Here is a 72,089-nt window from a genome sequence, read left to right on the forward strand (position 1 = left end):
TTTTTTAGTAACCAAGCATGGCAACCGTACATGAGAAACTGCTTAGCTCCACTGCTTCTGTTAAGACCGCTCCTCCAAGAAACAAGATAACAGTCGTAGGTGTCGGGCAAGTTGGCATGGCATGTGCCATCAGCATCCTACAGAAGGTATGTGCCAAATATAACTAGTCACAAAGCGTGTGACCGCGACCTTCAGCAAGCTTTTGTCTCGGAAGCACAGAGGGAACATTGCACTTTCTACATGACTAGAAGACCAATGCCTTCAGAAGGGGCCAAATCCTCAAGCCCAAAAAATGTAGAAGGCTTTCTAGTGCATACCGAAATCTGTATCTTCCTTGGGAAGACTAAAGACTTACTGGGGGGCTAAAAGGAGTTATCCAGTACCACTCAATTCTGGTGAATAGTAGTACTACATCCGCCATACACCTGATGACGCGTGCATAATTCGCAAACATTCTGGTCTACTACTGATCATATTGTACTGTCTAGCCTCCATTCGAAAGGAGATTGGCGCAAATAAGACCCAGTAGTATGAACTGGACCCAAACGCAACAGCATCATATATGCCCGTGAGACTGTTGGGTCAGAAGACAAACAGCTAGTCCATCTATCATAGTCTGTCCTTGGACCCTCCTGTGAAACTCACCTTCTAAGAAAATCAACTAATGACAATTGTCTGTCCTTAAATGAAGGTGGCCATTGTTGGGGTTAACCCTAAAGATTTAGGATCCCATACCTTTATCTCAACAGACATATATAATATTGGTGTGATTGACAGATTATTTCTTCAACAGGATCTTGCTGATGAACTGGCATTGGTTGATATCTTGGAAGACAAATTGAGGGGTGAGATGTTGGACCTGCAACATGGAAGCCTGTTCCTTAAGACTCCAACCATTGTTGCTGACAAAGGTGACTAGTGATCTAACATTACTCAAACTACCATGGCACCTGCAACCAGGGGGTAAGAGGAGGTTGTGTAGTAAGTCAGACTGTGCATAAGTGAGAACATCTGAAATGGGAAGATGTTTGTCACAAGAATCGACGACTTACTAAGGGTTATTACCATTGTCAGATGAATTTCATGCACTAGCTGACATTCAAGGGCTTCTCCAATTTACTTTGCCAATCTCAGATGACTTCTGTTGGGTGAGAAGCTTCATGACTCTGTATCTTATATCTTCCCACTCTGTAGACTACTCCGTAACTGCAAATTCTAGGATTGTGGTGGTCACTGGTGGCGTCCGACAGCAGGAGGGAGAGAGCCGTCTCAACTTGGTACAAAGAAACGTCAATGTCTTCAAGTTCATCATTCCGCAGGTTGTGAAATACAGTCCTGATGCCACAATCATTGTAGTCTCCAATCCAGGTACCTCTCGGATACTGTTCCTCTAGGTTCTTGGGCTGCTGTAGACCCTTACATTGAACTTCTGATAAACTCTTATTTTGTTTTGCAGTTGACATCATGACCTACGTCACATGGAAGCTGAGCGGTCTGCCCCAGAATCGTGTCATAGGAAGTGGAACCAATCTAGACTCGGCAAGATTCCGGTATCTGATTTCTCAGAAGCTCGGTGTCCATGCTAGCAGCTGCCATGGGTATGTCCTGGGAGAGCACGGAGACTCTAGTGGTGAGTGGCTATGCTTTTTTTTTTTTTTTTAAGGAAGGATACTTGTTAAGAGGGTTGGGATGGTGACACAACTCTCCCCTCCCCCTTTTTTTTTTTTTTTTTTTGCAGTTCCTGTCTGGAGTGGTGTCAATGTGGCCGGTGTTGCCCTACAGTCTCTGAACCCTGACATTGGAACTAGCAAGGACCCTGAGAACTGGAAAGATGTCCACAAGCAGGTGGTTGACAGGTAATGCTGGCAAGATACATTGCATTTGCTGAATGGTGGTGGAGGAGGAAGCCACCGGCTGCTTTCTCCATCTGCCTCTAGATGATTCAGATGGTGGTGGGGACAATGGGCAAAGGCATGATGCAGCCTTGTGGGCTAATACTTCAGCTATCTTAGTCCTTGAGCTGTAGTTTGCCCAGGTCTAGTCTACTGCCAGTCCAAAAAACGGTAACATAACCCCCCCCCACCACCACCACCGCTAGAAAGACTAGTGTAGGATAGGGGGACACCAGTTTTGCTATGTTCTTAATGAATAAAAGTATATTAGACAAATGAAACATGTAATCCAAAGCCAAACCTGCATTTTAAACAGTTTTGGCTGCCAAAATCCTGAAACTCTACGTGTGAACATGGCCTACGTATAGTCACCGGACAATAGGCTGATTCATTAGTCATGAATACTTATGCGAGCTTGATCATGGCACAGTCCTGCTTTCAGAGCTGACATCTGCTATGTACAGAACTAAAAAAACAAACAAACAAAAATTCTGACCCATTGACTCAAACTGTACAAGTGGTGGTAAATGTCCAACACTGTGTCATTGTAGTGCCTACGAGGTGATCAAGCTGAAGGGATACACCAACTGGGCCATCGGCATGAGCGTGGCTGACCTGTCAGAATCCATAACCAAGAACCTGTCTCGGGTACATCCGGTCTCCACAATGGTGAAGGTAAGAGCTAGTGGCTTGTAGGCCATGTACACCTTGGTACAAACGCATCTATTTTACTCACTGGCTTCCTAAATGCAATGTCGAAGGTATATTCAGAGCCCTGGTTCTCAGGATTGGGAAGAGCACCATGTGAAAGGAGTGGCAGCCTAGCTATTAAAGGGAACCTTGTCAGCAGGCTCTGCTGTGTAATCCGAGGGCAGCATGATGTGGGGGTTGAGACACTGATTCCAACGATGTGTCACAACACAATCTGGAAAAGACACTCACTACCGGACTAGCTGCACACGTGCCTCCTGGTCCAACCATGCATCAAGCACTGATTAGCAGCTAGTGTACACGGAAAGTTTGTGGGTTTTTTTTTTTTTTTTTTACCTATTGGTTCTGATGGCTCTCGACTTCCTTCTTAGAGGGTGGTTAAACACAGATCTAAGAAATGGAGAGTGTAAAGTGTATATGCAGCCTCAAGGAACAAACATGTGCAAAGGAAGATGTGCAGGATGAAGGCTGTCTTGATGAGCTAGACAAAAGCACCTTGAATCCAGCCTGTATTACTGGGAGGGACACTCTCACAAGAGACATATGAAATTTTGGAAAAAGCTGCAAACTTCCTATTGGGATGGGAGGGCTGAAATTTTTTTTAATTAAAAATACCTAATCTTCCATATCGGGTGAACAGTGCTGGTTACATACTTGGACTAGGACCAGTGCATGACTCTTGCCATGGTGGCTCCAATGTTGGCGGTGGTCTCTTTACTTAATAGAAAAATCTTAGGATCTGTAGTGTTCACAGGAAAGGAAAAATTGCTGGAAATTGAAATAATAAATCCAAGTCAACACAAGTGGGTTTGGTGTGTATAAAATATAATTATTTTTTTTTATTTTGTCTACCAGGTTAAAAAAAACAAAAATATGGTCTTATGTTGGTGGTGGTGGCTGACCAATGGGTTTCCTGTCTGGACCAACAGTTTATCAAGTCAACTAACTTCAGAACTTTGTTTTTTCTCACCAGAACTTCTACGGCATTAATGATGAAGTCTTCCTCAGTCTCCCCTGTGTCCTGAACGGTCAGGGACTGGTGGAGGTGGTGAATCAGAAGCTACGAGACGATGAGGTTGCTCAGCTGAAGAAGAGTGCGGACACCCTGTGGAGCATCCAGAAAGACCTGAAGGACCTCTGAAGACCGCGTCTCTCCTCTAATCCTGCACACTTACACCTCCATCGCTAATATTGTATACCAGTTTGTAGAGTAATAATAGTTGTCAGAATAAAATCTGCTACTGAACAAATGGATGTGATCGCTGCACGTCTGTCTAGGGCTTGTACTATAACTCCATAAGGGATGATCCAGAATATGCCACCAGCACTGGTACAACACTACGTTCTGAAGGAGATCCTTAGAGGGAATCTGTCTGAGCAGCATAATGTGGAAGAGAAGCTGATTCCAGGGTTGTCACTTATTAGGCTATGTGCTGTAGTTTCAATACATGAAGTGTTTAATCAGCAGGAGATTATCACTGTATGACTAGGTCTCAGGTGCAGACCAGTTTGGCAGGGGTGGAGTTACACAGAATATCCTATCAGGGATAAGGGCAGAGTTGAACACAGGTCAGCATTACCACTGCACCAAGCAGCACAGTAAGTGACAAATCACAGTAATCAGTGTTTCTGCCCCTACATAATGCTGCTGTCATATTACACAAACAAAACATGTGGACAAATCCCCCTTTAATTATCTCATGGAAACATTTTATGTCCCAGTGGGAAAAAAAACACGAGTGGCACTGCTTGGACAGGATCCGGAAATATCCTACACCTAAAAGGGTGGGGGGGTCATTTTAGCCACAGCAAAAAAACTGTCCCAGCTTAGTGGTGGCATATGACTAAAGGTCTTCAACTAGAAATTCCAAAATCATAATGTAGGGGGCTGCAATGCTGTGTCCCCCATAAAGTTCTCTTGTGCTGCAGCAGTTTGCTAGGAAAGACTCAAGATGATGCAGAACTGTTGGCCACTTATTGCCAGGGATCAGTGAGGGTCCACATGATTGGTGCCATCTCGTGCATGGCTGCCATTGGATCCCTACTAATCTGTGGTCAGACTTTAGTGGCGACTTTAACAATGTTTCTGGCAACTCGTCTTCCTGAAGTTTGAAGTCCAAGATGGCTGGAGGCCCTAACCAAGCAGCTGCTCTAAGACATTATAAATCTCAGTGGTGGAGCTAATCAGAAGAACTATACTACATTTCTAATTAGAGGTATCTGCTAACATTACAACTACATATTGGAATGGGATCTTGGAGATGGGAATGCCCCTTTATTAATACAGCAATGTACATGTCTCCCAGTTTTCTGACACCCACATACATAATGTACACTGAAATCTTAAGGAACGTCTGTCCAAACTTAACTTAAAGGGGTTGTCCAGAACTAAATTTCGGCTGTTAAAAAAAAAAATAAAATAAACAGGTAGTTGCTGACTCCTCCTGTCAACAATTTCTGTTGCTCCACATCAGCGTAGCTGCTCTGCTGACAAAATCCTGATCGACCGTTGGCTTCCCACAGTTATGCAGCGGGGAGCTAGCTGTCAATCGGTTTCATCAGCAGAGAAGCTTTTGCTCTGTCTACGTGATGTCAGCAGGAGCCACCTAAAGTCCTGAATTACTCATATCTTCAGCTTCTTTGCTGCCAAGAGAGCAGGTTTTGCTGCTGAAATTAACCGCCTAGTGTGAACATGCCCTGACGTGTGCCGAGACCCTGCATAAACTGCCATAACACCAATGCATATCTTAAAACTCCCCCCCCAGAATTCACATGGACTGAACTAACAGTCATAGAACTCTATGGCGATGAAGGTCAGTTCACTTCACTCACAGGGGTGGTGATGGTAGGGAGCTCCAAGTCTTGTGATTGTAATATTGGCTCTGAAACTAGGCCCCCATATTTTAGTCAACAGCACGTGCTTGTAGTGGAAATTTTTTTTAAACACATCCTTATTTACATGCTAAACATTGACACCAATATTCCTGTCAGAAAATGCCGCCATAGTACCCTTACTCTCTTCTAGAGCCAGGCAAGGGGCGTGTCTCTTGGAAAAAAAATGTTCCTCATTGGCTAAAAGCATTGGCGACTACTGTAGTGCGCGGTTTCCCACACTAAAAATGGCGTCTATTATTTCCTCACGCGTACAAATGATGTCAAACACGTCATGTGACCGGATACTTTCCCACACTAAAGATGGAGCAGGTATCACGTGACAGGAAGTAGTCACGCAAGAACCCACGTGTGCCGAAAGGAGGCAGCCATTGACCGGAAGTGGGTCGGATTCGTGTTGTTGTTCTCGCTCCCGTGCGCGCTATGAGTTGTCAGATCACCTGCGTGGCGTGGGTCCAGCGAGGGATCGCTAAAGAGGTCCCTGACAAGGTGAGGAAGAGGAGGACGAGGCTGAGTCTGCGCCGTTGCTGAATATGGTCACGTGACGTTACATTGCAGCTGTAGATTTCAGACCTCTGGTCGCTTTTTACCCCTTTAGGTTCAGCTGAGCCAGGAAGAGTTAAACAAGCTGATAACCGAAGCGAAGGAGCAGCTGCAGTAAGTAGCACGGTCCAGGAGTGAGGAGGCGCCGCATATGTCAGTAAATATGTGCCCTTTAACCCCTTCCTGTGATCCCTAAAGGGGGTGTCCACTACTAACATTATCCTTAGGATAGATCATCAATATCTGATCGGTGGGGGTCCGACATCCATAACCCCCGCCAATGAGCTGTTCTCGGTGTCGGCAGCGACCAGAACTGCTCCGTTACGGACAGGATAGTGCCACCAGCAGAACAGTGGCTGCGCCCGGTACTGCACATCCGCCCCCTATTGATTTGAGTACAGTTGACGGAGGTGTGCAGTTCCAGACGCTGACACTGGGGACAGCTGATCAGGGATGGGGGGCGCCGTGTGTCGGACCCCCACTGATCAGACTATCAATGTTACAGTAGTGGACGACCTCTTTATCTGTTGCTTTATTTCTCACTTTTTTTTTACATTTCCTGAGTATTTTCTTGACTCCGCAGGGAAGAACTTGATGAAGCTGCGGCGGATGGAGACGACGGGATGGAGAAAGAGGAGGAAGACGCCGCTCCGTCCACTGAGGGTCGGGAGGAAAACATTGCGAAGCTGAACGACGACGAACTTGCAGAATACGACTTGGATAATTATGACGAAGAAGGAAAAACTGGTATGGGGTCTCACCATCCTCAAGTTTTGTTTTTTTTCCGGCTTGTGAACCTGTCGCTGTGCCGCTCAGGTGGGGGCAAATATGGCTGTCGACACTCATGGGACATAGTTGATTTTTCTGGGGGAAGCCTTGTATGGCCGGATATGTCCCCCTCTAGTTACGGGGCAGCCATTCTGATGGTTTAGGTATATACTTCCTAAATGCTAAATTAAAGGGGTTGGCTGCTACCTAGACAATCCCTTTTAAATTAAGTAGTCTCCCTTGTAAAAAAAAATAATAAATAAATAATAAAAAAAAATAACATAGGGGGTACCTCTTATTACACGCTAGGAGCAGCCAATAGCGGCCTCTGATCACCATGGTATGTGGCGCCCGTGTTGAGTATCTGTTATTTTTATTTTACAAGGGGGACTACGCCATTTAAAAAGGGGTTGGCCAATCTCGTTCACTGAATTTTTATTATTTTTTTTTAACTTAAAGGGGTGTCCGGCCGTAGGTTACAAGTCTGCTGTCACTATATGTGACTGCAGACTTGTGAATCATAGCACGCAGTGCGTGTGATGTGAACCGGAACTCGTGGTCGTGTGCCTATAAGTATGCGGGTTTTAATGTTTCCAGCCACATTCCAACTAGACATGTCCGGACTTGAGTGAGACCACGCACATCCAGTCGGTATGTGAGCGCATGTATGCAATTCACAAGCCGTCGCCGGCACTCCAGAATGTTCACCGTGCGAGATGTGAGAATTCTCAAGTTTGCAGTCACCGAGTATAGCCTGCGGCCGGACAACCCCTTTAAGTTGAGTACCTCCTCTAATTTCTGCTGCTCCACTGATCCTGGAAGGGTTTTTCTTCTATGTTCCTCCATTCCAAAATGTCCTCCTTTTTTTTTTTTTTTTTTTTGCTTTAGATGTGACAAACCTCGGAGACAGCCTCGCCGGCCTCGCAGTTTACTCCAGCAACGAGACTGACGCTTACGTCACTTTAAAAAATACAGTAAGTAGATATCCTCCATCCGCAGGTCGTGCTTCCGGTTGGATGAGAGGCAACTGCGTGTATAGTAATTCCCTAATATCCTGCTCATTATCAGAATAAGGGCTCATTACACTATTTTCACGTCTGAGCGATTTAGTTCAGTTTTTCATCACAAAATTCAGGTTGCTGCTACTTTTTAACTATCTTGTTTTTCATTGGTTTCCGTTTTTAAAGGGAATCAGCTTTTTGCTATGTAATCTGAGAGCAGCATAATGTTGAAGCAGAGACCCTGATTCCTGTGATGTATCACTTACCTGGCTGTGTCGCTGTTTCATTAAAATCAGTGTTTTCTCAGCAGGAGATTATCACTACAGGAATAGGTGTCTTGTGCCTCCTAGTCCTCCTGCTCTGTGTAACCCCGCCCATTACAGTATAAACAGAAAGCAGCCAATCAGTGGTGAGGGTGGGGTTACACACAGCTCAGCGTTCTGAGCTCAGCATTCAAAATGGCTCAGGATCCCGATAGTCAGTTTTTTCTGCTGCAGATATCACAACTGCTGAACCCAGTAAAGTAAGTGACACATCGCTGGAATCAGGGTCTCTGCCCCTACATTATAGTTTCCCTAAAAGCAGTGAATTCCAATAGGAAAATTGTATTGTGAATTGCTTTTAAAGGGATGTTTCCAGAATCACGACTTATCTATCCTGGTGGTGTAGATGACAAGTGTCTGATTTCTGGGACCCCACAATCCTCAGACTGGGGGGATCTGTGTCCTCTAAATGGCATGCGGCCCTCCTTCATTCAGATGTGATAGGATTGAAGGAGATAGAGCGCCGTACTCTAATATCTGTCTCTTGGACTAGTGTGTATGCGGCGCTCCCACTGCAGCCAAATATACAACCGCGTTCTCCTGATTTGTGGGGGTTTAGCAGTACAATCCCCCATTAAAAGAGGAACTTCTCACACTGCTATGTCCTATGCCAGTGGCGGGGTGGGATCAGGGCCCACCATATAGCGCAGGCGCCAGCTGTGTTATACAGCCAGCACCTGCCTCTAAGAGCAGCAGTCAGAGCCAGCTCGGATCACTGCTGTATCGCTCCATAAATGCTGCTGTCAGTCTCTGACTGCGGCATTTAAATACTGTGATTTTTGGCACGGTGTCCTCTAATGACATGAAGGTTGGATACCGTTGGGTTAGCGGATCACCAAAATCTAGTGGTGTTAATCTAACGGCCGCCTCTTTTTTTTTTTTTTTCTTCTAGGAGCAGTATGAGACCGAGGACTTCGTTATCAAGTCCACCGATAACCTTCTGGTGTGTGGAAGGGCGGAGAAAGATCACTGCAATCTTGAAATCCACGGTGAGCGTGTGATCCCGTCTCTTTTACTTATTGTAGATTTTAAAGGGGATTTTCTGTCTTTTTTTTTTTTCTGTAAAAGCCTCCACTTTTGTAGCTAATCGCCAGCCTTGCTCTATGTGCTGACGTCATCGCGGTCAGTGGTTGTTCATGTATTGATGATGGGTTAGCAGACGTTCTAGGGTATATCCTTTCCTGTCTTTGTGATCCCCGCAGTGTATAACCACGAGGAGGATTCCTTCTATGTGCACCATGACATCCTTCTACCGGCGTATCCTCTCTGTACCGAGTGGCTGAACTTTGACCCAAGTCCGGAAGAGTCGACGGGTAAGTTGTGGCTACACTATATCATCCCATGCTGTACTGCAAGACTGACATCGGTGAGAGTCCCTGTGCCGCCATACCGATGATCAAAATGGCCACAGCTCCTCAAGTAGTTGAGTGGCGCTGCTGGTCACACGTGCGACCTGCTGCAATATTCTAAGACTTATGCACTGAAAATACAAAATGTCAGCACTTTGGGAAACGCTCAGGATGGGGGGCTGAGAAAGCTTAATGGCAAGCTAATATCGACCATATGGATTGTCACTCGTCTCTCTGTGACCAGGTAGAGCGAGATGTGTTCCTTTTGTAACAGTTGTCAATCTGTATAATACATAATCGCAGCCCGTGTATAATAAGCCCCCGACCAGGAAGCGCAAGAGATGGCCGGCGTCCGTTATTGGCCGTAAAACTTTTATTTCTCCCCTCTGGTGTGTGAGGCCATTATTGAATGGGGTTTGGCCCTTTGTTTCGTGCCGTCCTGCGGGGTGATTTATTGATCGATCTCACGGCGCAGTTATAATAAGGTCTCCGGGGGGCGCCGCGCTGCCGCTACTTAACGACATCAAATCTTTCCAGATATAATAGAGGTTTAGAGGGACGGCTAATGAAAATATCACAGATGTTGATGTGTTGCGGTCAATCAGGGGAAGGTAGTACGTCATGGAGCCTCAGAAAAGTAAATTTAACCCTTTAGGAATGTTTGGGTTTTTTTTTTTTTGCCGTATGTGCAAAAAAAAAAAAAAAAAAAATGTGTGTGTGTGTATATACCGATATGTAAAATATATATATTCTTTTTTTTTTTTTTTTTTTTTGTCTACATATACATGTATATAATATATATTAGAAAATAATAAAATATATATTCTAATCTAATCTATTTTGCTTTATTGCTGTATTGTTAACATTGTTACCAATGACTGTTGTGTTTGAAACTGTTAAACTGTAAAGCGCTGCGGAATATGTTGGCGCTATATAAATAAAGATTATTATTATTATTATTATTATTATTACAAAGCAAAAAATGTATAGTATTTTATAGTGTGTGTATATATACATAAAAACATAAACAATACAGTATATATTTTCTGTATGTGTGAGTGTGTATGTATAATTATATATATATATACACACACACACACACACACACACACACACACACACACACACACACACACACACACACACACACACATATATATATAATGTGTGTGTGTGTATATATATATATATATATATATATATATAGTGTGTGTGTATGTATGTGTATATATATATATATATATATATATATATATATATATATATATATATATATATATATATATATCTATATATTTTTTTTTTTTAAAATGTATTTTTTACTTTCTAATCTATAAAGAAAAAAAAGGCATAGTATTTTATAGTGTGTTTTTGTATATAGATGAAAAAAATAATATATACAATTATATAATATATATGTTTTTATTAATCTCTGGTGTCTTGAATAAGTATTCATACCCCATGAATTTTTCCACCTTTTTCACTTTACACCCACAAACTTGGCGGCCGGCGATTTGCCGGTGTCGTCCTGATCTGTTCACTTTCCTTCCACCAGGAAATTACGTAGCTGTGGGTAACATGACGCCCGTCATTGACGTCTGGGACCTGGACCTGGTTGATTGCTTGGAGCCCGTATTCTCCCTGGGAAGCAAACAAATGAAAAAGAAGAAAAAGAAAGGAAAGAAGGTAATTGTGCGCGGTGCCGGCCGCTCCCCGTATATAACCCAGCTAGGACCAGTTTAGTTTTTTTTTTTTTTTTCCGCTTAATGGAAGTTGGAAGTAGAATTGCCAGTAAATAGCAATGTGGTGACTGCAGGTGATGGGGAACAGATTGGAGGCGAACGTCCTGGCCGGGTAATTTATGGTTTTCAGCTGACGGTGCTCATGGAGGGGGATACAACAGTGTTTTGCTGGGGGGCCTCAGTCAGGAGGGTCCGAACTGTGCGGAAGTCACTTTCTGAACTTTATTTGCGCGCGGGACCCCGGTTTAAGTACCCGAGGTTGGGGGTGTGCACTCTGGGCGCCCATTGGGTTGGGGGCGCTCTCGGACCCCGGTTTAAGCGCCCTAGTGGAGTGAGCGCTCGAGACCCCAGAAATGTCATCAGACCCCCCCCCTTCAAATATAATACTGAAGGGGACTGCTGTACCTAGTAGGGGTTGTCTCTGATGACTGGGGGGGCACAGAATTTACAGGATGGAGCAGCACTGTTCTAATGGGGGGCTTAGACGGCTTGTGATGTGAGGGCTCATCTTAAAGCCGTGCCATGTTCTCTGTACCAGGGCGCTACGTCTCAGGAGGCTCAGGAAGGCCATGCGGACGCCGTCCTGGATCTTTCATGGAATAAACAAATCCGGTGAGTAACGTCTGGCCGTCTGCGGAGAGGGATACGACCGGGTTCACGAGATGTTAGGAATTGCCTTATAAGCGACTGCCCTGCCTATAGTTGCACATCTGATCTTTCGGCCACAAATCGTAGATCTTCTCATCAGTCAATCTAATTTTCCTGATCTTGGCTTAATGGAGCCGTCAGACTTAATGACCATGAAGGGGGTAATTGTTCGTAAGGTAATTCCTGAAAATTTGAGCCAATTTTTGTTTTATTTTTTTTTTCAACAATATTGTTTAAAAACAACAAAAACTTTCTGATACAGAGGGATACTGAAGGGGCTCTTGTGCAAGAACATTATATGGACCCTTTGTTTTCAACAAGTTCCTTTATATACGACCCCCTTATGTTTCTATAGCAGGCTGCTTGAAATTACAGGTTTTTTTAGGATCCATTGCTCACAAATGTGTATGTAATTTGGAGCCTCTGACATTTCCGGAGACATTTAATTAGTGTTTTTCGTCTTGCATCATCCGTGTGATCCTAAATATGACTCTGCACTTCTTAGCAAATTAGACCCAGCCGGTGTCTGCTTAACCCTAAAGCATTTCAGAATATCTACTCATGATTGGGATTTGCTTATGATTTAGGATGGACTATCTAGATCTGATAGAGAGCTCCTTTAATTGGAAACACAGCAATTTTGATTGGATGTATTAAAAAAATTAAAAAAAACAATAAAAAAACAAACCCCAAACACTTGACTTTGTGCCCCCCTGGTGGTGTGATTTTCTTATAGAGCATCCATGCTGTTGAGAAGCTTGGGATGGGACTGAGCGCATCATTAGATTTTATAATTCAAGCTGCATATGCTATGAAATAGATTTTAGACAAGAGAAAACTGGTGTATATATCATGAAAATCCTTGACATAAAGGCTGCATGAAAGGTTCTCCTTCTCCATCCACCTAACTTGATTGACAGCTCCTCAGTGTCCTCCTCCCCGCTGCTTCTCCACCCTCCTAGCCTTAAAGGGACACTGTCACCTGAATTTGGAGGGAACAATTTTTAGCCATAGGGGCGGGGTTTTCGGGTGTTTGATTCACCCTTTCCTTACCTGCTGGCTGCATTATTGGATTGAATTCATTCTCTGTCCTCCATAGTACATGCCTGCACAAGGCAATCTTGCCTTACGCAGGCATGTACAATGGAGGACAGAGAATGAACTTCAATATTGCAGCCAGCATGCAGCCAGCGGGTAAGGAAAGGGTGAATCAAACACCCGAAAACCCCGCCCCTATGGCTAAAAATTGTTCCCTCCAAACTCCGGTGACAGAGTCCCTTTAATGGCTGCTCCTCAGCGTCCCTGCTGCTTGTCTGCATCTCATCCAGCCTAGCTTAATTGCCTGCTCCTCAGTGCTCCTCCTCTCTGCTTATGCTCAGTACAAGCTGCAGCTGTCACTCAGGATGAGTGGACAGACTGAATACAATGGATCTCATGGGATAAAACACTCTCTAGCTGATTCAAAAATTGTTTTATCTATTTATCTGGATTTTACAGCCATTCTGACTCAATTATTTTCAATGGAAGTACACTAGCCTCATCAGGCCTAAGATATCTATTTAATCACTTATTTGTCCATATTTGTCCTGTCTAAAAGTTCTTTAAAGCCTATTCCCTTTGACTTTGAACTTCTTTCTATTAGTTGGCCTAGTCTCCCAACCTCCTGCCCCTCTTTTGCCGCTCGGTGTCTGTCGTTGCCGGTTTGCAGCAGAGCACAATGGCCATGGATCTGCAATTTTGCTATTTTAAAGGGGTTATGCATTTTTAGAAAAAAAAACATGGCTAATTTCTAAAAAAAAAACCACCACGCCCTAGGTTGTGTGTGGAATTGCAGCCATGTACTTCAATGGAGGTGAACTGCAATACCTGGCTCCAAATGTGAACCGGTGTGGCGCTGTTTTGGGGAAAAGAGCGGTCATGGTTTTGTTTTTTTTTTGTTTTTTTTTCTTTTTTCGGACAACTCCTCTAACGATAACTTACTTTTTCATTTTCCCGACAGAAATGTTTTGGCCAGTGCCTCAGCCGATAACACTGTGCTGCTTTGGGACATGTCCGTGGGTAAACCTGCCGCCAGCCTCACCATGCACACAGACAAGGTAAGGCGCACTCCCCAGCAAGGCTACTAATACCAAGGCTGCTCTCTTCAGCAATGCATGCATTTCCCGTAGGAATAATGATCCTGCATCTTCCGCAGAGCTGTGACTTGTGCCGTCCCTCTGTCGTTCCTCCTGGAAGTGTTGGAATGAAGTGACCATTTGGTGTTACCCTTTTCCTTGTAAATGGGGCGTTTCAGCGTTGCATAAATGATCACCTAGCCTCCTTTTATTCCAAGAACCATCACTTTTTTTATTTTTCCATCAATATGGCCATATGAGGGCTTGTTTTATGCGGGAGGAGTTGTATTTTTGAATGACATCATTCATTTTACCATATAGCGGACTGGAAAACAGGAAAAAAAAATTCCAAGTCTGGTGAGATTGCCAAAAAAAAGTGCAATTCCACAATGGTGTGTGTTATTTTTTTTTTTTTGTTTACCATGTTCACTATATTATTAATAAATTAATAACTATTATTATTATTATTATTCATATTATTATTATGAAACTAGCCTCCCAATGTGATTCCCCAGGTCAGTACAAGTACTAAGATACCAAACATGTATAGGGTATTTTTATTTTATCTAAAAAAAAAAATATATATAATTTTTATTATTATTATAAGATATAAAAAAATAAAAAATAAAAAAAAAATATATATATATATTTTTTTTTTTTTTTTTTTTTTTTGCTTTAGTCGCCATTTTGCGAGACCCCGTACCATTTCTATTTTTTGTGTAATCTGGTGCTGGTTGATGGCTTATTTTTTTTTGCTCCCTGAGCTGAAGTTTTTATTCATATTATTTTGGGGTAGATGCGATGTTTTGATCGCCTTTTATTGGAATGCTAGTGCTGCAAAAAAAATCCCATAATTATGACATTGTGACCATCGCTCCCGTTATACTGTTTACCGATCGGATTAATTTATTTTTGTATCTTACATCCATACCAAATATGTTGTTTGTTTTTTTTTTTTATTGTTTTTTTTTCATTGGGTCAAAAGGGGGGATGATTTTATTGGTTTGCGCTTTTCCAAAAGCGAATTCCAGTAAGAAAAAAATAAAAAAAAAAATAAAAATAAATAAAATCATCCCCCTTTTGCCCCAATGAAAAAATTTCTTCTTTTTAACCTTTGTACTGTATTTAATAGTCCCCCTTAGGGGACCTGGAGCTGTGTTTTTTATATATATATATATATATATATATATATATATATATATATATATATATATATATATATATATATATATATATATATATATATATATATATATATTATAATATATATTATAATATATATTATAATATATATTTGCCTTGTATAGCAGAGATTACTATCTCCTATAGACGCCGGCCACAGGCATCACGTTATATGTTGTGAAGGAGAAATTATCTCTAAACTTGGGTTACGGTTTTGCCTTCTGGAACATAACTGTTCAGCCATTGCTTCTTCTTACAACCATTTTTTTTCTTTTTCCCTCCCCCCATCTTCTTCTTCCAGGTCCAGACGGTACAGTTCCACCCCTTCGAGCCACAGACACTTATATCGGGATCATTTGACAAGTAAAGCCCATTTCTGAATAGCAAGTAATGAAACACCAGCGCGCAGTGCACGGGATGGCGTCATTCTACATTTCCCATTAGTGTTACCAGAGGTTTATGTGAGAGCGGCTCCGCCTGGTAGCTCCTCATAAGAATATATTACTGCGTTCCCTAATGGGATCATAATTGCTTCATGACAGGCCCGTTCTGATTTATAATCCACCATTTGGGAAATTTCCGATCCCCCGTATGTGCCAGCATCGGCGGTTTTATAACGGGGTGATGTCTTGTTTTGCAGTTCGCTATGTGCCCATAAATGCGAACCTGCTCCGATTTTATAACCTGTGAGCTTTAATATATAGTGCAGCAAGCACGTTCTAATTTACTGGGTGACGTATGCATCATTACATCTCCAACTCCGGTGGTCACCCAGCTTTCCCAGGCTCCTGAACAGCACACCCAGATCAGTACTGACGTCTTCAGAGCACCACTTGCTGGCTGTGCAGCAAAAAAGCTTGTGTAAGTGCTAAGGTAATTGCTTTGGATACCGGCCACTTCTGATGAAACTGCCAAGGTGGTCGGTAGCCTAGACGATGAGCTGATTGATTTCAATGGAAGCTGTGTTGTAATGCATCACTTTTCCCCTATGGTGGCGCTGTAGCACATGAAGCGAGATTACAGCTGATCACTGGTGGGCCAAACATTGTTAAAATGTGATCAACTTATCATTGGGGGATAATTTTGCCAAATAAAGGGATCATCAAAGCAGAGAACCACCTTTAAGGAGGACCTGTCACTAGCTGAAAAGTTGCCAGTTTGTAATCTCATCTTATTCACTTTCCTCCCCTGAATATTCCACTTTTTTCTTTTTTAAAATCTACCATACGGTTCCAGAGATACGGGCTTGTTTATTTAGTGCTACTTTTTATAGTCTTTTATCAAGGGGTGTGGCTTAGTGGGTCACTATGCAGAGCAGCCCAAAGACATGCCCCCATAGAATCCCGTGAGCCACACCCTCTTTGTAAAGACCGTAAACGTTAGCACTAAATAAAAAGGCTCGTATCTCCGGAACCGTATGGCGGAATTTAAAAAAGAATAAAGCGGAATACTCAAAAGATCAGCGGAAATTAAATAAAAGCAGAAACTGGCCACTTTTGACCTGGCGATGCGTCTCCTTTAACTGCCATTTCTGGTCTTTTTGGTATAAGTTATTTTCTATGTTATGATCTGTAATACTTGTAGCTTCATAGCAGTAATCTTGTCAATGATAACCAAAGGCAAAATCGCCATCAGCCGTAAAAAAAAAAGACAAGAAATAATGGAGGCCATCTGTCGCGCTGAGCGAACCTTGAATCCGTCTGACTTTTTGTCAGAGTGCATGGATGATGTGAGCGGCCGCACATCGGGGACGCCGGCTAGCTCTGCAGCAGATGGGCATGTGCTGTTGTTTTTAGAACATTTATCTAATGCAGCTGAGCCCGCGGTGGGAAATGAATTTTATTATTTTTTTGATGAGCTGTGTAATAAATCACGTTCCCCCGACGCGCGTCTGAAATGTGTCGTGCATACGCTCCCGTAGTCGAATCCTCTTTTGATGCCCGCTGCTCAGACGCAATTGACGATGAAGCGGAAATCTTTGAGGATTCGCAGTTCTAGGATGAGTTTTCTTTTCATCTAAGCCTTTTTTTTTTTTTTTTGTTCATATTCTCGGATGGCGTGAAATGATCTCATGGTCGTGTATGAGAAATATCTGCTTGTCCCGCTCCTGATTCCTCAGTACTGGCCAAAAGTTAGCACCCCCTCACCAAAAAAAAAGAAAGAAAATACATCATGTAATACTACTTTTATCCAGTGGGGGCACTGCAGGGAATGTATGTGTGTGTGTGTGTGTGTGTGTGTATATATATAAAAATTATTTTTTTTTAAAGCTCACCGAATTAACTTTTTCATGGTGTTCTTCTTCAGGTCTGTCATATTGTACGACTGCAGGAGTCCCCAGGAAAACCACAGAACATGGAGGTTTAGCGGAGAAGTCGAGAGAGTCACGTGGAACCATTTTTCACCGAGAAACTTTTTGGTGAGTCAAGTTCTGACGTTGAAGCCTTTTAATTCCGCCATCACGCACAGTGTCATTAACCCCTTAATCCCATCTGACGTACTATCCCGTCGAGGTGGGGTGGGCCTTAATTCCCACCGACGGGATAGTACGTCATAGCGATCGGCCGCGCTCACGGGGGGAGCGCGGCCGATCGCGGCCGGGTATCAGCTGCCTATCGCAGCTGACATCCGGCACTATGTGCCAGGAGCGGTCACGGACCGCCCCCGGCACATTAACCCCCGGCACACCGCGATCAAACATGATCGCGGTGTGCCGGCGGTACAGGGAAGCGTCGCGCAGGGAGGGGGCTCCCTGCGGGCTTCCCTGAGATGATCGGTACAAGGTGATGTACTCACCTTGTACCGAGCGTCTTCTCCCTGCAGGGCCCGGATCCAAAATGGCCGCGGGGCTGCATCCGGGTCCTGCAGGGAGGACTTCCGGGTCAGGAGCAGGCTGCAGATGAAAGCTGCAGCCTGCTCCGATGAAAGTATGATCGCCGATTTGACAGAGTGCTGTGCACACTATCAGATCTGCGATCTGTGATGTCCCCCCCTGGGACAAAGTAAAAAAGTAAAAAAAAAAATTTCCCCATGTGTAAAAAAAAAAAAAAAAAAAAAAATTCCTAAATAAAGGAAAAAAAAAAATATTATTCCCATAAATACATTTCTTTATCTAAAAAAAACAAACAAAAACAATAAAAGTACACATATTTAGCATTGCCGCGTCCGTAACGACCTAACCTATAAAACTGCCCCACTAGTTAACCCCTTCAGTGAACACCGTAGGGAAAAAAAAAAAAACGAGCCAAAAAACAACGCTTTATTATCATACCGCCAAACAAAAAGTGGAATAACACGCGATCAAAAAGACGGATATAAATAACCATGGTACCGCTGAAAACGTCATCTTGTCCCGCAAAATATGAGCCGCCACAAAGCATCATAAGCAAAAAAATTAAAAAGTTATAGTCCTGAGAATAAAGCGATACCAAAATAATTATTTTTTCTATAAAATAGTTTTTATCGTATAAAAGCGCCAAAACATAAAAAAAATGATATAAATGAGATATCGCTGTAATCGTACTGACCCGAAGAATAAAACTGCTTTATCAATTTTACCAAGCGCAGAACAGTATAAACGCCTCTCCCAAAAGAAATTCATGAATAGCTGGTTTTTGATCACTCTGCCTCACAAAAATCGGAATAAAAAGCGATCAAAAAATGTCACGTGTCCGAAAATGTTACCAATAAAAACGTCAACTCGTCCCGCAAAAAAACAAGATCTCACATGACTCTGTGGACTCAAATATGGAAAAATTACAGCTCTCAAAATGTGGTAACGCAAAAAATATTTTTTGCAATGAAAAGCGTCTTTCAGTGTGTAACGGCTGCCAACCATAAAAATCCGCTAAAAAACCCGCTATAAAAGTAAATCAAATCCCCCGTCATCACCCCCTTAGTTAGGGAAAAATAAAAAAATAAAAAAAATGTATTTATTTCCATTTTCCCATTAGGGTTAGGGCTAGAGTTAGGGCTAGAGTTAGGGCTAGAGTTAGGGCTAGAGTTAGGGCTAGAGTTAGGGCTAGAGTTAGGGCTAGAGTTAGGGCGAGAGTTAGGGCGAGAGTTAGGGCGAGAGTTAGGACTGGGGTTAGGACTGGGGTTAGGACTGGGGTTAGGACTGGGGTTAGGACTGGGGTTAGGACTGGGGTTAGGACTGGGGTTAGGACTGGGGTTAGGACTGGGGTTGGGGTTGGGGTTAGGGTTGGGGCTACAGTTAGGGTTGGGGCTAAAGATAGGGTTAGGGTTTGGATTACATTTACGGTTGGGAATAGGGTTGGGTGTGTCTGGGTTAGAGGAGTGGTTAGGGTTACGGTTGGGATTAGGGTAAGGGGTGTGTTTGGATTAGGGTTTCAGTTATAATTGGGGGGTTTCCACTGTTTAGGCACATCAGGGGCTCTCCAAACGGGACATGGCATCCGATCTGAATTCCAGCCAATTCTGCGTTGAAAAAGGAAAACAGTGCTCCTTCCCTTCAGAGCTCTCCCGTGTGCCCAAACAGGGGTGTACCCCAACATATGGGGTATCAGCGTACTCAGGACAAATTGGACAACATCTTTTGGGGTCCAATTTCTCCTGCTACCCTTGGGAAAATACAAAACTGGGGGCCAAAAAATAAGTTTTGTGGGAAAAAAAAGATTTTTTATTTTCACGGCTCTGCGTTGTAAACTGTAGTGAAACACTTGGGGGTTCAAAGTTCTCACAACACATCTAGATAAGGTCCTTGGGGGGTCTAGTTTCCAATATGGGGTCACTTGTGGGGGGTTTGTACTGTTTGGGTACAACAGGGGCTCTGCAAATGCAACGTGACGCCTGCAGACCAATCCATTTAAGTCTGCATTCCAAATGGCGCTCCTTCCATTCCGAGCTCTGTCATGCGCCCAAACAGTGTTTCCCCCCCACATATGGGGTATCAGCGCACTCAGGACAAATTGGACAACAACATTTGGGGTCCAATTTATCCTGATACCCTTGTGAAAATACAAAACTGGGGGCTAAAAAATCATTTTTGTGAAAAAATATGATTTTTTATTTTTACGGCTCTGCATTATAAACTTCTGTGAAGCACTTGTTGGGTCAAAGTGCTCACCACACATCTACATAAGTTCCTTAGGGGGTCTACTTTCCAAAATGGTGTCATTTGTGGGGGGTTTCAATGTTTAGGCACATCAGAGGCTCTCCAAATGCAACATGGCGTCCCATCTCAATTCCAGTCAATTTTGCATTGAAAAGTCAAATGGCGCTCCTTTCCTTCCGAGCTTTGCCATGCGCCCAAACAGTGGTTTACCCCCACATATGGGGTATCGTCGTACTCAGGACAAATTGTACAACAAATTTTGGGGTCTATTTTCTCCTGTTACCCTTGGTAAAATAAAACAAATTGGAGCTGAAATAAATTTTGTGTGAAAAAAAGTTAAATGTTTATTTTTATTTAAACATTCCAAAAATTCCTGTGAAACACCTGAAGGGTTAATAAACTTCTTGAAAGTGGTTTTGAGAACCTTGAGGGGTGCAGTTTTTAGAATGGTGTCACACTTGGGTATTTTTTTCTATCTTATAGACCCCTCAAAATGACTTCAAATGAGATGTGGTCCCTAAAAAAAAATGGTGTTGTAAAAATGAGAAATTGCTGGTCAACTTTTAACCCTTATAACTCCGTCACAAAAAAAATTTTTGGTTCCAATATTGTGCTGATGTAAAGTAGACATGTGGGAAATGTTACTTATTAAGTATTTTGCGTGACATATGTCTGTGATTTAAGGGCATAAAAATTCAAAGTTGGAAAATTGCGAAATTTTCAAAATTTTCACCAAATATTCGTTTTTTTTCACACATAAACGCAAGTTATATCGAAGAAATGTTACCACTATCATGAAGTACAATATGTCACGAGAAAACAATGTCAGAATCGCCAAGATCCGTTGAAGCGTTCCAGAGTTATAACCTCTTAAAGGGACAGTGGTCAGAATTGTAAAAATTGGCCTGGTCATTAACGTGCAAACCACCCTCGGGGCTTAAGGGGTTAAAGAAGTTACCGTATATACTCGAGTATAAGCCACAAAAAACTTGGAAAACTTAGTGACGAGTATAAGCCTAGGGTGGGAAATGCAGCAGCTACCGGTAAATGTCAAAAATAAAAATAGATACCAATAAAAGTAAAATTAATTGAGACATCAGTAGTTTAAGTGTTTTTGAATATCCATATTGAATCAGGAGCCCCATATAATGCTCCACACAGTTTATGATGGCCCCATAAGATGCTCCATACAAAATATGCCCCATATAATCCTGCATAAAGGTTAATAATGCCCCCATAAGATGCTCCATAGACACATTTGCTCAATATAATGCTGCACAAATGTTGATTATGGCCCCATAAGATGCTCCATATAATGCTGCACAAACGTTATGGCCCAATAAGATGCTCCATACCGACACTTGCTCCATTTGCTGTTGCTGCGATAAAAAAAAAAAAATCACTTACTCGCCTCTCTGTCGCTCAGCCCCCCGGCACTTTCTATATTCACCTGCTCCTCGTTCCGGCGCCGCTCCATCTTCAGCATCTTCTGCACTGACGTTCAGGCAGAGGGCGCGCACTAACCACGTCATCGCGCCCTCTGACCTGAGCGTCACTGCTGAAGACGGAGCGGCGCCGGAACAGGGAGCAGGTGAATATCGCGCAGCGCTCCCCTCCCCGTTATACTCACCTGCTCCTGGCGCGGTGCAGTCCCTGCTTCCCCGGCGCCGGCAGCTTCTCCTGTAATGAGCGGTCACCATTACCGCTCATTACAGTAATGAATATGCGGCTCCACCTCTATGGGAGGTGGAGCCGCATATTCAATACTGTATTGAGCGGTACCATGTGACCGCTCAGTACAGGAAGAAGCTGGGGCGCCGGGGAACCAGGGACCTGCAGGGACCGCGCCGGGAGCAGGTGAGTATAATCAGACAGCTCCCCCTCCCCTGCCGCCCCTGGGTATGACTCGAGTATAAGCTGAGAGGGGGACTTTCAGCCCCAAAAAATGGGCTGAAAATCTCGGCTTATACTCAAGTATATACGGTAACTTGCATCCATTCTTGTCAGGCGCTGGCTGTGTAAGACAGGTGGCACCCGCACTTTATTGGGCAGGCTCAGCTCCTGAGCCCGCTCTGTATAATGATGGCTGGAATGGGTGGACTACAACACCCAGACTATAGATAGACTTGAAATCATTGCTCTAATGTAAAGATGGATTGTTCACCGCTGTGTCCTCTCCCCTGTATCTACTCCAGGCCAGCACAGAGGACGGCTTTGTGTACTGCTTAGATGCCCGCTCGGACAAGCCTCTGTTCACACTGAAGGCTCACGATGGGGAAGTGTCTGGTATGTATCTCCGACCATCAGAAAATACAATGAACACTGGCTGTTATTCCTTGATTGGGGGTCCCAGCAAAGCCAACGTCTATGCCGTCACTTTGCTCAAAGGGGTCTGACTTTTAAGTCCTTCACCAATCTCCAGAATGGGGGACTTGGGTCCCCCATTCTCTTCTGTCTGCATGATTTCCACCAAGAGGAGTTTAATGATGCTGCCCGATATGCGTGTGTCCTGCTGCTCCATTCATAATCTTAGTGATGACGGTGCACTCTCCAGTGATGACGGTGCGCTCTGCTGCCATAAACTTCTGCAAATCTACCGATTCACTGGCTACAGGTTAGAATGCTCCTTTAAATGTCCATTGCGTAGTCTGAACCGCCCATCTCTTTGGACTTCCTGTTTTGTAACTGCTTCCCCTCCCCAAAAAAATTCTTATACAATATGAAAAAAACCATGCCTACTTCCTAAATAGCGCCACCCTTGTATTTGGGTTACGTATGGTAGTACAGCTCGTCTTCGCAGAGGTGAATGAGGCTGTGCCGCCAAACCAGGCTCAACTTGCAGCCGCGAGGAGGGGAAAAAGAGCATTTTTCAGCCTAGAACTTGCTCCATTATTTGTCTCTGCCTCCACCGATGATGATGTTCTGCGTCTTATTTAGTCCATTGTTGTAGGGAGGATGTTATTGATGTGTTTGCTCTCTGCACAGTGTTGCGGTATATAAAGATTCGGTTACAATTGCTTCAATTTCTGGCGTCGCGTAAAGGTCTCTCTTCAGATTTAATGTTTGCTAGTGTAGCAGATGTAATCTGTCAGAAATGTGCTAGCAATAAGCTTGAAGCCGGCAGTTACTTTAAAGAGGACCTGTTTTGTTTGCCATCAATTAAGTAATCCCTAAAAATCCATCGAATTTGGAGCTGATGAAATTTCACGTTTGGGTAATTAACTTTTCCGATTAATTTTTTTGACGCTCCATTTTTTTTTTTCTTCCTTCCCCCTCTCAATTGCGCCACTTCAGTTTATAGGCTGTATCTGGTATTGCAGCTTTGTCACATTCGGCTAAGTTGCAATACTATCTGCAGCCCATGAAGTGGCGCTGTTGAGTAGGAAAAAAAACTTGAGAAAAGAGCATTCGTCGTTTCAACCAATTTTGGAAAACTTGGTTGTAGTACAAGCAAAATATAAAATGGAGAGGGGGGGGAAAGAGGCAGAAATATATTGCAAAGTCTCTTATAAGCCCCTGCCCTCTAACGCCTTAATCCCTCTGAAATACCTCAATATGGACTACCAGCTCACTGAGCGATCAGATTACGGCTTCTTATTAAAGTCTACAGAGAGCGAAGGAGGGAGGTGTAGAGTGAGTGGAAGGTTGAAACACACAAAGGTGCTGATGCTTGTAGTAAGTTTTATTTCTCCATAGAGCTGGATTCACATCTACACTAGATCTGCACTACATCTACACTGCTCAGTACTGCTGTCTAACGTTCCTCATGCTGCTGCTTTTGAGTGTGTGCAACATGGAGAGATGAGAGCAGGAATTCTTCATGTCTATCTGTGCTGTGTAAGGGAGACATCAGTCTCTACCCACTAGCTCAGAGAGAACTGAGAATTGGGGTTAACGCCTGCAGAGGGGAAAACTGGTGAAAATGCAGGACCCAAGTCACATAAAGAAGTCCCCCGCAATGACTTGTACACCTCAATATCATTTTCATGTACTTCTTATTAGTATATAAGTTTTGATCTATTTTTTTTATTTTTTGCTCCTTCCCTCCCCCCTAGGTCTGGAGCTGAGCAGTCAGGTGAAAGGCTGCTTAGTAACATCCTCCGCTGATAAACATGTGAAGATCTGGGACATTTTAATGGACAAACCAAGTCTCGTTCATTCTCGGGATATGAAAATGGTAAGAATCTCCCCTTTTATAATAATCATCCCCGAGTCACCCGCCTACATGTCTCATATTATCACATTTTAGGCTATGTGCACACTCTGCGGATTTTGCTGCGGATCCGCAGCGGATTTGACCGCTGCGGAACCGCAGCAGTTTCCCATGAGTTTACAGTACAATGTAAACCTATGGGAAACAAAAAACGCTGTGCACATGCTGCGGAAAAAAACGCGCGGAAACGCAGCGGATTACATTCCGCAGCATGTCACTTCTTTTCTGCGGATTTTCACCTGCTCCAATAGGAAAATGCAGATGAAAAACCGCAGAAGAATCCGCAGTAAAAACCGCAATAAATCGGCAGTAAAAACCGCAACGGGTTTTCACTGCGGATTTTGGAATTCCGCTGCAGAAAAATCCTCAGTGGAATCCTCAAAGTGTGCACATAGCCTTACTAAACCTGAAAAACAAGTTTATGTTCAATGAAATCGTTAACGGATTTACTTTAGTTTCCAAAGTTTCAGACATTTGGGAATATGTGCTAATTCCCTCTGCACAGTGGGCACAGCGTCTAGGATGTTCCTCTGCGGAGAGTCTCCCCCTATTACAATATGGCAGGTATAGGATTAGTAGGTGATGATTTCCTCTGCACAGTGGGCACAGCGTATAGGATGTTACTCTGCGGAGAGTCTCTCCCTATTACAATATGGCAGGTATAGGATTAGTAGGTGATGATTCCCCTGCACAGTGGGCACAGCGTCTAGGATGTTACTCTGCGGAGAGTCTCTCCCTATTACAATATGGCAGGTATAGGATTAGTAGGTGATGATTCCCCCTGCACAGTGGGCACAGCGTCTAGGATGTTACTCTGCGGAGAGTCTCCCCCTATTACAATATGGCAGGTATAGGATTAGTAGGTGATGATCCCCCCCCCCCCCTGCACAGCTGGCACAGCTGGCACAGCGTCTAGGATGTTACTCTGCGGAGAGTCTCCTCCTATTACAATATGGCAGGTATAGGATTAGTAGGTGATGATTCCCCCTGCACAGCTGGCACAGCGTCTAGGATGTTACTCTGCGGAGAGTCTCCCCCTATTACAATATGGCAGGTATGGGATTAGTAGGTGATGATTCCCCCTGCACAGCTGGCACAGCGTCTAGGATGTTACTCTGCGGAGAGTCTCTCCCTATTACAATATGGCAGGTATAGGATTAGTAGGTGATGATTCCCTCTGCACAGTGGGTACAGCGTCTAGGATGTTACTCTGCGGAGAGTCTCCCCCTTGTACAATATGGCAGGTATAGGATTAGTAGGTGATGATTCCCTCTGCACAGTGGGCACAGCGTCTAGGATCTTACTCTGCGGAGAGTCTCCCCCTATTACAATATGGCAGGTATAGGATTAGTAGGTGATGATTTCCTCTGCACAGTGGGCACAGCGTCTAGGATGTTCCTCTGCGGAGAGTCTCCCCCTATTACAATATGGCAGGTATAGGATTAGTAGGTGATGATTCCCTCTGCACAGTGGGCACAGCGTCTAGGATGTTACTCTGCGGAGAGTCTCCCCCTTGTACAATATGGCAGGTATAGGATTAGTAGGTGATGATTCCCTCTGCACAGTGGGCACAGCGTCTAGGATGTTCCTCTGCGGAGAGTCTCCCCCTATTACAATATGGCAGGTATGGGATTAGTAGGTGATGATTCCCCCTGCACAGCGGGCACAGCGTCTAGGATGTTACTCTGCGGAGAGTCTCCCCCTTGTACAATATGGCAGGTATAGGATTAGTAGGTGGTGATTCCCTCTGCACAGTGGGCACAGTGTCTAGGATGTTACTCTGCGGAGAGTCTCCCCATATTACAATATGGCAGGTATAGGATTAGTAGGTGATGATTCCCTCTGCACAGTGGGCACAGCGTCTAGGATGTTACTCTGCGGAGAGTCTCCCCCTATTACAATATGGCAGGTATGGGATTAGTAGGTGATGATTTCCTCTGCACAGTGGGCACAGCGTCTAGGATGTTACTCTGCGGAGAGTCTCCCCATATTACAATATGGCAGGTATGGGATTAGTAGGTGATGATTCCCTCTGCACAGTGGGCACAGCGTCTAGGATGTTACTCTGCGGAGAGTCTCCCCCTTGTACAATATGGCAGGTATAGGATTAGTAGGTGGTGATTCCCTCTGCACAGTGGGCACAGCGTCTAGGATGTTACTCTGCGGAGAGTCTCCCCCTTGTACAATATGGCAGGTATAGGATTAGTAGGTGGTGATTCCCTCTGCACAGTGGGCACAGCGTCTAGGATGTTACTCTGCGGAGAGTCTCCCCCTATTACAATATGGCAGGTATAGGATTAGTAGGTGATGATTCCCTCTGCACAGTGGGCACAGCGTCTAGGATGTTACTCTGCGGAGAGTCTCCCCCTATTACAATATGGCAGGTATAGGATTAGTAGGTGATGATTCCCCCTGCACAGTGGGCACAGCGTCTAGGATGTTACTCTGCGGAGAGTCTCCCCCTTGTACAATATGGCAGGTATAGGATTAGTAGGTGGTGATTCCCTCTGCACAGTGGGCACAGCGTCTAGGATGTTACTCTGCGGAGAGTCTCCCCCTATTACAATATGGCAGGTATAGGATTAGTAGGCTTCACCCTATAAGAATATATCCTGAACAGCCTGACAGCATAGGTTGGCGATATCGAAACCTTCTTTTAATCTGGTCAGAGAAGTTCCTCTGACATGTCTCATTGCCATCTCTTTTTATACACAACGTGAAGGTGCCCATCCCATTAAAAAGGGTCATTCCCGTCATTAGCAGTTATGATGTGTTTATAGGATGGACCAAACAAGAAAAGGATGTGCATAACCGTGGGATCAACCTTGACTAATAATCTTTATTAAATGCATCAATACAAAAAGGCACAGGAATGCACACAATTTAAAAGCATTTAAAAGCCCACATGGCAAGAAAAGAACAGCGCAAACATGGTCCTCCCCAGGTGCTAAGCAGATGAAAAGATAATCCTATTAACATTTTATGGCATCCACACGACCTTAATAATGGGTACAGATGTAAGATATGTTGATCCCGATAATCAAGTGTAATATAACGCTTCCAAACACCGATGGCCATTTTCCCCCTCACATCTCTTTTTCCCCCCCTCACATCTCTCATTTTCCCCCCTCACATCTCTCATTTTCCCCCCTCACATCTTTCATTTTTTCCCCCTCACATCTTTCATTTTCCCCCCTCACATCTTTCATTTTTTCCCCCTCACATCTTTCATTTTCCCCCCTCACATCTCTCATTTTCCCCCCTCACATCTCTAATTTTCCCCCTTCACATCTCTCATTTTCCCCCCTCACATCTCTCATTTTCCCCCCTCACATCTCTCATTTTCCCCCTCACATCTCTTTTTCCCCCCTCACATCTCTCATTTTCCCCCCTCACATCTCTCATTTTCCCCCCTCACATCTCTCATTTTCCCCCCTCACAGCTCTCATTTTCCCCCCTCACATCTCTCATTTTCCCCCCTCACATCTCTCATTTTCCCCCCCCCCTCACATCTCTCATTTCCCCCCCCCCTCACATCTCTCATTTTCCCCCTCACATCTCTTTTTCCCCCCTCACATCTCTCATTTTCCCCCCTCACATCTCTCATTTTCCCCCCTCACATCTCTCATTTTCCCCCCTCACATCTCTCATTTTCCCCCTCACATCTCTCATTTTCCCCCCTCACATCTCTCATTTTCCCCCCTCACATCTCTCATTTTCCCCCCCTCACATCTCTCATTTTCCCCCCCTCACATCTCTCATTTTCCCCCCTCACATCTCTCATTTTCCCCCCTCACATCTTTTTCCCCCCTCACATCTCTCATTTTCCCCCCTCACATCTCTCATTTTCCCCCCTCACATCTCTCATTTTCCCCCCTCACATCTTTTTCCCCCCTCACATCTCTCATTTTCCCCCCTCACATCTCTCATTTTCCCCCCTCACATCTCTCATTTTCCCCCCTCACATCTTTTTCCCCCCTCACATTTCTCATTTTCCCCCCTCACATCTCTCATTTTCCCCCCTCACATCTCTCATTTTCCCCCCTCACATCTCTCATTTTCCCCCCTCACATCTCTCATTTTCCCCCCTCACATCTCTCTTTTCCCCCCCTCACATCTCTCATTTTCCCCCCTCACATCTCTCATTTTCCCCCCTCACATCTCTCATTTTCCCCCCTCACATCTCTCATTTTCCCCCCTCACATCTCTCATTTTCCCCCCTCACATCTCTCATTTTCCCCCCTCACATCTCTCATCCCCCTCTAACAGGTAATGATGGGTATAACCCTTTAAATAGGATCCGTTCATGCTTGCAAGATTTTTTTGGAGTTAAATGGATGACTGTGAGAGGGGGGACACATTTTCCAGGTGTGAATTCCATTTTTGGGGTCCACATTGGTGAATATATGACGGAGATGATGAATAACTCTATACATATACTCTAGATGTCACATAGGAGCGGCTCTCTACAATGACTCCCCTTTATGAGAGCTGGCTACACCCCATCTATATGTTACCCGATATAAAGCTGCCGCAGCATTCTATTTCTTTAATTTATTTTTCACCCCCTTAGGGCATACTGTTCTGCTCAGCCTGCTGCCCAGACTTGCCCTTTTTGTATGCATTTGGAGGCCATAAGGATGGACTGAGAATTTGGGACGTCAGCACCATTGCAGCCGGTAAGTGGATTTTCCATAGATATTTGGTCTCGATAGAACCAGGTCTTAGTCTGGCCTAAAGATTTTGTCGACTCAAGTTTACATATAGATAGAATTCCTTATCTGGAGTTAATCTGTATTGTAGTCAAGAGCTGCATTTAACATTCTGCTGCCTTCAGAGCAGAACTCTCCCAGCCTTCTTTGTTGACATTTCGCACTAGTGATGGGTGAAGCCGAACAGTACTGTTCTGGCACGGACCCCTGACTTCTCCATGAAATCCGTGTTACTGTTCGGGTGCGACATCCCAAACAGGTGTTTCCCATGCTGTCATCTGCTCCTCCAATTAGAAATGTAGAATAGTTCTTCTGATTAGCTATGTTGCTTACCCCATGTGCTGGGCATTTCAGTACCCTAGGTATCCATCGTTATAGCTACTCATCTAGTGACAGTTGTTAGCGGTCGTAACCATGGATACCTAGCTACTGCAATGCCCTGCAAATGGGGTAAGCAACATAGCTAATCAGATCAACTAGGATATTTGCCAATATTATTATTATGAAAAATATTATTTAAATATTAATAAAAATATTATTATTATACCTACTACGGTGGGGTAGGACCTTGAAGATGGGCAAGGATTGTTCTCGCAATGAATTCACCATTAACGTTTTTCTTTACTCCTCACCCTTACTCCAGTTAAAGAAGCATTCGGTGGCAGAGAGCGGCTAATGGTGACCAACCTATCCAGCTCCACATCATCCAGCGCAGAAGGGAACAGTGAAGCCGCCGGAGAGTCAATGGACTCTTAAAAAAACAAAACAAAAAAAACCACAATCATCTTGTGGATTTCATAGACCAGGATTCTTCATCATTAACCTAATGTTCCCGCCATGTAAATTTTATTAGAGACTATATTCCAAATTGGGATAAGGAAGAAGGAAAAAAAACAAATCTGCCGTCTGGTGACTCTTGATCTCAGTGACTGTTTTTAAATTCATGGACGGCTGAGTTACTTTGGATGACTGTACCCGTACTAAGCGTGCCGTAAGACCTGATGGGTGACACTGAAGCGGGGTGTAGCAATGTGTGGCTGTAAAATGAAAATGTTAAATATCTACTTATAAGTGATGTCTTTTTCACTCCTTTGTTGATGCCACAACTCCCAAATTTGGGTTTTGAAAATTTCAGTAATTACCGTATTTTTCAGACCATAAGACGCATCGGATCATAAGACGCACCCCAAATTTTCTGAAGAAATATAGGGAAAGAAATGAATGCGTCTGTCTTACAGTCCGAATACCGGGGGGGTATGGTGTGAGCGGGAGCGCTGGTGGTGGAGCAGGGTCACAGGTGTTTGGTGGTCTGGCGACGTTCTGACATCCCAGGCTGGTGCGGCAGGTTCGGTGTTGCTGGGGCTCTGCCATTTTGTGAAGTCCATCCTAGGCTGATGCGCGACAGTTTCTCAGATGCTCGGTGGTGCGGGGGCTCCGCCAGCACTGAAACATCTCTGAGCTCCCACACGTCTGTCCATTCTGGTGTGCGGCAGTTTTGGAGATGCTCGGTGGTGTGGTGGTGGCGCCGAGATCTCAATCTACACATGCGCTGCATCCAGCGGCCATTTTCCTGGAGACAAACTCATTACAGCAATGGAAGTGCAGGGGCTCCGAGATTTCACAAAATGTCGGCGGAGCCCCCACACCACCGAGCAACTGCGAAACTGCCATGCATCAGCCTGGGATGAGACTCCTGGCAAGTACTTCCGGACTATGAGACGCACCCCCATTTTCCTTCAAAATTTTGGGAGAACAAAGTGCGTCTTATAGTCCAAAATACGGTATATAGTGAGCGGTCTCCCAAATAATAGGAGCTCGAAAGGTCTTGTTGACTTTTCAAAACTAGCCCTTATGGACCACAACCAATCACACTGCAGAGATCATTTTTCCAGAGTTGTTTAAGAAATAAAAGCTGCTCTCCCATTGGTTGCTATTATCTTTTTTGATATTTGCCTCCTGAAGCCCAGATTGTCCTAGAATAGGTTTCGGACTGCATATATGGAGCCCCTAAGTGCTAGAAGAGCAGAACCCCCCCCCCCCCCCTCAAGTGACCCCATTTTGGAAAGTACACGCCTCTGGGAATTTATCTACAGGAGTAGTGATGATTCAACTCTGTGTGTATTCCAGAAACAAACAGTGGATGCTGATGAGTGAAAATTGCAAATGTGCCCTGCCGTTGTAGTGCCCAGTACATTGTAGTGTCCATACATTCTGCCCAGCTCATGCTTCTAGAGACACGCACCCTATTTATCAAGGGTTCTCTCGTCGCTAGAGTATTGGCAAACAGATGACAGACCTGAGTGGGGGCTTTTTTTTTTTTTTTGTGTGGATTGAGTTGAAGCTTTTATTGTTAACCTTTTGAATCACATCCTGCGCGCTACTCTGACCACTCACATCAGGGTTTCCATCTAAATGCTTTTGCATTGCAGGGCATGAAATCCGTTTTGCCCACAGGCATATTTCGGTCCGGGGTCACAATGGAGATCATCGGCCTATCGCTATCGCTTTGTGCTGATCGGAGCACAGAGGGAGCTCCCTCCCTCTGCGATGCTGCTCCATGTTGCTGTGACTATAGATAGCGGCATCATTTTTGCAAGGTTTCGCTATGAGATATATATATCCGCTGCTGATTACGCCGGCTCTGAGAGCCTACACGATCGTCTTGCCATTGATGCAGGAATGCACCTCCTGCGGTGCCGTACATGTACGGCGGATGTAGTGAAGGGGTTAAGCTGCTTTAACGAGTGGCTGTCTCCACACCCTGATCCCCTCCCATTGCCACCCACTTTGCTGGAGCTTGGCAAAATTGTTGCAGAACGCCAAAAGTCTAAAAATTTTAGCGCAGCCTCAAATTGTAGCAACATTTATTTATTTTTCTTACCTTTTCACAGCTTTTTACGTAAAATAAATCTGAACCTTTGTTCAATCTAGAACCAATACTTTCCAACACTGTAGTCCCGCGTGGGACTGCCCGTAGTCCTGCCAAAAAATGTTCACTCATGGATGAGGTTTATGTAAATTCTGCTATTATTTGGCAAAGGATACCCTGGAATTTGGGGACAGTCGACATGTGCAACCTGTGCCAGGAAAGCTGATTGACTAGTATTGGTCTCTGTGCGTAAAATCCCCGTACACTTGACACTTGCTGGGAAGTACGATCGTCATGGAAGTACTAATAATCCCTTTATTGGCCCAAGTAGAGAAGAACCCCCCCCCTTTAATTAAAATTGCTGCGCTGTCTACTGCTGCCAATTAGACAGCGTTTAGAGATTACGAAGTGCCATCACATGGTGGAGCTGCTGACGGCTGTAATTGAATGAACCTTTCCAGCATTCACAGAAAGAACCTGGATTTTGTAGACGTGATGCTTGTTAAGGATTATGCCATGGTTGGCGATTATGGAAAGTGCGATACATACGGTTTTCATGCTTTAGTGGTTGTCCAGTGCCGCTCACTTAGTGACGAAAGTGAGGAAGGAACCACTTTAAAGAGACTCGAGCATGACTGTTCAAACCAAGTACAGTCACTTGTAAGTGCTCATACCCCTCTACGAGAAAAACGGATGAGTGCAATCCAATAAAAAAAATTGGACTGTGCTCTGGCCAATGTTAATCTATAAATCACAGCTCATCTGCAATATTACGGGTGAAATCAGAGAAGAAAAAAAATCTCATCTCGTATCTCAGACAAGACTTGTCAATGCAAGTCAGTGGGTGTGATAAAAAAAAAAATTGCGTAGGCGCTCAGACTTTGAGTGCCGTCCGATTTTTTTTTTTTTTTTTTTTACTCATCTGTGTCCTTGAAAACCCAACATTTGATCTGCCTCGTACAGTAAAATCACAGCATGACCCGACAATAGATATATACACATAGAATAGATGGATATAAATGTCAGTCATATATATATAATTAGTTCAGTGCCTGTGTACCTTACTGTACACATAATTTATTCAGTAATACAATATTTTCTGAGAAAATGGGGTGGGAACCCCTGAAATTTTATTAACCAGCTGAGGGAAAGCAGACAGCTGGGGGTTGATGCTTATTGCCTGGAAAGGGGGTAATACCCAAGGAGCTTCCCAGGCTATTAATATCAGCTCACCGCTATATATTTAGCCTTCACTGGTTATTAAAATGAGGACCTCCCTAAAAAATGTAGAATCCCTCTGTAATTAATAACCAGCAAAGGCTAGGCAGACAGCTGCAAGCCAATTCTGGCACTTAGCCTCGCTCTTGCCCTGGTGCGGTGGCAAGTCGGCTGATAGTATTGGAGTTGATGTCAAGCGCAGGTGTAAGTAATGTAGGAGTGTAAAAGCTCATGTTAAAAGCGCATTACAATCGGGTCACGTTCGCATGTAAATATGATGTCATTCAGATGCTCCGTGGACAAAAAATCGCATTGTTTTCGCATGAAAATCGCATGACACATCCCACTTCTCTGGACCGATATTGGGCTGTTTTGTTTTTTTTATTAAGGGTGATGGGAATGAACCCTTATATGTATATTATATATATTTATTGCACGCATAATACATACATGGGGATCCCGAACATCGGTATGACAATGCGGAAAACACCGGCTCCTATCAGCGGTAAGATTGTCGGCTGTATACTCTCATCAGCCTCACCTGCGCCCACTGCTATCTGTTTTTTAACTATTTTTGTGGATTTTTTTTTTCCTGCTAATTCTATTTTGCACATTTTTATTTCTTTTATCAGTTCCAAATGTTTTTGCTTTATTCATCAAAAGTTGCAAAATTTGCCCCAATTTCTTTCCAGTCTCTCAATACCCACTGTTTTTTTTTTTTTTTAGTTTGGTTTTGGGGCAATTTTTAAGACCTGGTATCAAAAGACGCAATAACGGTTCATGTCTGGGAATAAACCTATTTTTAATCTTTGCCCCAAACTCTTGATTCTCATGGGCCATTTTGATAAATTTGGTGCCTAAATAGGCAACTAATACCATAAGACAACGAAGGAAAAGTGACTTAAAAAGTAAAAAAAAAAAAAGCTAATTTTGAATTGGGGCCTTAGTGTCTGAGTCAGTCTTTTATGTTGAGTGGGGAAAGGACATAGGAACCATGTGTGTTGACTACTGCCGCTAGCCAAAGAAAAAGTCACCTTCTACTATGCTGTAGAGAACAGTGAAAATCTTTCTTTTTCCTTTCCTGCTCCGCAGTGGCAACCTACCCTTCGATCCTGGCCACCAGTCAAAAGTTAAGCCTTTGTTTTGCAGCCTACGCTGGAGCATCTTAGTTTCGTCCCTTCCCTTGGGCCATGAGTACTTTACATGGGTCCTCGTGGATTTTTCTCTCTGTCTACACCTTCCCTCCATGCTAGTCTCCGCCAGGTACAGTCCATTACTGGAACCTTAATAGGATCACGAGGGCCATAGCTCTGCTTTCTGGGACCGGTCTCGATCATCTCTCAGCAGGTAGACACTGCCCAGCCACTGTTCAACCCCCTACTCCTCTCTTGAAACTATTCTGGACTTGATATGAACCATTTTGCTTATATTAAAGACATTGTAGTTGAGTGTTTGGTTAGGATTGATGATGTCCTCAATGTTGAGAAATAAAGGCGTCAGATCGGCTCCAAATTTATTTTGCTCTCAATAACCTCAACCAGACAGCCAATGTCATTCAGAACTATCCTCAGCATGAAGAAGGACAAGGAGTCCTGGAATTGAAGATCCGACCCCCATAGAGCCCTGAGCTCAACATCATCCAAACTGGGATTACAGGAAGAGACCAGAATTTTCTCAAGCCCCATTCACAGAAGATCTGTGGTTGGTTCTCCAAGATGTTTGGAACAACGTCCTGCTAAGTTCCTTCAAAACCTGTTTACAAGTGACAGGAACCTAGAGGAAGTGATGAAGGCAAAGAGTGGTCACCAAATACTGATAAGATTTAGATTTATCTTTTGTTCATTCACTTTGCATTTTGCTAATAGACAAAAATAAACTGACAACACTTCTATTCTCTTTTTTTTTAGAAAAACATTCTTACTTTACACCATTTTTCCGCACCTGTCTAAACTTTTCGTCCGTAATGTATGTTGATAATTTCCTTGATTACAATCTAAGGTTTCCCATTTTTTGTAGATGTTTGGAAGCTCTCGATTTGTGAAATGAATCTCCGTTAACCCACATCAGGGTGCCCACACACGTTGGATAGCTGTTGGCCGTATGATCTTTTGGATGACCGTTCGGTAGATGGCCATCTTTGTTGACTCTCCCATAAGATCGCACCTTCGACTGAGCACTGCTGTGTTCTCTGACTCGTCGGCTGGTGGCCTATCTTCGGGAGAACAATGCAGTAAGTTGTCCAAAATCGGACATGATCTACTATCATCAGTTGGCCGGCCGGTTGGACCTCTTGATCTCAGAGGCTTCAGCTGACATTCGTCTCATGTTTATGGGGGCCTTAAGACTTTGACTTCTCCACTGCTGTTAACCTGCCATAAAAATAGGTGTTTGAACCTATTTGCCCCTTCCATGACCTAAACGACAGGTTATCGAAGCAAAAATTAAGAAAAATTTTCACTGACCAAGGATTTTACCGTCACTTCCTAATCTGTGAGGCTTGACTGTGAGAAATGAAGAATGAAGAGGCCGCTTATTTAAGCGTGCCTATAATTTACTTTCTTGGTGCATCGTCATTCTCGAACCCCGCTGTGCATGTCACTACGACGCTTGCTTTATTCTCTGGAACGAAGCTGTGGTGCTGTTCCCTGCACAGTAGGTGGCCGGGGTGTCGATGGCCAAGAGAAATGCCAAGGAAGACTCTGTCTGTTCGGAATTGATGGGGCTCAGCAATCAATCGTATATCAACAGTATGAAAGGGCATCTCAAACAGTAAAAGGACCAATAGTAAGAAGAAATTATAGCAATTACTCGTCCCCCACTAATCGTTCCAGTTCTCGCTTTCAAAACGTGAATCATCACAAAAATGACATTTTTAAAATATTATTGAAAAAAAAATATATATATTTTTTACTATACAATTGAAATATTCCAGTTTCCACACTGCCAACAAGAGCAGACAACCTGGACCCAATCTTTTAAACGATCATAAAAAGCTTTGAAAATTCACAATTTTTTATAAACTTTTATTTTGTCGCCATTTTTGCCCCGCTCCGACAAAGTGGGAGGATCTAGGACAGGACGGGGGGGGGGGCGTGATGGGACATGGTGACCCCCACTTGCCAAATTCACGATGAGCAGCGGCGTTCCTTACAGCACAACTCTTACTCCAGTCCCTCTACTTTTGCCTGACTCGTTAAGAGGCTTTGTTCCTCACACTCCACCGGGTCTCCTCGTCAAGACTGGTGTGAAAAAAGTCGGCCTTGACATATCAAGGCACGTATTTTGACACTTCTAGACTTTTGCAGCTGAATTGTGAGCTTTACAGTATAGATTGGGACAGAAGGACAGAGTCATCTCAGTATCAGAGGGAAGCCAAGGGAAAGGGAACCTGTAAAAAATGAACATGGAGCCTGATCTGCAGGCATCAGGAGCAGAATGATAACTAGTTTTGGCTGTTTCAATACTTGAGTCCAATGGGCGGGCCTAGTTAATGATTGACAGCCTGTGGGACACACCTACCGGGCTCCTAATCATAGAGTAAGGATTTAAAATTTATACTGAAAACAATATATCAATCTGCTCTATAACTTGACCCCCACATGTCAAATGTATTCATTTGACAGGTTTCCTCAGGATAGGTTATCAATAAGATTTGGGGGGATCGACACCTGGCGCTGCCACCGATCAGCTGATAACGGCACACGAAGCGGGAACAGCACAGCCTGTGCAATGTTTATTTGCTCTATGCTGTTACTACATGTTGGCTCCCATTCACTTAAATAGGGCCTGAGCTGCAGTACCCGGGAGTGGCCACTATGACGTGTATTGAGCTGCGTTGTTTTTGCCACGTATACTGTTTAACAGGATATATTTTACCCGCTATACTCTGCCACGAGAAATACAAGGACGAAACGGCACGCAATCAAACTGAACAGCAGATAAATTATTAACACAGCCATAACTTTAGCTAAATACTAATTTAGTCCCCGCTCTTCTGTTTTCAGCGACGCGCTTTGAAAATGCACTCGGTAATTATTGTAATTAATGGAAGTCCTATTAATTCTGCAGGGAAATTTTTGCACATAAATATTACATCGGCCTCCCAACGCACGCCTTGTTTTATGCTTTTTCAGCTTTGTGTTTTAGAAGCCTCTTCGTTGCTCTGTTAACCCTGTAATTCTAAGCGGGGGAATTATTTATTTAAAGTGGCTGATGGTGACCATGCTAATGACTCGCAAGGGGTCGGGGGCATTTACAGCGCGTTTCGCTGACACATGAGCACACTCTTTTATGGGGCCCCAGGGTTTATTTGGGATGTTTTGTATGTGACTCTACTATCAAGTAATTTTTCAAAATAAGCTGTTCTGTGTGTATACGTGAGGAATATCACTAACTAGCCATTATATGACCTGTATCCTGCATTTTCAACATTTTCTGTCTCTTAATGTACAATTGACTCTGAGCCGGTGGATGAGAAAATAACTCCTTTGATTTCCACCAATACACAGTATTCCTGCTTTTCATTCCTTAGCACACAGAGAGAAACAACAGCATGGAGGACATTATACAGCACTTCTGAGCTATGTAGCTGTGAATCCAGCTCTGAGGTCAAAGACTTGTTAGTAGCTGTGACAAAGAATGCTGGATAGCATTTGAAACACATTGCTTTTTTTTGCTTTTCTGTTCCTTGTCATGTTTTCTTGGAGGAACTTTTAAATTACCAATAAAGTGGAATTTTAACGAGAAGCTTTAATACTTTCTTTTTGTTTGCCACGCAGAGAGAAGCCGCAACAGCTTGGATGACATTCTACAGCACTTTTTAGATATGTAGCTGTGAATCCAGCTCTGAGTTCAGAGACTTACAGCTTTGCCAAAGAATGCTGGATAGCGTTCGAAACACATAGCTTTTTTTGTTTTTTCTGTTCCCTGTCATGTCGTCTTGGACGAATTTTTAAATTACTAATAAAGGAATTTTAACCAGGTGCTGGAATACTTTATTTTTTCCTACACAGAGAGAAGCAGCAGCAGCAGCATAGAAGACATTATACATCACTTCTGAGATATGTAGCTGTGAATCCAGCTCGGAGGTCAAAAACTTGTTAGTAGCTTTGACAAAGAATGCTGGATATCATTCGAAACACAGCTTTTTCTGTTCCCTGTCATGTTTTCTTGGAGGAATTTTTAAATTACAAATAAAGTGGAATTTTAACCAGCTGGAATTCTTTTTTTTGCCACACAGAGAGAATCAGCAGCAGCATAGAGGACATTATATAGTAGTACTGAGATATGTAGCTGTGAATCCAGCTCTGAGACAAGGTGTCTAAGACTTGTTAGAACGCTCATCACAATCTTTCTGTGTCTCCCTCTGTTTATTTTCTTACTCTGCTTCTTGCTACTTCTCCCTCATCTTAAAATGAAATAAGCTAAGAAACCTGACGTCTTACTAGGCTGGCAATTCAACTTTTCTAAAAAAAGAAGTTCAGGAAGCAAGGAAAAGGGTTAGAAGTGGCTCATAAGTGGAGAAAGAAACAGAATTTTCTAATGATACAACATTTGATTTAATTTCTTATATTTACTAATCAATTGTACAGTTGGATGAAAGTTCAATTCTTTTTTAAACATTTGTAGTTTAGAAGGAAAAAAAATGAATAATCCAAATGATAATATCAATTACATAATAAATTTGCTGAATTTTAATTCAGAGAGGTAAGGTTCAAGAATGCTGTGTGAAATGCCACTCGGAATGTCCACCATACAATTTTAGGGATTGTCTGGAGTTTATGAAAAAGTGGGCAAATGCAGTAAATAGTGTAAAAAGAAAATAAAAAACAAACTATATTCACCTTTTCAAAATTATATAATAATTGCTCTAGGGCCACTTTTTCATAAATCCCAGAAGACCCCTCTAAATGGTAGTATTATGCCTACTTGCAGCCACCACTAGAGGGAGCTTAGACACTTTAGCGCATCCTGCATGATTAACTCTACATGTACAATGTATGCACTTAGCTCCCTCTAGTGGTGGCTGCAGGCAATCAATATTTTAATATTTTATATTTCAGAGCTCTGTACCAGTTAGAAGAGTTCCAAAAGTTTTAATTTTTTTTTTGTAAATTTATGTCTGTTCCCATAGTCATTTGGCACACCACTTTCATGTTTTGGTGCCAAGGTGCTGGACTACACATTGTGTTTTTGTGATGGGGAAGGTTCGTTACTGGTGGGGAAGGTTCCGTACTGGTGGCACAGAAACAACATGACAGATACAGTGTATATATGTATGTTAGAAAGGTTACCAGAATTTGATATTTTTTTTCTAAAACAGCGCCACCCCTGTCTACAGGTTGACTTTGGTACTGCATTACTACACCATTCACTTCAATGGAGCCAAGCTGGAATACCGGCTCAGACAGACCGAGATGTTGCTGTTTTTGGCAGTCAGCGGCCAATGTTTCCCTAATCTTGATCAACCCCTTTAGGCTTCGTGTCTCTTTAATAGATGTTTTAGTGATTTATGACACAGCAGAAAACTCGATAATTGCTGCTTTTTTTCTGCAGACTTGTACAACATTCATTCATTTCGGCCTCAAATCTAATAAAATAAATGAAAACCGCAGAGCACAGTTGTAAATCAGAGGCGCAGATGGTGCGACAACATTTGGAGGCTCCGACTGTAGACAAAACTGCAATCAGAGGAAAGCGGCGGTGGACAATTTTCCTAATTGGCGCCTACTTTTCACTCTCTGATTCGCTTCTCTTTGGAAACATTGACCTGTTGCTGCCCTACAATAAACAATTGACTTTAGATTTTAAAGTTACATTTAGCTTTTTAGTAAAATTCACCATTTTCTTTTTTTTTTTTTTGTGGCCTAGTAAGTGACACATTGTTGGAATCAGGGTCGTTTCTTTTTTATTTGGGGCATTTGTTGCCATTTATTATTGCCATTTGGCATCATTTATTAAAAAATGGCAGATATGGCTTATTAATTTAGTTCAAAAGTAAAAAAAAATGGGGTAAATGGGGTACATTTTCATAGTCTGTTTAACCCTAAAAGGTACATGTTTTGCAAAATGGTGCAAAAATTGGGCCAAAATATCTGGCATGCATAGAATCACTCCGGGAAGGGACTGGAGTATAGTTTTCTCGACTTTTGAAAAGTCTCAGATTAGGAAAATATCTGGAAACCTCAAAACCCACCTACAAAAAAAACAAACAAAAAAGTCAAACACTTAAACTAGACTTTAAAAAAGGGCACATGAAAAGAAGAATACAGGAAAAAACACCAAAACGAGACCAAAAATGGCACAACTGCAATAAAGAACCGGTCTTCAATTACTTCACTTATTTTATGCAGTTTTTAAAGGGAATCTGTCAGCAGAATCATGTAGGGGCAGATACCCTGATTCCAGCGATATATCACTTAGTTGAGCCCGCATCAAAGCCGGGACATGTCAGCTGTTTTGAACAGCTGACATGTGCCCACAATAGCGGCGGGTGAAATCGCGATTCACCCGCCGCTATTAACTAGCTAAATGCCATGGTCAAACGCTGACAGCGGCATTTAACTACCGCATCCGGCCGCGCAGCTGGAAATGAGCGCATCGCCGACCCCCGTCACATGATCGGGGGTCAGCGATGCTTCTGAATAGTAACCATAGAGGTCCTTGAGACCTCTATGGTTACTGATCCCCGGTAGCTGTGAGCGCCACCCTGTGGTCGGCGCTCATAGCAAGCCTGCAATTCAGCTACATAGCAGCGATCTGATGATCGCTGCTATGTAGCAGAGGCGATCGTGTTGTGCCAGCTTCTAGCCTCCTATGGAGGCTACAGAAGCATGGCAAAAGTAAAAAAAAAAAAAAAAGTAAAAAAAAATGTAAAAAAAATATAAAAGTTTAAATCACCCCCCTTTCGCCCCATTCAAAATAAATCAATTAAAAAAATCAAACCTACACATATTTGGTATCGCCGCGTTCAGAATCGCCCGATCTATCAATAAAAGAAAGGATTAACCTGATCGCTAAACAGCATAGCGAGAAAATAATTTGAAACGCCAGAATTACGTTTTTTTGGCCGCCGCGACATTGCATTAAAATGCAATAACGGGCGATCAAAAGATCGTATCTGCACCTAAATGGTATCATTAAAAATGTCAGCTCGGCACGCAAAAAATAAGCCCTCACCCGACCCCAGATCATGAAAAATGGAGACGCTACGGGTATCGGAAAATGGCACAATTTGTTTGTTTTTTTTAGCAAAGTTTGGAATTTTTTTCACCACTTAGATAAAAAATAACCTAGTCATGTTAGGTGTCTGTGAACTCGTAATGACCTGGAGAATCATAATGGCAGGTCAGTTTTAGCATTTAGTGAACCTAGCAAAAAAGCCAATGATGTCGTTCAAAAGTACAACTCGTCCTGCAAAAAACAAGCCCTCACATGGCCATATTGAAGGAAAAATAAAAAAGTTATGGCTCTGGGAAGGAGGGGAGCGAAAACGAACACGGAAAAACGGAAAATCCCAAGGTCATGAAGGGGTTAATCAGGGAAATAATTTTGAGGCATCGATGATTTGCCATGTCAGCCAAAGGCCTCTTTGAAAGTCCCCATCAATAGGAACTTGATTCTAGTACAAGTGATTACTAATTTAATAAAGTAAAAATGAAGAAAAAAAAATCCAAATAATGAAAAAAAAAAATTATTGAACCCACTTTTGTTATTCCAAAAATACATTAAAAAAAGTAACATACATTCTGTATCACCGCAGTCGGATCTATCAAAATATAGAATAATTGAACTCATAAGGTAAATACCGTAAATAAGGAAAAAAAAAAGTCAAAAAGCCATGAATTCGATTTTTCGGTCATGCACCTATGCTAAAAACTGCAATAAAAAGGTTTCAAAAAGTCTTATTTATTCCAAACTGGCACCAATAAAAACTACAAGAATTCACATGACTCCATCAACAGAAAGAGAAAAAGTTATGAGTCTCAGAAAATGGTGACACAAGTCAAATTTAAATTTTTTACAAATTTTGGTTTTTGTTTTCAGACACTAGAATAAAAATAAAAAGTAATAAAAAAAAAGCTATAAATGTGTTATCACACAAATGTGTTATGACGTTAAGGAACATGTTGCGGGGTCATTTTTACAGCAAAACGAACACAATAAATAGAAGCCAAAAACCCTCCCAAATAATGGCATAATGCTTTTTTTTCACCAGACTTGGAATTTTCCCCCGTTTTTCATTGCATTATATGGTAAAGTGAATTACAATTCGTCCTGCAAAAAAAAACCAAGCCATCATATGGCCATGTTGCTGGAAAAATAAGAGTCATCTTTCGCAAGGGTGTTGGTGTTTAGAGACTCGGTATTTTGCAGGGTAGCCCCTCTGGGTATGCACCTGAGTGTGGAAACGAGGGACAAGGTCAGGCAGGGTGAATACGTCGACGTATGGTCCCTGGTTTCTACAGATCAGGTGATGATCGATAAGGAACAGTCTTTGGAGAGGTGGGATAGGAAGCCAAAAATGGCAAAACGTTTGGTAATTGGCTTCAGGCATTCTTGGTGCTAGCGCATGAAATTTGTTGCTTGCGGAATGAGAAAGGCCTGGAGCTAATGATATATATGGATATGATCTTCAGTTCACACAAACTCCACAGGGGTGCGGCATGGTGGTGGTACAATGTTGAGTTTCCTTGACACTTTGCGCTCTGCCCGAGTATAGGTTGGGCCACCAAAGTGATGGATATCTGGATCTGGTTAAGGTGAAAGGCCTGGAGCTAATATATATGGATATGATCTTCAGTTCACACAAACTCCACGGGGGTGCGGCATGGTGGTGGTACAATGTTGAGTTTCGTTGACGCTTGGTGCTCTGCCCGAGTATAAATGGGGCCACCAAAGCAATGGATATGTGGATCTGGTTAATTTTAGCTCAAAAGCCACTACAGCGCTTTCTCGGGGGTATCATACCCACGGGTCAGTCACCAGTGGTGGCAGCATCTAAGCCCAGAGGGACATGTTGGCTTTATAATAAGGGACATTGTCGGTCCTATGCAACATGCAATTTCCGACATGAATGTTCAGTCCTCGGGGGAGCTCGTGAAATACTTAGATGCTTCCACAAAGAGAAACAAAATCCCATAATGGGCACTCCCAGTATAATGGAAAACCCCGGTGAAAAATGAGATACTACTGTACTGGCTGGAGCGGTATCCCAGCAATGGAGGAGGCAAGGGTCCTTCAGGAGGGGTTCTGTTCAAATCTTAAATCATTTCGAAAAATTAATGATGGAAGTCGCTTTATGACGTATGGCAGGGCCTTTTAGCGCTCCACCGCTAGAGAATTTGAGAGTCTCCCCTTTAGGTCTGGTACTGAAAAAAGAAGTAGGCAAATACCGCCTCATTCAACATTTGTCCTTCCCTCCTGGGTCTTCGGTTAATGACGGGATATCGACGTTGGAGGCTGTAGTTAAATATATATCCTGTGACAGAAAGATCTATTTGGTGCGTCGGGCAGGTAGAGGTGCCTTGTTGGCGAAGTGGCCTTCCGGTTACTGCCTACTCACCAGGATTGTTTCCATTTACTGGGCTACAACCTCGAGGGCGATTATTTTGTAGATATGTGCTTGACGATGGGGTGCGCCATCTTAGTTATTATTTTGAACTTTTCTGTTCATTTTTGGAATGGATTCGGAGATATGACATGGGCAATGCTTCTGTTTGTGCATTCGGGGGAATCGGCGGTTTGTAATTATTTCATGTCAGAATTTGGAGTTCCATTGTCAGCTTGGGCCCACGCCCAAGATGGATTCTGAGCGTATGTGTTTCAGGTTGCCAGAGGACAAAGTCAGGAAATTGAATATTTTTTAAGTGGTACAAGAAAGTAGCTTTACACCAAATCCAGGTCCTACTGGGTCCCTTGATTTTTGCACGTAAAGTGATGCCCATGGGAAGGGTTTTTCCATGGAGATTGTCTTTGGCAACGAGATGTATCGTTCAGCCACACCATTTTGTTAGAGTTACACATAATATAAAGGGTGATTTGTTGGTGTGGAGAAAGTTTCTATAGTCGTTCAATGGGAGGACAATGTTCCAGCATGAGCAGATATCAAGTGATTATAGTAGCCTGTTTAGAGATAAGGTGGGTAGTTTCAGTTTTGCAGCAATATTTGGAAATTGTTGAAGCAGTGAGCGGTGGCCTTCACATTTGGCCGATATAGGTCTTGCGAGGTACATGACCCTTCTTGAATTCTTTCTGATGGTGGGAGCAATAGAGTTCTGGCGTGAGGAGATGAGCAATAAGAGAATTTGTTTTTGGACAGATAATAGCTTGGTCCTCCCGGTATTGGCCTTGGTGTTGAGATGCCTTCAACATAACATTTGGTTCAAGGCGAAATATGTTCCAGTGTATCAAAATGTCATAGTTGTCGATCTATCCCAATCGCTGATTCAAGCCTTCAAGGAGCTTCATACATCCACAGAGCCTGTGGGGCAGTGATGTCCCAGTTTCTTATGGCTCAAGGTAGAAAGGAACGTGAAGATTCGATATGGAATTCAGATTCAGCGGAAACATGGTGGGGATACAAGAAAGCAGGGAGTGATTGGCTTCTATGTGTGTTGGAGGATTCGTCATCTTTATTATCGGCAAAGTAAAATTACTGAGAAGTTCTGAGGCAGTCAGGTGCATCAGCTGGTAAGGTGTCGAAATGTTTAGCGAGTGTGGCTTTCTTTTTGAAAGTACATGGGAAGGAAGATGTGACAAAAGGATTTGATATAATGCAGATTAAGGGCTGGGGAAAGGAAACGGTGGCTTTCGACAAGCGACGTCCAGTATCGTTCCAATTACAGAATAGATTGATACAAATATTAAGGTTAGTGTGTAAGAGTTGAGAAGAGGGGGTGATATTTAGAGGGGTTTTCTCATCAGCATTCTTTGTGGCCTTATGGATTGGGGAATTAGTCCCTCCTTCAAAAAGTACAATTAAAGGTCTGTTCTTCAAGGATGTATCAAAAAATGTGTTGAGAATCTGTAAACGAAGATCAAAGACATGTCATGGTTAGCGGCACATGGCTATCGGTTAATGAGTGGTTAACCAAATTTTGTCAAGTCTGTATGGTTATGGTTGAGGAGCATTTAGGTTTAAGGGGTTCGGGTGAAGTATTCCTTTTGAACATGGATAATTCTCCATTGAGTTATTACCAGTTTTCGGCCATATTCAAGGCTTGTATTAGGGATTTGGGCTTGGTTCCTTCACAGTTCGATACACATTCTTTAAGAATTGGCACAGCTACCACAGCCAATGCGTGTGGCATGGATGCTAAGGAAGTAAAGGCTTTGGAGAGATGGAAATCAGAATGTCTTAGGGGCTATATTTCACCGGATTTGGTAGTCGGAGGTCCTATTCGATAGGTATGGAAGCATTACCCATTGGTTTTGATTTGGTTCAGGTTACTGAATTTTTTGTTATGTTTTTCTCTCAGTCCTCAGGCAGTTGAGTTGCTCTTGTGATAGAACGTTCATATATTTTCTGGGCAGAACGGAGATCCAGAATTCATCCAGGAGGAATCATCTTGGGCAATAAGAACATTTTGCTTTGTTTGGATGGGAGTAAGAGGTCTACGATGGACGCAAGTCCTTTCTTCTGTGGTTAAGTGCACCAAACTTTACGCAAGTAATGTAATTTGTTGGCTCTATTAAAACAAGACATGACTTGGTTTGAGGAATTTTACGAAAAGGTCACTATAGTTTGGTAGGAGATAGTGCCTAGGAGGAACTGGTGAGGAGCTTGGAGCCCTCAGGAATAGAAAGGGCAAGAATACTTTTAAATCTACGGGTATCCGAGCATGTACGGAATATGGGCGAAGAGGTAGTGAGGGATCTCGAAGGTGACAAATGCTTACTTAGAAGAGACGGGGTTCAATTCAAGGAAATTGGAATGGATATTTTCCTTTCAGGGGTACAGGATGGGCTTGAAAAAGCCTTAATTCTTTCGGATGGGGTTGGTCGGAATACAATGCAGGTTTACTTTGTCTTCCTAACTGGAGGTTTTCTTCGATATATTCTTGATATATTAAATCTAATGATACCAGAACATGGCATCTTGGTAAATATTCACCCCATGTGCTCAGTATCTCAGTATATAATGTACTGTTTTTATTTTTACTCAACGTATAGAAAGAGCATTCTTTTCCAGAAACAGCGCCACTCTTTTACATAGGCTCTGTCTGGTATTGCACCACTCTCAAGAATGAGGCTGAATTTATTAAAAATAGTAGCGCTGTTTCTGAAAACAAGCAGATCCCTTTAATTTAAGCATAACTACTTTTCATTTCACACTTTAATCCATACAGACTAATGAAGTCATTTCACCCAGTTAACCGCCCCACAAACGAGCTCTAAGGATCAGGGCCGCTGCTTTGTTCTTGCTAATTAGTTGGGGTTTTCTTTTTTGCATTTTTAACAATTTTCTTTCATAAAAATACTTGTTTGAGGGAGATGGCAGCTTGCATTATCCCTTTTGACATTTCCCTTGGCTGAGGAGTGGAGGCCTCTTACACACGCTTATCTCTAAGTGCCTGCTGCAGTTCTCCCTGGTCATGCTCTGGCGCCTCTGATCTCGCAAACCCTATTTTAAGTATGTCATTTTCTGCCTGCCTGTTTCAATGCACGGAAACAACTGTAAATGGCCTGAGTCCTGCCGTGAAGTGTTACATTGCAATCTATCTAATGTTAGGAGACGTCCCGACACAGTGCGATGCTACAATAAGACCGTAGTGGTAAACAGTGCTGCGATATATAGTCTAAAAGTGTATCTGCTGTAACACTATTTCTGGCCAGTATATCACTTGCATCCTGTGTTTTTCACCAGTTTTCCTCTCTGCAGACTATCTTTAATTTTCAGTTATCTCTGAGCTAGTGGGTTGAGACTAGCTGATATGTCTCCCATACACAGCACGCTCAGACATTGTTACACATGTGTCCTGGCCTCTGCTCCCTTCACCCTAGTCTGCTAAACTTTCTTGTTCTCCACGTTGGGCTTTGCATGTAGCTCAGCTTTCTGCCATGTGATCATCTACCTAGGCTTATATAATTGCTACCAAGACACACACACATGCATGTGTCTCGGTATTAAGACTTTCCTGTTGCTCCGGGGTTCTGCCTGCTACCAGTTTCTGGTTTTCCAGGACCTGTGCTACTTGCCTGCCTGTGGCTTCCAGGACATCTCCTGTCCGCTTGTGGCTTCCAGGACATCTATCTGTTCCTGGTCTTCCAGGATCTCTGCTACGTGTCTGCCTGCGGCTACAAGGATGTCTCCTTACTGCTTGCAGCTTCCAGGACCTCTGTTACTTTTCTTACCGGACCTCTGCTACATGTCCGCTTGCAGCGTACAGGACATCTATCTGCTCGTGGCTTCCAGGACATCTATCTGTTCCTGGTCCTCCAGGATCTCTGCTACGTGTCTGCCTGCGGCTACAAGGATGTCTCCTGTCTGCTTGCAGCTTCCAGGACCTCTGTTACTTTTCCCAGTCTTACCGGACCTCTGCTACATGTCCGCTTGCAGTGTACAGGACATCTATCTGCTCGTGGCTTCCAGGACTTCTGCTACCTGTTTGCAGTTTCTAAGTACCTCTGCTACCTGTCTTCAGTCTCCAGGTTGTATCCTGTCTGCCTGCGGCTTTCAGTACCTCAGCTAAATGCTTCAACTGCCTGCTGCACTGACACCCGTGGCCGGTGGACCCAGCTGGACCTTGGTCTTAGAGGATCGGCCTCACCTAGTGAATCCTATGACAAACATAACATATTCCTGTTCTCCTGCCTCTAAATAATACATGTTCAGAAGCAGCACCATGAAGGACATTATACAACAGTACATATGTTACCAGTGTAGCTGTGAATCCAGCACTTGTGTGAGATACAGCTCTAACTAGGAGGCATCAATACAGGTTTGTGTGTGTGTCTATCTCTCTCACTTTGATTGTCATTGCAGTTCCCTCATATTCTCTCATGCCTTTCCATACACGTTACTAGGCATCTATAATATATTTCTTCAATGAGCTGGGATTTTGTTTTAACAATTACTGTAATATCATTATGAAAGCAGCTTATTAACCCTGTATAAATCTGTCTTTTAAAGGGGGATTCCATTTTGGACATTCCTTATTGTTGGGTGCCCTGATGATATACTGATCATAGGATCTTCTGCTGCCCAGACCCTTAGTAATTAAATATATTTTTTTGTAGGGCGCTTACAACAAGTGTTTCATTTCCCTGCATTGCCCCCACAGATGCGATGAAGTATTGCAGTCTCCTCCAGAGAGATAGATTCTTGTAGCTGAGGGTACTGATAGGGTATGTTAAAATGGGTTTTCTGAACCAGAATCCCCTTAAAGGACACCATGTACATTAAATGACAGTCATCCCGTGGATCTCAATAGCTAATGTACATTGGGCCACACAATATCATCTATCCGTGATCAGACAGTCAAGTAAGCACTATGCTACTTGTGGTACTATTTCTGCAATATTTTGGTAGCAATACTTGTAAATATCTCAGGGCTCAGATTTGGATCTGGCCTTGAGTAATCTGAACAGAGCCCAGTTCTGAATTTATCTGATAGCGCACATGCTGCAATGCCGCCAGTGTGACCACTAGATGGCGCTCTTGTTGTTTGCCTATTTCTTGGGATCGGAGCAGCAGGCAGTTTGATTTTTGCCTTATTTTCATTTTCCACTATTCTGATTAATTATGTGTTTGTGTGCTGCGACTATCCGCGCTGAAGTATTATTTTTATTTGTAAAAGGTGCTCAAGTGGGACATTACCTGAGCGGCGTGTTACAGATTTGCATTTAAATACAGTATTTATCAACCATGCTATCTGACAAGGATCGGTTTACCAAATCCTACCGGTGGGGGACTCATTTACAAAGAATCTGTAATTACATCCCTCAATGGACGCAAACAAACCGGTATCAGAATTATTTTTTTTTCGGCGATGTTACGTACAGCTTGACACTAGATTCATGATTTTGATTAATGGTGATGCAGAGACGAGGCATTAAATTTGATGCTGTGATCGCGCTCATTTACTGATTATTTCCTCTTAGTATAAAAAAAAATGCAAATATGTAATACCCCGAGTCGTGCCTCAGCGTGCCTTAGCGAAAAATTCTGTTCTATTGAGACATTTTCTGATTTTGTCATCTACATAGATATCAGATGTATTTTTTTAGGGGGTTTGTAATATTTTTGATTGCACGGGATGGGGAGCTGGTCTGGGGGTCAGGATTTGATTTGAGGGTCTGGTCTGGGGGTCAGGATTTGATTTGAGGGTCTGGTCTGGGGGTCAGGATTTGATTTGAGGATCTGGTCTGGGGTCAGGATTTGATTTGAGGGTCTGGGGGTCAGGATTTGATTTGAGGGTCTGGTCTGGGGGTCAGGATTTGATTTGAGGGTCTGGTCTGGGGGTCAAGATTTGATTTGAGAGTCTGGTCTGGGGGTCAAGATTTGATGTGAGGATCTGGTCTGGGGTCAGGATTTGATTTGAGGGTCTGGTCTGGGGGTCAGGATTTGATTTGAGGGTCTGGTCTGGGGGTCAAGATTTGATTTGAGAGTCTGGTCTGGGGGTCAAGATTTGATGTGAGGATCTGGTCTGGGGTCAGGATTTGATTTGAGGGTCTGGTCTGGGGGTCAGGATTTGATTTGAGGGTCTGGTCTGGAGGTCAGGATTTGATTTCAGGGTCTGGGGTCAGGATTTGATTTGAGGGTCTGGTCTGGGGGTCAGGATTTGATTTCAGGGTCTGGTCTGGGGGCAAGTCTCTTTATTTTATTTTGTAGTCTTATTTGGGTCCTGCATTTTTTCAGGGGGTCTGATCTATGGTTTGCCTTTATCTAGGGGCTATGGTCTGAGGTCTCTTTTTCTTTAGGGGGTCTGATCTGTTATCTGCCTCTATTTAGGGGCTATGGTCTGAGGTCTCTTTTCCTTTAGGAGGTCTCATCTATGGTCAGCATTTTTTAGCTTTGTATTAGTTTATGTTATTGTGTTCATAGTTAGTCTGGGGTCTGTAACTATTTAGGGGTCTGACTGGTTTGGGTTCTAAATATATATTTAGGGGTTTTAATCTGTGGATTGTATTAGTTTATGGTGTGTGTGGCTTGTATTTCTTTAGGGTGTTTGATTTGGGGTCTGTATTAATCTAGGTAATCAGGTCTGGAGTTTGTTTTTTTGGGGGGGTCTGGTTTGGGTTCTGTTTTTATTTATGGGGTCTGGTCTGGGTATTCTATGGAGTATCTTTGGAGAGCTGGGTGACAATGGCTATGGAAAGTATAACAGCCACCACTGGTTGTCACCAAGCATCTACTACCTACATACAGTAGGATCTTGTAGAGCAATGGACTTTTGAGCAGTTTTGTGTTTAAGGAAGTTCAAATGGGATGGTTTCGGGCATGTCTGTCTTATGTAGACTAAAATGCAAAACTGCCTGATGAAAAAACAACCAAACAGGCTGGAAAAGATGTATATGGTTGGTTTACAGTAACAAACTAACACTGGCAGCAGTTGGCTTGTACTTGGGACAGTCTGCTGGCAAACACCTCAGCAGCACCTCCTTCACAGAAACAATTTTTTTGTTTTCTTCACAGTAAAGAGCAGAACATAGCCACAGTGTAGTCTTGGCCCCTTCTCATGGTCACCTCATAGCTCTGGAGACTCACTCAGTTCCGCATCACAATTCCTCACAGACAAACATTTGTCTCTAGCAGTCTTTGATGTTGTAATTCTTTTCACTGTTCAGGGCTCAGATGCTTCATGTGTGGCAAACTTCACAGTCAGGAATGAGCTTCTGCTTTCTTTGCTGCATCTAATCTTTGACCTGTCAGCAGATACACTCATCACTCATGGGAATGCTCCCTCCTAGGGAGCCAACCTACATCTCTTCTCTGTAATGGTGGGTCACGATCATGATAAAACTACCTCCTCCAGTCTAAGTATTTTTTTTTAACAGCAGCTTAGTGTGTTAACTCTTTCTGCTCTACATCTACCACTTCAGATATCACGTCTCCTATTCCAATAACATGTTGTCCGAGCATTTTAGATCCAGGGCATTTCTTTCCATGAAAAGTATTGATGCAAACATCCCCAATCTCTCTCACATACACATGCAACACTTACCTGGATCTGTCACATAGTTGTTGCAGCAAATATATGGTATAGCATAAAACATTGCAATTCATAGACTGTACGGACCTCATAGCACAGAAAGGAAAATACCTTCTCGATTTTTTTAACACCGGGAGAGGGCCATGTTTTAAAGCATGTACACAGAAAGAGAACCTCTCCTGAAGCCCTGTAGGCTATGTTCACACGTGGTCAGTGCGTACATGATGTCATCACGCCGTTGTTAGCTGATGACATCATCACTCTGGCACGTCACAGCATAGGCGATGAGAGTTCCCCTGTATTGTCGAAAGCACAGCGCCAGGAAAGTTCCCTGCTGGGATATATGCGCCGCCATCTGCACAGCACAATCTGGCGATGGCCCCCTCGGAAGATCGGGCCTCGGCCGGTAGCCCAGATTGCCCCCATTATAATCTGCCTATGCTGAAGGTTAATAGCGCTATTACCTGCCCGGTGCCTTTATTTAGCCAAACGCTGCAGGGAGAAAATGTAGCAATGCGGGGGCTTCACGCTGTGATATTTGTAAGTGGACGGCAAACCATTTCCCATCTGCTGAGCAGTGACCTTCAGAACAGTTTTCGGAGCGATCTGTTGGGGTTTCAGGCCTGGACTCCCACCAATTGCAGGCCGTTTCAGTGCCTACTACATATTAAAAATGGAGAGCCCCCGTAGGGAAGTGGGGTATTCGGTACCGGATCCTTCGGTTCACGGGGGGATGTCACGGTGGCTGACCCGGTCCGTGGCCCTAGGGACGTCCGTGTAAAAGGGAAAGGTCTTTAAAGGGGAAGTGTTCGTGACGCCATCTGTGGTATTCAGTCAGGGTGACTGACGCTGCTTTAAGGGGTCCGCTGGGGTGATGTTATTGCAGCTAGATGGTATACCTTCCTACAGATGAATTGTATCCTCAGGGCTTCCCAGTGTGTAGATGGTGGATGGTGAGAGGCGCTCTGAAGAACGAGGACACAAGGTTGCAGTCTCTTTACCTTTACTGAAGGCTTCAGCATCCATAGTCCAGAGCACCAGATCACAGGGAAGGCAGAGTCCGGCCGGTTTGGAGGCAAGTCCAGAGTGCCCTTGTCCAGGTGGAAATCAGTAACCTTCCTCTAGCGCCGTGGTGTTGTAGTCCCTTACTGCTAAGCGTCTCATAAGGTCCTCACAGATATTGTAGATGTTATGTCTTTCTCTCTCTGTCCCCCGGATAGGATAGGACAAACCCATATGACTGGTGACTTGAGCCTGTTTATAGGGTCTCTTAGATAACCCGGATCTGTAGGTGTCACCGTGTCTCCTGGGTGTAGAACGGACAAGTAACATGAAATTAGCTGTCCTGCCGATCTCTGGAGCAAAGCATAAAGGGTCGTTGCTCCCTCGGTGTTCCGGCTATCGGGATCCTGCGCCTCAGAAGGAGGCAGCCTGTGTAGGGCTGTTCCCCTCCTGGTATCCACTCCTTTGCTACGACTTCTCACCCGCTCTGCAATACAGTTCTCCTTCAGTGTCTCTTTCTAGGAACTGCCGCACTTAGGGCAGCCACAGCTCCGTGTCCTTCTTCTTCGATCTCTGACAGGATCCCACCCCTGTCAGGGACCAACTACCTGAGCAAAGCTCAGCCAGCAACTAACTCACTTCCTCTCCAGGCTACCAGTTTTACGAATGTGAGGAGTGTGACCTAATAAATAGGAGCAGAGCTCCCCCTGGTGGCCTGGAGTGTGAAATGTGTTGCATGTTTGTGATACCTGGATGCAGTTGTCCTTCTTTGCCTCCAAACGTAATATCACTCTCCCCTACAGGAAAATGACATTACTGCAGCGACCAGGACCCTGGGGCGCTGCAAAAGCATGTTAAAGTATAGGTACTGTTGAAACACCCCAAATTTTGGCAAAAGCAACGCTATACTCCCTTAAGAATATACCCTAACATAAGATTCAGAGCTGCACTTTTACATGGACCTTACCAAGAGCGCGAAGGAGATAGCAGCTAAAAGTATATCACAAGACCGTTCTTATAAAAAAGAATCCAAAAATAACAGCCTCAGATATTAATGTAAAAGTTCTGGTATCTTGTCAGAACCTGAGATATTTCTATTTATATTAAGATCCACAGTGATTGGAAAATGTCATCGAGTTGTTGTGTTACCTTCAATTACACGCGGTAGGGAGACTTGTACCTTACAGAGCCTTTAGCTGGGGGGCTGAGACAGCAGCCCACAGGCACAGCTCACATATTTTTTTCCCCCCGCCCCACTCCTCACCAAGGCGGCAGGGGATACCACCCCTCTGTAATAGTATGCAGGTACTGAGTATGTCACCACGGAACAGACAGACCAACAGTTGAGGGGTTTAATAACAGGAATCAGGTTCTCCTCGCAGGGAGGAAGCAATGGAAAATAACTAGCAATAAAACAGTGCAAAAATATGGGAGTGAAACAATGTAACCGAAGTAAGCAAGATTTCTTGAGAAAAGAACACTTATCAGTCTGATGAGGACTTGCTTGAAGGGTCGTCTTCTCCAACGTAGGCGCCGAGAAACAGCGGCACTTGTCGTCCCTCTGTTGTCCGTGGGCTGAGTAGTCTCTAGGAGCCTGCTGCCTTTGGGTTTCGGGAGTTAATGTGGTATGCACAGGCTCTGAGTCTTTAGCTTTTACAGCACAGCCAGGAATCAGGGGCTCTGCACTGTTAAGTCTCTGTACCATGAATCAGGGGCTCTGCTGTTGTGAACTCTATTTTTGGGCTCCCTCTGGTGGTCACAAGCGGTACTGTGTAGTGTTGTCTTTCTGCAGGTTGGCTGCATCAGCTGGTTCGTTATCCTTGGTTGGTTTCCTATTTAACTCACCTGGATACTCAGTTCCTTGCCTGCTATCAATGTATTCAGTGCTCTTCAGATTCCTTGTGACTACCTTGCTCCCAGTCTCTCCAAGTCAAGCTAAGTTCTTGTTTGTTCATTTTTCTGTTTATCAGCGTTCATCTTGTTTTTTGCCCAGCTTGCTAAAATGTGATTTCTGTGCTTGCTGGTTGCTCTAAGGGGACTGAGTTTCTCCCCCCACACCGTTAGCTGGTGCGGGGGTTCTTGAAGTCTCAGTGTGAATATTTTGTAAGGTTTTTTTACTGACCGCATAGATCCCTTTACTATTTTCTGCTATCTAGTATTAGTGGGCCTCATTTGCTTAATCTGCTTTCACTCCTGTGTATGTGCCTTCCTCTTACCTCACCGTTATTATCTGTTGGGGGCTTCTATATCTTTGGGGATTATTTCTCTGGAGGCAAGAGAGGTCTTTCTTTCTCTCTAGGGGTAGTTAGTTCCTCAGGCTGGCTCGAGACGTCTAGGAATTTTAGGCACGTTCACCGGCTACCTCTAGTGTGTTTGGATAGGTTCAGATTTGCGGTCAGTCCAGTTTTCCACCTCCCTAGAGCTTGTCCTATTTTAGTTACCTTGCTGGAGTAATTTGTGATCCTCAACCACTAAGGATCATAACAGTATAGCAGGCCAAAAAGTGTTTAATGCATCGCAGAAGTGGGATTAAAAGAAGACCTGAGTACATTTTTTTTTTTTCCTCCCGCTTTTCCTTTGCTGCAGTCTGTTTAGCTTCTTTCATCCCCTTGAACTCTGAGTGGTTTTGAGCTCAGCTGCAGACATGAATATTCAGACTCTGACTTCTAGTGTGGATCATCTTACTGCACGGGTGCAAAGTATTCAGGATTTTGTTATTCATAGCCCTATGTCAGAACCAAAGATACCCATTCCTGAGTTGTTTTCTGGAGATAGATCTAGGTTTCTAAATTTTAAGAATAATTGTATGTTATTTCTATCTCTGAGACCTCGTTCCTCTGGTGATTCCGCTCAGCAAGTTAAAATTGTTATCTCCTTGTTGCGTGGCGACCCTCAGGATTGGGCTTTCTCTCTGGCGCCAGGAGATCCTGCATTGCTTAATGTAGATGCATTTTTTCGGGCTCTTGGTCTGCTTTATGAGGAGCCTAATCTTGAGAATCAGGCAGAAAAAGCGTTGCTGGCTCTATCTCAAGGTCAGGATGAAGCAGAGGTGTATTGTCAAAAATTTCGAAAATGGTCAGTGCTTACTCAATGGAATGAGTGTGCCCTGGCTGCAAATTTCAGAGAAGGTCTTTCTGAAGCCATTAAGAATGTTATGGTGGGGTTTCCCACCCCTACTAGTCTGAGTGATTCTATGGCTTTAGCCATTCAGGTTGATCGGCGTTTGCGGGAGCGCAAATCTGCTCATCCTTTGGCGGTATTTTCTAAACAGAGACCTGAGTCTATGCAATGTGACCGAACTCTGACCAGAATTGAGCGACAAAGTCATAGACGTCAAAATGGGTTGTGCTTTTACTGTGGTGATTCTACTCATGTTATCTCAGCATGCTCTAAACGCTTAAAAAAAATCACTAAACCTGTCACCATTGGCACTATACAGCCTAAATTTATTTTGTCTGTTACTTTGATTTGTTCTTTGTCGTCCTACTCGGTTATGGCTTTTGTGGATTCGGGTGCTGCCCTGAATCTGATGGATTTGTCGTTTGCCAGGCGCTGTGGTTTTGTCCTGGAGCCTTTGGAATTTCCTATTCCTCTGAGGGGAATTGATGCTACGCCATTGGCTGAGAATAAGCCTCAGTATTGGACGCAAATGACCATGTGCATGACTCCCGTACATCAGGAGGTGATTCGCTTTCTTGTTCTGCATAATTTACATGATGTTGTCGTTTTGGGTCTGCCATGGCTGCAGGCTCATAATCCAGTTTTAGATTGGAAAGCTATGTCTGTGTCAAGTTGGGGTTGTCAGGGAATTCATGGCGATACTCCGTTGGTGTCTATTGCTTCTTCCATTCCTTCTGAGGTCCCTGAGTTTTTGTCTGACTACCAGGATGTATTTGATGAGCCCAGGTCCAGTGCCCTGCCCCCTCATAGGGATTGTGACTGTGCTATAAATTTAATTCCTGGTAGTAAATTCCCTAAGGGACGACTTTTTAATTTGTCTATACCAGAGCATGCCGCAATGTGGAGTTATATAAAGGAGTCTTTGGAGAAGGGACATATTCGCCCATCCTCTTCCCCTCTTGGTGCAGGATTCTTTTTTGTGGCCAAGAAGGACGGTTCTTTGAGACCTTGTATAGATTATCATCTTCTGAATAAAATCACAGTCAAATTTCAGTATCCTTTGCCACTATTGTCTGATTTGTTTGCTCGGATTAAGGGTGCCAGTTGGTTCACCAAGATAGATCTCCGTGGTGCGTATAATCTTGTGCGCATTAAGCAGGGAGATGAATGGAAAACAGCATTTAATACGCCCGAAGGCCATTTTGAGTACTTGGTGATGCCTTTTGGACTCTCTAATGCTCCTTCTGTGTTTCAGTCCTTCATGCATGACATTTTCCGAGAATATCTGGATAAATTTATGATTGTTTATCTGGATGACATTTTGGTCTTTTCTGATGATTGGGAGTCCCATGTGAAGCAGGTCAGGATGGTGTTTCAGGTCCTGCGTGCTAATGCTTTATTTGTGAAGGGCTCAAAATGCCTCTTCGGAGTACAGAAGGTCTCCTTTTTGGGTTTTATTTTTTCTCCTTCTACTGTGGAGATGGACCCAGTCAAGGTCCAGGCTATTCATGACTGGACTCAGCCCACGTCTGTTAAGAGTCTTCAGAAGTTCTTGGGTTTTGCTAATTTTTACCGTCGTTTCATCGCTAATTTTTCTAGCGTGGTTAAACCTTTGACGGATTTGACCAAGAAGGGTTCTGATGTGACTAATTGGTCTCCTGTGGCCGTGGAGGCCTTTCGGGAGCTGAAGCACCGGTTTTCTTCAGTCTTATGTCAGCCAGATGTCTCTCTCCCCTTCCAGGTCGAGGTTGATGCTTCTGAGATTGGAGCAGGGGCTGTTTTGTCGCAGAGAAGCTCTGATGGCTCTGTGATGAAGCCATGTGCTTTCTTTTCTAGAAAATTTTCGCCTGCCGAGCGAAATTATGATGTTGGTAATTGGGAGTTGTTGGCTATGAAGTGGGCATTTGAGGAGTGGCGACATTGGCTCGAAGGAGCTAAACATCGTGTGGTGGTCCTGACTGATCACAAAAATCTGATTTACCTCGAATCTGCCAAGCGCCTGAATCCTAGACAGGCTCGTTGGTCGTTGTTTTTCTCCCGTTTCAACTTCGTGGTCTCATACCTGCCTGGTTCGAAGAACGTGAAGGCTGATGCACTTTCTAGGAGCTTTGTGCCTGACTCTCCGGGAGTTTCTGAGCCGGCTGGTATTCTCAGAGAGGGAGTGATTTTGTCTGCCATTTCTCCAGATTTGCGACGAGTGCTGCAGAAATTTCAGGCGGATAGACCTGACCGTTGTCCACCAGAGAGACTGTTTGTCCCAGATAGATGGACCAACAGAGTTATTTCCGAGGTCCATTCTTCGGTGTTGGCGGGTCATCCTGGGATTTTTGGTACCAGAGATTTGGTGGCTAGGTCCTTCTGGTGGCCTTCCTTGTCGCGGGATGTGCGTTCCTTTGTGCAGTCTTGTGGGATTTGTGCTCGAGCTAAGCCTTGCTGTTCTCGTGCCAGCGGTTTGCTTTTGCCTTTGCCTGTCCCGAAAAGGCCTTGGACGCACACATTTCTATGGATTTTATTTCGGATCTTCCAGTGTCTCAGAAAATGTCTGTCATCTGGGTGGTGTGTGATCGTTTTTCCAAGATGGTCCATTTGGTGCCCTTGCCTAAGTTGCCTTCCTCCTCCGATTTGGTTCCTCTATTTTTTCAGAATGTGGTTCGATTCCTGAAAATATTGTGTCTGATAGAGGATCCCAGTTTGTGTCCAGGTTTTGGCGAACTTTTTGTGCTAAGATGGGCATTGATTTGTCTTTTTCGTCAGCCTTCCATCCTCAGACTAATGGCCAAACCGAGAGAACTAATCAGACGTTGGAAACTTATTTGAGATGTTTTGTTTCTGCTGATCAGGATGATTGGGTGACTTTTTTGCCATTGGCCGAGTTTGCCCTTAATAATCGGGCTAGTTCTGCTACCTTGGTTTCGCCTTTTTTCTGCAATTCTGGTTTCCATCCTCGTTTTTCCTCGGGTCAGGTTGAGTCTTCTGACTGTCCTGGGGTGGATTCTGTGGTGGATAGGTTGCAGCAGATTTGGAACCATGTGGTGGACAATCTGAAGTTGTCTCAGGAGAAGGCTCAGCGCTTTGCCAACCGCCGCCGCGGTGTGGGTCCCCGACTTCGTGTTGGGGATTTGGTGTGGCTGTCTTCTCGGTATGTTCCTATGAAGGTCTCCTCTCCTAAATTCAAGCCTCGCTTCATCGGTCCTTATAAGATCTTGGAAATCCTTAACCCGGTGTCTTTTCGTTTGGATCTCCCAGCATCGTTTGCCATCCATAATGTGTTCCATAGGTCTTTGTTGCGGAGGTATGTGGTACCTGTGGTTCCTTCTGTTGAGCCTCCTGCTCCGGTGCTGGTCGAGGGCGAATTGGAGTACGTGGTGGAGAAGATTTTGGATTCTCGTATCTCTAGACGGAGACTTCAGTATTTGGTAAAGTGGAAGGGTTATGGTCAGGAGGATAATTCCTGGGTTGTCGCCTCTGATGTTCATGCGGCCGATTTGGTTCGTGCCTTCCACGCGGCTCATCCTGATCGCCCTGGGGGTTTTGATGAGGGTTCGGTGACCCCTCCTCAAGGGGGGGGGTACTGTTGTGAACTCTATTTTTGGGCTCCCTCTGGTGGTCACAAGCGGTACTGTGTAGTGTTGTCTTTCTGCAGGTTGGCTGCATCAGCTGGTTCGTTATCCTTGGTTGGTTTCCTATTTAACTCACCTGGATACTCAGTTCCTTGCCTGCTATCAATGTATTCAGTGCTCTTCAGATTCCTTGTGACTACCTTGCTCCCAGTCTCTCCAAGTCAAGCTAAGTTCTTGTTTGTTCATTTTTCTGTTTATCAGCGTTCATCTTGTTTTTTGCCCAGCTTGCTAAAATGTGATTTCTGTGCTTGCTGGTTGCTCTAAGGGGACTGAGTTTCTCCCCCCACACCGTTAGTTGGTGCGGGGGTTCTTGAAGTCTCAGTGTGGAAATTTTGTAAGGGTTTTTTACTGACCGCATAGATCCCTTTACTATTTTCTGCTATCTAGTATTAGTGGGCCTCATTTGCTTAATCTGCTTTCACTCCTGTGTATGTGCCTTCCTCTTACCTCACCGTTATTATCTGTTGGGGGCTTCTATATCTTTGGGGATTATTTCTCTGGAGGCAAGAGAGGTCTTTCTTTCTCTCTAGGGGTAGTTAGTTCCTCAGGCTGGCTCGAGACGTCTAGGAATTTTAGGCACGTTCACCGGCTACATCTAGTGTGTTTGGATAGGTTCAGATTTGCGGTCAGTCCAGTTTTCCACCTCCCTAGAGCTTGTCCTATTTTAGTTACCTTGCTGGAGTAATTTGTGATCCTCAACCACTAAGGATCATAACACTCTGCACTGTTAAGTCTCTGTACCAGGAATCATAGTCTCTGTACTGATTCCGCGGGGACCAGGGGATCGAAGTCTCTGCACGGGCCAATGTCTCAAAGCGCCCCTCTCCGGTCACAGCAGAGTCCGCTTTAATGTACTCACAAGCTGCTGTCTTTCTGGGCAGTCTCCATCTATTTGTCCTCAGACCAGGAGCTCTCTCTCTCTCCCGGAGCGCAGCTGCACCCTGCTCTGACCGCTGCTAATGCTGCTCTGTCCCCTGCGCGCGTGCCTTTCCTGTTCTCTGCCCGCTTCCTTCCTGTCCCAGTCTCTAAGTCTGCCCCTTGGGGAACCTGCAGCACAGCTCAATGGTTCCATGCACAGAGCCGAGAAGGTAACCGCCCCCAGACTCTTCACGTGTTTTACCTCCTTACAATCCCCCCCTCTTTCTGCTCGCTATTTCACGGGCGAGATATTCAGGAGTTCCTGTTGGCAATCTTCCAGTCCTTGCACAATCTGCTGCCAGATGAACTTGTCCTGATTGTAGCGAACAGGGGGTACACCAGCCGTTGAACGTTCAGAGCGTCTCAAACCAGCAGGGGCTGTGGTGTCAACTGCTGTGGGAGGAGTCGAGGCTTCCTTCGATACGTTGGTAGTTTCAGGCACCAGCCCTGTTCCTGGGTTCCCTGGGAGAGATTGGGAGTCTTCCTCGTCTTCCACATCTACATTGATCACTGGCGCAGCCGGTGGGGGCGCTGGAGCCAATTGGACTGATTCAGGATCTCGAGACAAACATGGACGCAACATATTCATGTGCAGTGTGCGGGTGGGAGTGCCCTCTTCCGTTTCGGGCTGGACCTCATAAACGGGACCCCCGTTGCCGAGCCGCCGCTTCACTCGGTACGGCCTTTTCTCCCACCGATACTCTAGTTTGTTGTGTGGGTGTTTTTCCTTCACTAAGACTCGATCTCCAGGCCGCAGGGCTGTCCCTTTTTGAGGAGCTACCTGGGGATGCTCCGTTTCTTGCAGCCGGTTCTGCACTCGACGTTGAATTGTCCGCAGCCGACGACGATGTTCTTGAACCCAGGAGTACACCCCCGTCCGTGGGTAGTCCTCCTCGGGTTCCAGCGCCAGCTCTGCCAGTCCCTTCCCGGGTCGGCCAAAGAACAAAGAGTAGGGGGTGAATCCGGTGGTGCTGTGTTTCCGATTGTTATAAGCCCACACCAATTCAGGGACGGACTCAGTCCACTTCGCCTTCTGGTCCTCTTCCAGGGTCCTCAGCATTTGAATCAGAGTGCGGTTAAATCTTTCACAAGCCCCATTCCCCTGTGGATGATAAGGGGTGGTCCAGGACTTATCGATTTTGTACAGCTGGTGCAGCTCCTCCATCACTCTTCCTTTGATCAGAATGGATGCGCTTGGATAGGACCGACATTCTTAGGACCGATTCCCAGACGGCAGAGGTAACGAGCGAGAGACCGCTACTCGCGACCAGACGGGCACCCAACTTGCGAGATCTGTTGACCAACAGTCACTTCTCGAGACCCACTATTAGGCTTAATAGGGGGCTTCATCTTAAGGGGTCATTCCCTTGTGGGGACTGTAGTGTATGTCCTTTCATGACGCCCACAAGAAATGTTTTCTCTAATCCATTAGATTCATCCATCCACCGTCTGAAACATTACATCAACTGTAAGACGAGGGACGTCATCTACGTTATCATCTGCCCATGTGGTAAACCGTATGTTGGCCAAACCTCCCAGGAGCTCAGAAAGAGGATCCAGAAACACATGTCCACTATTCATTTGGCAGCTGCTGATCAACGCAAGGGTAAGCCCCTCACTCCGGTGGCAGCACATTTTCTGTCCACTCATGGGGGGTCTACTTCCAATATCAGGATTGTGGGGTTGCAAAAGATACCATACAGGGGCCGGGGCGGTAGCTCACACAATCAGCTCCTTCGGACTGAATCCAGATGGATCTTTAACCTTCGGTCAACAACACCATTAGGACTGAATGAAGATCTTTTATTCACTGGGTTCTTGGGGTGAAAAGGGTTGGGCAGGCGTATTTGTGTATCTTGCTGCTTCTCCTTTATCTCCCCCGTTTTTGTAATTTGCACCCCTCGTATATATATATTCCTCTTACATACCTGATTTTTGTCTCTATTCTCTACAGTTCCATGCTTTTTAAGAGATTCCTTACCCCTAATGGGATACATGATTTGGGGATCCAATTGGACACTGGAGTTCATGACACTCAGGGATATATATTTCTCGGGAGCTACTTGAGGAGCATTATGATGGTGTGGTCATGAATACAAGATACTATGTCCATTGGCACCTCGGATTTCTCCTGATGGCATTTTGAGGCGTTGAACATGCTTTGGAGTTGCATATATATATACTCTTTTGAGATTCTGCGCCACTCAATACTACTACATTTACGTTGGACCGTCAACTTTCAGTGTACTAGTATATGGGTTTCCATCTACCCGGATGAGCTCAAGTCCAAAGGATATACTATTATCTAGTGCCTTCGGAGATGAACATTATGTATATTAGTATTTTTTCTGAAGTCCAGTTCATTGCTATATAAAGTATCTCATTTCATTATTATTTTTAGTATCTCTCCATGATCGGCACTGTGTTTCTTGTTCCTTTTTGGTAAATATGGTCATTCGCATGTCTGTAGACCAATGGGTGTATTTTGACTTTTGGCATACAGTCCTTTACCATCTATATCTCACTATACAAGCAAGTGGTGCTATTAGACTGTATTTTCACTTTTTATACTCAGCGGTCCACCTGTACGCATATATGTCTTGTGCTCATTATGTATTAGGCATGTTAGTCTCGTTCTGGTCGCGAATACATCTGCCCGTGCATTGTATGCACTATGTTAGCGCATGCGCGATCTCCCCCTGTCCAGTGCTGCCGTCCAGCATGTGCAACTGCACCATGACAACGGCAGCACTTTCCGGCTATAGCCACTTCCGGTATTCGTCTTGCGGTGACTCCCTCTGGCGCGGCGTTCCCTGACTGCACACCGGTCTGTATTTAACTCATTTATATTCATGTATATAATACCTCAGGGTGGATTTGTGTCCTCACTTCCCCTGACGAAGCTGCGTTCGCAGCGATACGCGTGGGGCTCGCTGCCTCACCCCTGCACCTGCCTCCTGTCCTTCCCGGACACTGCTCTCTATGACATATTTTTGCTGACCACTGACCATATAGGTATACCGCTGGGACATGACCTTTATTATTATCATTATTATTGATTATTATTATTTTTTCTTTTGTCCGACTGGGTGCCCATTTCCAATACCCCAGGGATAGTACTTTCTATCTGTTTTTCTTGCATTATTGCGTTTATGGTATCACCATTCTCATGCATGAGTATTACTCAATTTGACATGATCACTGGGGGGGCACTATTGGTATGACCATCGGTCATTTGGTATGTCGGGGTTAGTTTACCTGTTTCAATTGAGCATACGTTATTGTATATACCCTGTTGTTATCTGAGGGAATATTTTGTGTACAGGAGGCACTGCATATATATATTTATACATTTTGTATTTATGTATTTACATTTCTTCATGTGCTAGGCTTATCTATGCCATATATCTAGGGGTGATGGTATGTGGTCGTGTATCTAGACCTTTTTAATTGGTTTTATCTGTACATGTCTTGTTCTGAGGTGTAATAAAATTGTTTGATATGTTTATAGCATTCGTGGGTGTGCATACCATTATTGGCCTAGTCTGTTCTTTTTTTGTTTCTAATGGATGCGCTTGGGACACCCGTACACCTGTATGAAGTGTTTGCAGATTGCGTGAACAGCAGACTCGGCTGTCTGGTCCCGCTTGGGCGTCACTACAGCAAATTTAGTAAAGTGGTCTATCATCACTAAACAATGCTCATAGGCTTGGTGTGCTGGTCCAATTGTCAAGTAATCTATTGCCAGTAGGTCCATGGGTCCAGAAGACCTCACCGTCTCTGTGGGAGCTCGTTGTTCTGGTGGTTTGACCAGCTCACAACTTCTGCATTGCTGACACACTTTCTCCACAATGTTCCTTAAGTGGGGGTGATAAAATAGGCGCTGTAACCACTGGAAAGTTTTTTCTGGCCCAAAGTGTGCTCCTTTCTCATGTGCTTACTTAGCCACCTGGTCTATCAAGGACGAGGGAATCACTGTCTGCCATACAAGACTGAGTTCTGTTTGCAGGAATACCTTCCGGTACAGGATACCATCCCGCAACTGGAGCCTCTCCCACTGGCGTAGCATCTTCAGTACTTCAGGTGACATGGACCTCCTCTCGTGCCGATTGGGCATTTGTTCAGACACGACCCACCTTCTCAACTGAGCTAGCTCCGGATACTCCTGCTGCACTCGGACCCACTCATCGTGGAGCTGCTCCAGCAAATTCACACAGGCCTCTTCCTGTTCAATTTCCCGCGCCGCTGCCACCGTCCTGGCAGTCTCTCCAAAACCTGGAACCTCCACATCTTCCAGTTCTTCATCCTGGCTGGGTGCTGGTTTGCGATAGTTTACTCGGGAGAGGGCATCCGCATGAACATTCTCAGCTCCTCTTTTATACGATCAAAGTGGCTTCAAAGTTCAGGTCTCCCAGACATCTCTCCATGAGTCGCTGAAATGTTCCTGGGGCATTTTCTAGGCCTAAGGGCATCCGGTTGAACTCATACAGTCTCATCGGAAGGATGAAAGCCGTCTTGGCTCGGTCTTGCTCAGACATGGGCACCTGCCAGTAGCCACTGGCCAAGTCTAACGTGGAGAAATATCTGGCATTCCCTAGTGCCGTCAGGGACTCCTCTATCCTGAGCAGTGGGTACGAGTCCCGCACTGTCCAAGCGTTGAGCCGGTGATAGTCCACACAGAACCGCAGGGACCCGTCTTTCTTTCTCACCAAGACTATAGGGGCAGCCCACGGGCTCTGACTCTCGCGTATAACTCCCTTCTTCAGCATGTGTGACAGCATTCCCTTCACCTCCTGGTACATCTCTGGGGGTATTTGGCGGTACCGTTCCCGGATTGGTTCCGCATCCCCGGTGGGTATCTCATGGGTGATGGCCGTGGTACGTCCAAAGTCATCTTCATCTTTGGCGAACGCATCCTGAAATTTCCCCAATACAGCTTCCACCTGAGGTACCTGCTGCGTAGTAAGTTCTGAGAGCTCCGCCCTCATGCGTTCCAGTATCTGGCACCCTTCTTGCAGTAATCTGGGGTCCGGAGCTGTCTCCGCTTTGACGGTCACCAGCCACGGATCTTCTGGCCTTGCTGTCAGCTGTACCGCCTCAGTGGGGACCAACTCGTCATGGAGGCCCAGGACTTGAGCGACTTCGCTTCTAGGGGCAAAGTTGTATCTGTCTCCCCCAAATTGATGCAGCGCACAAGGACAGTTCCATCCCGCACTGTAGCCAGGGACCGTGTGACCAATATTCCTGACGGCAGCTGGTCGGCTCTGCTGGGCTCAATTTGGACTTCGACCCCTTCCAGCGGGATGCCAGCTCGTACAGGCAGGGGAAGCACCGTCTGCCCAGGGGGCAAAACTCGATTGACTGAGGCGGGGGCGACGACTTTGCCGAGTTCCTTTCCGTCGCTGTATGCTTCCCGGAGCTGGGCGGTCCGTATCAGTTGTTGAAAGACCCTTCTCTGGGGGGTTTGGTCGCTCCATTGTTGCAGGAACTGTTCCTGGGACTCGTTGAAAACAAGGCTTCCGAGGTATTTTAACACATTCATGCCCAGGGTCACGGTATGGTCTTTAGCTACCTCTCCATCCACCAGTACCACTCCTCTTCTCCCGAGGTCTTTTCCGCAGACCTCTATGTTCATCCATACCACCCCTGCGACCGGGATGGGCAAGTGATTGGCCGCCATAAGTTTGATCACAGGGCCCCATTCGGGCCGTAGCACCTCTGTGAAGTGACGATGGAAATATCTCTCAGGCATGGTGGTCACTTGTGAGCTGGTGTCTATCAAGCATCGCACTGCTCTTCCATTGATTTCTGCCCAGACCAGAGGGCACGTGGAAACAAGGCTGTGGGGACTTTTACACCTCCTCTGTTCTTCACGCTCTGAGCGGTGCCCCTCAAGCTCAGAGCCACCTAGTTTAAAGGAGGGCGCGGGGATGGTCGGCTCCGCCGGGGACACCATCGAGCAATGTGGCCGGATTCTCCACAAGTGTAGCATGTAAGAGGGCTTCTCCTCCTGGTAGTTTCACCCTCCCTGTTCTTGTTCTCGCACACGCGCCTAACTGCCAACCTCAGAGAAAGTCATGTCTGGCTTTACGCGCATGCGCTCTCGCAGTGCCTGTTTCATCATTGCGTCACGCAGTCCCATCACCAGCTGATCTCTGAGCACCACATCAACTGACCCAACCCCTACACCGTCCTTTCGTCTGATAGCAGTGTGAAGCTCTTGTAGGGCGTTCATGAATTGGGTCACGGTCTCCCTCTCCCATTGTACCCAGTGAAACAGTCGCATGCGAAGTTCCCCTACATCAGTGGGGTCCCCATGCGTCTCCTCAAGTATGCGCAGCACTTTGTCCAGGGTATCTCTCTCCCGGGGGGACCTATGCATGACAGAATCCCGCGCCTCCCCCTCCAGGGCCATCAATGCAATTTCTGCCTCCAGGGCTGGTGTCATGGGATGCATCAGCATCATTCCCCGGATACGCTCCGTCCAACTCCACAGCATTACATTGTTCCCAGTGAACCTTGGCAAATTATTCAACATGGCTCCCAGGGAAATGCTAGACCTGGGAACTTCCCCAGCTGCTTGGTCTGCCCTGTCCACGCTACCGTGTGACATCCTGCCAACTACGCCAAATGTAATAGTATGCAGGTACTGAGTATGTCACCACGGAACAGACAGACCAACAGTTGAGGGGTTTAATAACAGGAATCAGGTTCTCCTCGCAGGGAGGAAGCAATGGAAAATAACTAGCAATAAAACAGTGCAAAAATATGGGAGTGAAACAATGTAACAGAAGTAAGCAAGATTTCTTGAGAAAAGAACACTTATCAGTCTGATGAGGACTTGCTTGAAGGGTCGTCTTCTCCAACGTAGGCGCCGAGAAACAGCGGCACTTGTCATCCCTCTGTTGTCCATGGGCTGAGTAGTCTCTAGGAGCCTGCTGCCTTTGGGTTTCGGGAGTTAATGTGGTATGCACAGGCTCTGAGTCTTTAGCTTTTACAGCACAGCCAGGAATCAGGGGCTCTGCACTGTTAAGTCTCTGTATCAGGAATCAGGGGCTCTGCACTGTTAAGTCACTGTACCAGGAATCACAGTCTGTGTACTGATACCGCGGGGACCAGGGGATCAAAGTCTCTGCACGGGCCAATGTCTCTACACGGGTCTCAAAGTGCCCCTCTCCATTCACAGCAGAGTCCGCTTATATGTACTCACAAGCTGCTGTCTTTCTGGGCAGTCTCCCTCTATTTGTCCTCAGACCGGGAGCTCTCTCTCTCCCGGAGCGCAGCTGCACCCTGCTCTGACCGCTGCTCACGCTGCTGTGTCCCCTGCGCGTGTGCCTTTCCCGCTCTCTGCCCGCTTCCTTCCTGTCCCAGTCTCTAAGTCTGCCCCTTGGGGAACCTGCAGCACAGCTCAATGGTTTCAGGCACAGAGCCGAGAAGGTAACCGCCCCCAGACTCTTCTTGTGTTTTACCTCCTTACACCTCCAAATAACATCCTATCTTTTTAGGTGCTGCTTGAAACCACCCCCAACTCAAGTTTACTCCGATTCCAGCGATGTATCACTTAGTTTATTGGGTAGAGAAGTTGTGATAGAATCACAGTTTTCTCTGCTGAAGATCTAGCAAAGCTTGAAAGCTGAGCTGTGTTTAACCCCACCCACACCACTGACTGGCTGATTTCTGTGTGTGCTTTGTATAGTGAGAGAACTGCCAATCCTTGCTGGGGGTGTGGTTGGACTAGAAGGCATGACACACCTAGTCCTGTAGTTAAAATCTGCTGATTAAAAACTTATTTTATTGAAACAGCCTAGTAAATGACCCATAGCTGTAATCAGGATCTCTTTCCCTTTATCATGCTGCTCTCAGATTACACAGTAAAAGCCTGCAGCCAGATTCCCTTTAAATGTCATCAAAATAGTAGTCATCACATACAAACCTCCATGTACAGTAATACATACCTGCACGCACTAACCTTGTATGCTCACACATGTACACTCGCTACACACATGCATGCACGCTCACATGTGTACACTGTGCACTAATACATGGATACATTCACATAGATTTCAAGACTAGGTGAAATTAAAGGAGTTGTCCAGATCATATTACCAGCCATTATTCTTTTTCATGCACACTGACAGTGCGCTCCCTTGCCGATTCTGATGAGAAGTGATGAGCAGGAAAGAGAGTGCACTGTCACTGTGCATTGTAAGAAGATAACCCAGACAGCAGGAAAAGCAGTCCTTAAAATAACGTCGATTTCAGGAGTGGGGCAGGTCTCTGCTCGCTGCCTTCTTTCCTTACAATGTGTGCTGACGGTGCGCTTCTTGCCAGCTCATCACTTCTAATCAGAAACGACAATGGAGTGCACTGTCACTGTGCATTTCAAATGAAATGTCATTGCAGCGCCCCAGAGTCCTGGTCGTTGCAGTAATGTCACTCTTCCACCAGGGGGAGTGATGTTATGTCTGATCAGGGGCGTAACTACCGCGGTCGCAGCGGTCGCCATTGCGACCGGGCCCCGCAGGTCAGGGGCCCCGGGCCGGCAGGTCTGAGCAGGGCCAGGCTGGCCATCGGGCACTTCTGGCAAATGCCAGAAGAGCCGATGCCAGTAGTGGGCCGCTGCACTGTTCCTCCCCCGGAACCCCCCCCCAGTGCCGCCGCCGCCGCCGCATTTAACTATACCGGCGTCTATGACACCGGTATAGTTCAATGCAATGATGGGAGGAGAGAGCGTCACCTGACGCTTCCTCTCCCATCATTCCCCGCTCTGCCTCTGACAGTACACTGCGGGTGCGCGATGACGTCATGTCATCGCGCACCTGCAGTGTCCTGGGCAGACTTCAGCCGCCAGGAGCAGCGCGGGCAAAAGGAAAGGTGAGGAGAGTTTTTTTTTTTTTTTTCTTTTTAACCGGACTGTGGGGCCATTATCGGGGGGGGGGGGATGAGATGAGATGTGGGCTGTGCTCTATATATCCCTGTGCGGGCTCTGCTGTATATACCCCTGTGGGGACTCTGCTGTATATATCCCTGTGCGGGCTCTGCTGTATATACCACTGTGCGGGCTCTGCTGTATATACCACTGTGCGGGCTCTGCTGTATATACCACTGTGCGGGCTCTGCTGTATATACCACTGTGCGGGCTGTGCTCTATATACCACTGTGCGGGCTGTGCTCTATATACCACTGTGCGGGCTGTGCTCTATATACCACTGCGGGCTGTGCTCTATATACCACTGTGCGGGCTGTGCTGTATATACCACTGTGCGGGCTCTGCTGTATATACCACTGTGCGGGCTGTGCTGTATATACCACTGTGCGGGCTGTGCTGTATATACCACTGTGCGGCCTGTGCTGGATATACCACTGTGCGGGCTGTGCTGTATATACCACTGTGCGGGCTCTGCTGTATATACCACTGTGCGGGCTGTGCTGGATATACCACTGTGAGGGCTGTGCTGTATATACCCCCTGTGCTGGCTGTGCTGTATATACCCCTGTGCGGGCTGTGCTGTATATACCCCTGTGCGGGCTGTGCTGTATATACCCCTGTGCGGGCTGTGCTGTATATACCACTGTGCGGGCTGTGCTGTATATACCACTGTGCGGGCTGTGCTGGATATACCACTGTGCGGTCTGTGCTGGATATACCACTGTGCGGTCTGTGCTGGATATACCACTGTGAGGGCTGTGCTGGATATACCACTGTGCGGTCTGTGCTGGATATACCACTGTGCGGTCTGTGCTGGATATACCACTGTGCGGTCTGTGCTGGATATACCACTGTGCGGTCTGTGCTGGATATACCACTGTGCGGGCTGTGCTGGATATACCACTGTGCGGCCTGTGCTGGATATACCACTGTGCGGGCTGTGCTGTATATACCACTGTGCGGGCTCTGCTGTATATACCACTGTGCGGGCTCTGCTGTATATACCACTGTGCGGGCTGTGCTGGATATACCACTGTGAGGGCTGTGCTGTATATACCCCCTGTGCTGGCTGTGCTGTATATACCCCTGTGCGGGCTGTGCTGTATATACCCCTGTGCGGGCTGTGCTGTATATACCCCTGTGCGGGCTGTGCTGTATATACCACTGTGCGGGCTGTGCTGGATATACCACTGTGCGGTCTGTGCTGGATATACCACTGTGCGGTCTGTGCTGGATATACCACTGTGAGGGCTGTGCTGGATATACCACTGTGCGGTCTGTGCTGGATATACCACTGTGCGGTCTGTGCTGGATATACCACTGTGCGGTCTGTGCTGGATATACCACTGTGCGGTCTGTGCTGGATATACCACTGTGCGGTCTGTGCTGGATATACCACTGTGCGGGCTGTGCTGGATATACCACTGTGCGGGCTGTGCTGGATATACCACTGTGCGGGCTGTGCTGTATATACCCCTGTGCGGGCTGTGCTGTATATACCCCTGTGCGGGCTGTGCTGTATATACCACTGTGCGGGCTGTGCTGGATATACCACTGTGCGGTCTGTGCTGGATATACCACTGTGCGGTCTGTGCTGGATATACCACTGTGCGGTCTGTGCTGGATATACCACTGTGCGGGCTGTGCTGGATATACCACTGTGTGGGCTGTGCTGGCACCCAACACCATGTTGCAGTGCAGGAGATTCCTGCAACAGTCCGAGGCGTATCTAGGGGAAGCGGGGCGGGGGAAGGTGGGGGGGTTGTGGGGGCGGGGGAAGGTGGGGGGGGGTAGGGGGGGTAGGGGGTGGGGTAGGGGGCGGGGGAAGGTGGGGGGGGGGTAGGGGGGGGTAGGGGGGGGCCCCATTTGGAAGTTCGCACCGGGGCCCATAACTTTGTAGTTACGCCACTGTGTCTGATTGTACTAAAGGAGTTCACCTGACCAGGTATCACAGTCACACACTACACTTCACACTCTAGTCCACCAGGGGGAGCAAAGGTTCTATGTACTAGGCCACTCCTCACAAATGGGTAAAACTTGTTGGTTAAATAGGAAGTTAGACAGAAAGCTACCTGGGTTTGACCCAGAGAGGACCTGTCAGGCAGACAGGGGGAGAAGGAGGAACATCTGAGCTGCAAACAGAGGGTCTCTGTCAGGGGTGGGATCCTGACAGAGGCCAAGCAGGAGATAGAACGTTACGGAGCTGCGCCTGCACTTCATTGCGGCAGCATCCTAAGAAAGGACACGAAGCAAAGTATATTGTGGAGAGTGAGAAACGAGATCACAGCACAAGGAGATAATACCGGGAGGAGGGTCTGCCCCAAGATCGGCAGCCTCCTTCTGAGGCGCGTAGCCGGTGGCCGGAACACCGAGGGAGTAATAGGCTCTACGCATTACTTCAGAGACCGGCAGGACAGTTAATTCCAAGTTGGCTGCCCGACCTTAATACCTATGAAGACAACGGAGGCAAATTGTGGGAGAGAGGCGTCTCTAGGGTCCCTATAAAATAGCTCCAGGCCTACCCCGTCATACGGGTTGTCCTATCCATATCATCTGGGGGACAGAGAGAGAGAGAACATCAGAAACATCCACGAAAGTTGTGAGGACTATCCCGTGGTGCTCAGCAGGGAAGTACTACAACACCCAGGCGCTAGTAGGAAGGCTACTGATTTCCACCTGGATAAGGGAACTCTGGATGTGCCTTCGAACCGGCCGGATTCAGCCTGCCCTGTGAACGGTACTCTGGACTGTGGATGCTGAAGTCTTCAGTAAAAGGTAAAGAGACTGCAACCTTTGTGTCCTTGTTATTCATTGCGCCTTATGACGTCCACCATCACCACCTACACACTGGGAAGCCCTGGGGAAATACTTCACCTGTGGGAAGGTATACCATCTAACTGCCACTTCATCACCCCAGCGGACCCCTAGCAGCGTCGGTCACCCTGACCGAATACCACAGGTGGCATCACGAACACCATACAAAACACTACACCTTTAATTGGGCGCCCCTTAGAAGGGCCATGGACCGGGTCGGGCCACCGTGACATCCCCAGAACCGAGACAGAGGGACCCGGTACCGAGTACCCCGCTGCCC

The 72,089-nt window shown here is 45.1% G+C and overlaps 2 protein-coding genes across 3 annotated transcripts in view; both read left to right on the forward strand.

The window, feature by feature from the left end:
• Nucleotides 1-3,853, forward strand: part of LDHB (lactate dehydrogenase B) — a 7,558-nt gene extending 3,705 nt beyond the window's left edge. For both annotated transcript variants that reach the window (XM_077266489.1, XM_077266488.1), the window contains exons 2-8: nt 9-146; nt 794-911; nt 1,195-1,368; nt 1,457-1,630; nt 1,739-1,856; nt 2,444-2,567; nt 3,577-3,853. In XM_077266489.1, the coding sequence (XP_077122604.1) occupies nt 18-146; nt 794-911; nt 1,195-1,368; nt 1,457-1,630; nt 1,739-1,856; nt 2,444-2,567; nt 3,577-3,744 (1,005 nt within the window). In that variant the 5' untranslated portion in view covers nt 9-17 and the 3' untranslated portion in view covers nt 3,745-3,853. The remainder of the gene's footprint in view (nt 1-8; nt 147-793; nt 912-1,194; nt 1,369-1,456; nt 1,631-1,738; nt 1,857-2,443; nt 2,568-3,576) is intronic.
• Nucleotides 3,854-5,777: 1,924 nt separating this feature from the next.
• Nucleotides 5,778-31,087, forward strand: PWP1 (PWP1 homolog, endonuclein). The gene is made up of 15 exons (XM_077266490.1): nt 5,778-5,984; nt 6,094-6,152; nt 6,622-6,785; nt 7,695-7,780; nt 9,023-9,119; nt 9,333-9,443; nt 11,035-11,165; nt 11,760-11,833; nt 13,869-13,965; nt 15,467-15,528; nt 17,473-17,584; nt 22,435-22,525; nt 24,295-24,416; nt 29,026-29,131; nt 29,808-31,087. The coding sequence occupies exons 1-15, from the start codon at nt 5,919-5,921 to the stop codon at nt 29,918-29,920; spliced, it is 1,491 nt and encodes a 496-aa protein (XP_077122605.1). The 5' UTR covers nt 5,778-5,918; the 3' UTR covers nt 29,921-31,087.
• Nucleotides 31,088-72,089: the final 41,002 nt, after the last annotated feature.

The sequence above is a fragment of the Ranitomeya variabilis genome, chromosome 5 (genome assembly GCF_051348905.1).
Source record: "Ranitomeya variabilis isolate aRanVar5 chromosome 5, aRanVar5.hap1, whole genome shotgun sequence".
NCBI lineage: Eukaryota > Metazoa > Chordata > Amphibia > Anura > Dendrobatidae > Ranitomeya > Ranitomeya variabilis.

Excerpts from the sequence above, each read along its gene's own strand:
- PWP1 (XM_077266490.1), top strand. The coding sequence starts at position 5,919 with ATGAGTTGTCAGATCACCTGCGTGGCGTGGGTCCAGCGAGGGATCGCT. Across the intron at positions 11,834-13,868 it reads TCATGGAATAAACAAATCCG|AAATGTTTTGGCCAGTGCCT; the intron begins GTGAGTAACGTC and ends TTTTCCCGACAG. Across the intron at positions 24,417-29,025 it reads ATTCTCGGGATATGAAAATG|GGCATACTGTTCTGCTCAGC; the intron begins GTAAGAATCTCC and ends TCACCCCCTTAG.